Raw genomic sequence first — 72,089 nt, 5'->3', positions numbered from 1 at the left:
TTTCTCAGTTTTGATGGTCTCGGATAGCGGGCTCAAAGAAGTCAAAATCCGGTAGAAATTGCATAGAACGGAGCCGGGGATACGGGCTTGACATGGCTTTACAGCTTTGGAGTGGGATCTGTCAACAGAGAATGGGAGTGGGGCTAAGGTGGCACCCCAAGAGGGGGTCTCTCTCTCAGAAAGGAGTTTCTTTTTAAAAAGCCTTGGAAGGCCTTGGCGTTGGGGCTGCCACGTTACCCGGGTATGGCCCCATATGCGCAAGCGGGGGTCAGAGTGGAGGGGTTTAAGACCTGGGGCGTGAGGCCCATTTGGTATGCAAGGAAGTTGTGGAGAGCTTGGAGCTCTTGGCTATGGTGCTGAGCGCAGGCGGGGCTACGGGGCAGAGACTATGCAGGTTTTGGCCGAGCGGAGCGGTGCAGGTGGCATACCCGCGCGAATGAGGAGGATGCACCAGTGATGCCCGCCGGTGTAGTGGTAATGACGTGGTGAGGCCGCCCGGTAAAGGGGTGATCCTGCGGCCTTAGGGCCCCAAGTTTTTGGAGGAAGGGTTCCCCCGCACCAATAGCGACATCGCTATTGGTTAGGCAAGGGGAGGGGTCTCGCGGAGGTTAAGGAAGTGGGAGAGAGAATCTGAGAGCAGCCATGAAGGCCAAGTGAACTGAGCAAAGACCAAAGGGCCAGTTGAGGCCGTACAAACCAAAGCAGAGGGCAAAGGCCGGGACCAAAGAGAGGCCAAAAGGAGTCACATAGAGAGAGGAAGAGTCAAAGTCAAGCATATAGGGCAGTGCAAGGTTGAGGCCATAAGGGTAAAAAATGAAGAAGATAAAAAATAAAAAAGAATGCCTAGGGGGCAATAGCGACATCGCTAATGCCCCCCCCCCCCAAAGTGAAAAAGAGAGCAGATGGAGAAAGGCGGTGCCCCCCTTCCCAAAAGATACCAAAAATGGGTGCCATATGGACCAATTTAAGGGCAATTTCCCAAATTGAACCCCCCACCCTATAAAAGTCAAAAATTAATCAAATTGGGCGCTTTTTCTTGGCCTTTTGGAGTGTCGTTGGAAGCCTGCAAAGTGGAGCTTTTGGACGGAGGAGTGTGCCTGTTAAAGCCTTTTGTATCTCTCTTGTGTAAATGGCCATGGTGATGGCAGTGTGAGTTTGTATAAATGTTTGGTGAACTGCAATTGAATCGTGGTTGCCCCTTCTTGCTGTTGTTTCCCCTTCCCCCCTTCTCTTTCTCCTGCTCTGGTGCTTTCCCTCGGTGTCGGCTGTGTGGAAGTCTGTGCCCCCCAGGACCGACGGTGTTTTGAGTGAGAGGGTGAGATTGAGTGACTGTGTGCGTGTGTAAGGGTGGAGATAGGCCGTGGCAGCAAGTGTGCATCGTGTGGTGGTTTTGTGGAATGTGTGAGCAGTGGCAATCAAGCAGGTGATGGTCTGCTAGTGTGAGTTGTGTGTTTGAAGGTGTTTTTCAAGAGGATAGGGGTGTTGTGAATACCCTGAGGTATAGAGAGGCCCTTTTGTTTGTGTTGGGTGTGTTCCCCCATTCCCCCTCTCCACCGTCTCCGATATCATCCATCTGTTGTATATCCATGTCTTCTGCAACATGTACAGGTAACATTAGGTTGATTTTGCTGGATAGCAATGGTGGCTATCCTTTTTGTGTAGCAGCTCCAACACCACGAGCTGCTAAAGCAATGTCACCTGCAACAAGGTCAGGGGAATCTCGATCGTGAAGATGCTAAGAAATATGTTCCAAAATAGGTAAAAATTTCACTTAGGTGGTAGTATGAGTAGAGGAAACAAGGACTTCTAAAGAGACTCAATTGTGAGGGTTGCTTGACCAAAAGTAAGGTGCAGCGGAAGTGGATGTTGATCTTGCTCAAGATGAGTGATCTGAACTATGCTCAAGGGTTCCTTTTACTTACTGAAGGGAGAGCATTTCGTTCCTTTAGTGAGAAAGTGCAATGATCACAAAAAAAGTGAATGCTACTGTGAATGAAGGTGCTGAGAGAGAGAGAGAGAGAGAGAGAGAGAGCATTCCGTTTCTTTAGTGAGAGAGTGCAATGATCACAAAAAAAGTGAATGCTACTATAAATGAAGGTTCTGAGAGAGAGAGAGAGAGAGAGAGAGAGAGAGAGAGAGAGAGAAAGAGAAGAATATGACACCATACGGTTCTCAAACCCTCCTCCAATGGCCCCCCTCTCTATGCCAAGAGAGGTCTATGCTATAGATTGCATAAATCTAGTACAATGGTCTAGATGCAATGGACTTGTCGACGACAATGATGACAACGACGAGGACGGGCTGGAATCTGAAAACCCTAGGGATGAACTACTGAAATCTGCAAAACGCTGACTTTCTGCTGATCTCTGACATTGTGGATGAGCACAGCGATGGCGATGATGTGACGACAATGCACTGAAAGGCAGATGCTGAAATCTACAGACAGCGGGCTGAATCTGAGAATGTTGGTTAACTTGACGGTACAACGAGGATCTGCTGCGGGTAGGTGAGGTTTGTGAGGATAATGGCTGAATCTGCGGTGTCTAAGTGTTGAAAACTGAAAACCCTAAAGTGTTGGGGCTGATCTGATATTGAAAATACAAACACTAGGTTGGATCTACAAACTAAAAACACCAAGCTAACCTCTAGCAAAAATGCTAGGCTGATCTGTATCAAAACGCTAGATGATCTACAAATTGGAAACGCTATCTGCTTCTGTTGCCTGGAAAATGCAAGGACCTCCTGCCGGTCTTGCTGAGAAGGTGCACTGCAAGTTGCTGGAACTTCTTCTGTCTCTTTTGCAAAAAGTGCTAGCACTAGGTTTCTTTTATAAAGAGTAAATTTTCCCTACTCACTTTTCCAACAAAGTCAGTTATTAAATACTAAGTAAAAAATGAGTAAATTCGGAAAAAGGGTTCTATGCACTATAAAATACTCATGATGGGTACTGAATGTCATGTTGATGATCATGCTGTGTGCAACCAGAGGATATGCAACTACTCTAAGTGCTTGGACATGCACGGCCTATGCACAAGCTCACAAAGGTGCCATAACACTTCCTAAGCTGACTTGAACCCTGAACGCTAGATAGCTTGTCCACATGCACATAGGGTTAGATGTGCACGTGACATCCCCTCCTTTTCAAAGTGAGATATTGGTACCGAGCTACATGGCTTCCTTGTAGTCCGCCAAAAACTCTGGGTAATCTCTAAAAAACTCTTCACCGACCCACACTACATCGTGGGTTCCTAGATCCTTGAACTTCAAAAAGTACTGTCGGACTTGTTTCTTTGAACCATGGTGAAACAAATGCAACAACACTTGCTCCAGCTCCATGAATTCAACTTCATCAATGATCTCTGACTCTTCTTCTTCAAAAATGTCCTTTGGAAGTGTTCCCTGAAACACTTTCAACCAAGAAACATGGAAAACATTGTGCATTGACCATGAGTTAGGCAATTGCAATTTCATAGAAACCTCATTGATCTTTTTAATGACAGGAAATGGACCATACATTCTAAAAAACAAATTAGGACACTTCTTTTTGGCTTGCTTAAGATGTTGCTTTATGATTCTTAAATAAACCCAATCCCCTTCCTTGATAGAAACATCTAGACCATGCTTGTTAGCCTATCGTGAATAAGCAAGGGTTCCTAGATCCTTGAACTTCCTGAGCCTTCCTAGCTTCACACTCTCAGAAATCTCATTCAATGACTGACTTTCAGCAGTGGCATCAGGCATTTGACTGATCGAGCGAGTCAAAAGTGACTGGAACGGACAGCCAAAATTTGCCTCATACGGAGTTCTGCCAATGGCATAGGAATAAGAGTCATTCAAAATTGCTTGAACCAAAGGGAGGTAGAGCTCCCAATGAGACTGCTGATCATGCACATATGACTTCAGAACATCAAAAGCCAACTGATTGTAAATTTCTACTTGACCATCTGACTATGGATGAAAAGCTGATAAAAAATTCAACTTAATGTTAAAATTTTCAAAGAGTGCGTGCCAAAAATTGGACATGAACTTAACATCCCTAGATGAAACAATTGACTTTGGCAAACCACAGAGGAGGTGCCAATGGTTTATGAACAATCGTGCTACATCTTATGTGGTGATTGTGGCCTCACAAGGAATTAACATGCAAAACTTGTAAAACCGGTTAACAATTGTCAAACATTGAGTGTTCCTTGAATGCAAACTAGGTGGAAGGTTAGTCACAAAATCCATAAAAATATCCTCAAAAGTTCCATCGGGAATAGGCAACGCAAGCAAGAGGCCTTGCTGCTTACCTCAAGGAGCTTTTACCTTTTGACAAATGGTGCATTGTGTGACATAATGAAACACATCCTTTCACATTTTAGGCCAATAAAAGAATCTTTCTATTTTTTCCAAAGAAGTGTTCATTCCCCTGTGCCCACCCGTGAGAGAGTCATGAGCATCGTGCAATATGGTTTTCCTGAGAGAGGGAAACACACATAGATGGTGATGAAAATACAACAAACCTTTACGAATGAGATAGTTGCTAGGCCCTTGGGAAGCAAGAGCCTGCAACCATTGCTTACCAAACTCGAAATTTGCATATTGGTTCTTCATGATGTCGAAAGACACGTCCTGAAGAGAAACTATGGATCTTGACTCAAGAGCGAGGATCTATCCTTTGCAACTTACCGCATCTGCAACAGGGTTAGCTTTACCAGGCACACACTCAATCAAACCTCCAAATTGCTCAAAAAATTGTGACCACCGTGGTTGGTGATCACTCCAATGTGCACTAGGCATAGACTGAAGCCACTTGAGGGCTTGGTGATCTGTGCGAACTGTGAACTCTCTACCATTCAAAAAATGCTTCCAATGCTTAAGAGAGTGAATGACAGACATAAGTTCTTTGTCATAAATTGAATAGTTATTTTTTGCACTATTTAACTTTTGACTAAGGGAATGCAACTAGACGGGCACGCTACTGAAGCACAACATTTATGGCGACATTGCTCGTTTCCATCCATACCTCAAAGGGGTCATGCAAAGAGGCAAGGATAAGACACGGCACTTCTGTCACCGCACCTTGAGAGCTGCAAAGCTTCAATGGATGCCTCAAGCAAATGCACGTGTTGTCTTTACCCCTTTCAAAACATATGTCATGGGTGCAACAATGCGTGCAAAATTCTCTATGTGCAAACTATATGCTTGGCATAAACCAATAAAAGAATGCACATCATATGCAGTTTTGGGCAAATCCCAATTACATACATGTTCCACCTTCACGGGATCTAGCTTGACTCCTTATGCAAAAGTTATATAACACAGATAAGTAACTTCAGTGAGTAAAAACTTAGATTTCTTAGTTGTAATGTACAACTGACACTCATCCAAACGGATTAAAACACTTTCTACATCCTTTTCATGTTTTTCCCACGATACACAAAAAAATAGAATATCATCAAGAAAGATGAACACACATAGACCAACCATATCACCAAAACGGCATTCCATGAGACGATTAAATGTACCCATGACACCTGTCAATCCAAAAGGCATGGCCACATACTCCCATTGCCTTCACTCTGTGTGAAAAGCGGTCTTGTAGATGTCGCCTTGGAATACCCTTACCTAATGGTATCCACTTTTGAGACCGACCTTACTGAAAACCTTTGCCCCATTAAGCCTATCAAGGATACTACTCAATGCGAGGCATCGAAAACTTGTCCTTGAAGGTCATCTTGTTCAATGCACTGTAATCAACACACAAACGAGACGAACCATCCTTCTTGTGGACAAATAAAATAGGAGCAGCAAAAGGACTTACACTAGGACATATGAATCCTCTAGCCACCAACTCCGTGAGTTGTCACTCTAACTCTTCTTCTTGAGACTTGTTCAAATGGTAGGGAGCCTTACTGTTGGGCTATGCCCCCTCCGTGAGTTCGATGCATGGTCCTCCGGCCACTCGGGAGGGAGACAGGGTGGAAGATCATCCTGCAAAAAGAGGTGCTCATACTTGGAAAACAAAGCTGAATACCTATCTAGAGTCTTAATGCTCTGGGTAATTGGAGAGGCATAGATGAATGCCGCTTGTGCTTCTCTTTGTAATTCACAGTTTGCCTGCACATGAGAAATGAGAGGTAAAGAATGCAGACCCTCCTCACCACAAATGATCATAGGAGAGTCACTTTTGGCATTTAGAGTGAGAGTATTGTCCGCCCAATCAATGAGCAGGTTGGCTCACAAAACCATCTAATGCCCAAATTCATATCACATCCTGGGAGAGGAGACATGGAATTGGAGCTGATCTCTTGAGACAGCTAATTCCAGTGTTAGAAGATTTTAGCTACTAATGTTAGAAGATTTCAGATAGGAGACTGAACAGAAATCAGAAACTGGACTTGAATTTAGATACTGGAATAAGAATCAGACTATGTACTGAGAATAATATTCAGATTTAGATTCAGAGTACTGGACACAGAGTAAGTGTACTGGAGTCTCTGCCATGATTGGGATTACAGATAAAAGATTACAGTGAGTATGATATGATTTACAGAGAGAGAGAGTACAACCGACAACAACTGCCAATGGTTGACAACTCAAGTACAAATGTCGCCAAAATGCTAATCCAAATGCCAACAGTTGCCAACCCGATTACAATGTAATGGGCCCTATTTATACACCTTGGGTTTACCATAGTAATTACCGTAGTAATTACTTAACTAGTTCACTGCCTGTCTCATAAGAGAACGTTCCCACTTAGTGAAACTATCCAGCCGTCTACATCCTTCCCTTCTTTCTTGAATTTGGCAAGATTCCAAAATTTTTGAAAAAATTCCCCTGTCTGATTTTGATTTGAAGCTGAAAAATCCACAGTCTGCTTCTGATGTTGGGGATTAAACTTGACCAATGACAGAGTGGCCATACAAAGATTGCGAGAGGCAGTTGAAAAGGCCAAGGTAGAGCTCTCATCATCTACACAGACTGATATCAACCTTCCAGCTGAGGAAGAAAAGCCGCCACTGAATTCTGAGATGGAACTACCGAGTATCCTTCCACTAAGCCAGCTTCCGTTTGCCCTTTGACCTGGATGGCGCCTTAGAAGTCCCAGTACCAGCATTCTCCTTTCGAATCAGTCGGTAAATGGCCTCCTGTTCAAGCTGATCCTGCCTATCTGTGGTCATCTCTACTTCATAAGGCGTGAGGGAATGATAGGTTTTGGTGTCAGGATCATAGAGTGTGCGTCTGTCTTTGGTGATCTTGGTCCTGGCCAGCTTGTGACGATGTGAAGCAGTATGGATCCATCCTTCTGGAAGAGGCTGATTGGTTTTGACTCGAGCTTCAAACAGAATCTCAACCATCTCCCTATACTGTGGTGCTAGGCATGCCTTAGCTGCAATATCCTTTTCAGGCAATTTTGAAGATTCGATCGTAAGTTGCAGCAACTGATTAGTGATCTTGGTCAGGCCCCTGATCTGAATCTTCCACTGACCCATACATATTCGGATCCTGTGCATCTCTTCTTTCAGTGCATCACTCTCATTGAGTTGAAGAGCATCATTGAACAGAGTTTGCCAAGTTCTCCATTCCACAGTCGATCGCTCATACCAATCCTGGAGCTCATCAATAATCTTGAAGTATGTGAGGCGATCAACTGGTTCTAGATGTTGAGGATAAAGTGCTGGAAAAAATCTTGGCAGCTCCGTCTCTCTTGCTGGAAAGGCATACAAGAGAACTAGAGAATCAGGCACGAATTCTCAAAAATTGAGAACAGCCTAGTTCTCTTGCTGCATCATCTTTTTGGTGATTCTCACTAGCTGAAATAATTTGCGGAGAGCAGTTGCCTGTTCTTCGACTGACATTCTGGTCTGGGTTCCTTTACTACTGGCTATCTGATCCTCATAAATAGCCCTTACTCTTTGATCCAAGACTCCTCTCGCAGTTTGCATTTGCACCAAAACTTCTTTCAACTGCTCCCTAACATCCTTCATACATTTATAGGTTGGTTTATTTCCCAGCAGAAGTTCTAATTCAAGAGCGAGAGAGCGACAATCTGCAGTAGACTATCTTTGCAAGTGTGGGTTGGTCACCCTCTCTTCAGTAGTGATTATCCATTCAGGAACCTTTCCAGCAGTTGGACTATGCTGGGATGTGCAGGTAAACGGCAAGTTTCTTGATCATGAAAAGCCGTTGATTTCCAATGCTCCAGCATTTCCCTGGCCCCAACATACAGTCTCTGAAACCGTTCCAGATCAGACAAGAGATCATAATCCTCCAGATATTGTCTGGTTATGGAAGCCTGCTAATGTCTCAATTGCCTATTAAGGGTTATAAGCTGTAAAGAATGCTGTTGATCAGCCTATGTTCCCTCATCCTGAACTTTGTTCCTCCTTTTAGCCTCCCTACTGAGCTGATTTGCTGGCTGATTCCCAGTGTGACTGGGCTGCTGTTCTTCAGACTGTTGACCACCCGATATCTGCCCTTCATTCTAGCCTTCATTCTGGCCTTCAGTCTGGTCTGGCTAGTCTGGCTGCGATTATCCTCCTTCAGTTGGCCCTTCGCCACCAGTATCAGGTCCTGGAGGCGAAGATGGCGGTGGGGCATCATCATCATCATTAGTGTGCCCTTCTTCTTGGTCATCCTCCTCCTTATGAGCTCCTTCTTCCTTATCTTGTTTTTCATTCAGGGAATTCTGCTGCTCAATATAATCCAAAATTGCTTGATTCATCATAGCATTACTATATTCAGTCACCTTGTCCTGCAAATCACTCTGCATAGTCTCCATTAGAGACTTCAAATTTTCCAGATCAAAGACAACGTTGCCTATTGGATTTAAAATTTCAGCCAAGCTGTTATAGACATATCTATCAGTGAGGGAAGCCTTTAGAGCTTTATGGCGAAGAAACAAGGAGTTGAATTCAACTCTCTTCATTTTCAACATCGTTTCAGCTCATTCTGCAGCTCTCAGCGCTTCATTCCTTTGTCCCTTGATGACCATCATCTCAGATTCCACCTTAGCTAGCTTTTTGTTTAATAGCTCAATAACCCTATTGGAATGAGCTTCAAGTACCCTATGTTGCATATTCTGCTCATCTCGGGCTATCTTGAGCTTCTGAATCTGGTCTTCAGCTTCCTTCAAGTCAGCTTTAGCCTTTTTCAGCTCCTCTTCTGACCCTGCAGCATCCATCATTTGTCCCATACAATTGACAATAGTATCCAGGAAGACTGGATGAGGACTGAACATCCGTCCTTTACTGTAGCTGAGTTAGAATCAGTAGGATCATATACTGTTACTGGATCCATATAGGGTAGGGCTGCATAATCAACTTGATGTAAAAGAAGATGCCCTTTCGGTGGATGGGTATGCATCTACTGCAACCTGTCCTTCTTTACCAGGTGCAAAGTTTGTTCATTATTTGGAATGGAAACACCACCTGGTAAAGTTGAAGAAGCTCGACCTTTGCCTTTGTCCACTTGTCCAGTTGAAGAATCTGGACCTTTGCCTTTGTCCACAACCGACTGCTCTGCTATCTTCTCAGAACTCGCTGCTTTTGTCTGATTTTTGCCAGAACCAATAGCAATTGTACTGTGTCCTATAGACTGGTTATCCACAGTATTTTGAACAGGTTGTTTCTCAGTTTGGCTCACTATAGCCTTTTCAGTATTCACAGTCTTAACCTGACTCTCTATCTGCCTCAGAAAAGCACTGCTTTTCGTCAGTGTAGTCTTTGGTTTCTTCGAACTGCCAGCCTGATCTTCAGTGGCTTTCCTTTTCAGACCAGTTGGAGTGATCTGACTATCCGTTTCTTTGTCATCTGTGGACAGATCAATATTCTTGGGCTCTGAAACTGGCTTCTCACTCCAAGCCTTTTTAACCTGTTCATGAGCATCTGAAGCAGCGGCCCAATACAAAAATTGCCAGACATACCAAGCTTTAAAAACATTCTGGGATTTCAACTTGGCAGTCTGTTGAAGCACATTGTGTGACAGGATTTGACAAAGGTTAACAGGGACCTTTTAATCCATTGTCTTGGCCAACAGCATAGCAAAGACTTTCTCAGATACATAAGTTGGATTATTTTTAAGACTTATTGCTTCGGCCACAAACCTGTAAGCACTAGAAGCTTCCAATCCTACCATTGGAATTCCTTGACCACTGGCCTTGCGCTTGCGCTTAGCCGCTTCATCCTCCTTCAGGACTATACTTATCTGCTGTGGGGTCGCCACAGATGGTTTGGGCTCATTGGGCATCTGGAATGCAAAAGCTATGGCCTTTGGTGTAACCGACACCTTTGTACCATTCACTATGGCACTGCCATCTTCAACATCGAAAGAATCAAGAACCTGCTTTATGATGTCTGCATCGAAAGCTATTCTTGTGGCTTGCAGAACAACTCGGAGATCCCATAGTTGCAGCAAAGCCATTGCTTGGTCTGTGAAGACATAGCGCTAAATCTCACTATACAGAATGATGGGAAGACTTGCCTTTGCAGCAATGACGATGGCTTGGGTTTCCTCAAGAGATTCCTGCATCTTGTCTGAGCGCTTCCTCCTACCCATAACTGTGAAGACGACGAAATAAGCGAAGGAGAAGAAACCTTACTTGACGCGTCAAAGCCGTACCCCGGTATCGCTGGCAAAGCTAGTCAACAGTCAATTCTTTCCTCAGAGGACGAGGTCTATGGCTGTAGTGAAGAAACCTTGGAGCTTGGTGATGGCGAATGAATAACAAGAGGAAAGCATCGCGCAGGAGATTTGTGAGGAAAAATGCCGACTCTCCTGACTGTTATACGCATTCGTGCCATAAAAGCTCCACCACTCGCCGCTCCTAGACTTGTGTGCGTCACTGCTGTCGTGGCAGACATGCATTGGACAAGACTACTACCCATCCTTAAAATGATTACTACTGGCGTGCCATCTGACCGTTGGGCGCTTAAAAATTGAAAAGTGTGTTCCCACTGACACTGGACTGGTTTCCAATCTGGTTTGATCACACTGGTACTGATTCTAAGATCAGTCTGGTTTGTTTCTACTGGTACTTGTTTTGAAATTGGAACTGGTTGCACATGAAAAAGCCCAAAAATATTCGATTCTGGTATCTCTTGATCTTCAGTTCCCAATTCCTTAGTACCTTGTTCTTGCCCAGACTCTCTAACTTCTGAATAGTAAAGCTTGATCTTGGCACCAATATATACTCTTGGCAACAATAATCCATATAGATCTTTCAGTCTTACTGTACCATTGGAGAAGACCCAGTCTACCTCAAATGGTCCTGCCTAGGAAATCTTCAAGTTTGGCTTCTTTGGACCCAGTCTAGACTGATAAAGAAGCACCAAATCTCCTTTCTGAAATTCCCGAACCTTAATTCGGCGATCATGCCAGTGCTTCCTCCGTTGTTGAAAAATTTCTTGTTCTAGCATGGCCCATTGCCTGAGTTCATCTGACTGCAATAAGTTCATCTAGGCGCTTTTTTAGATTGTGGTTGAAGTCTAAGCCATACTTCACAGCCATTCTCAGACTTGGGATAACAAACTCCATAGGAACCACAGCTTCAGTGCCATACACCATTCTGAATGGTGTCAACCCAGTAGTGACCTTGTAAGCTGTCCTATATGCCCATAGAGCAGTCTGGAGTTTCAAACCCCACTGGTCTGGTTTCTTCTGCACCACCTTAGTGAGAATAGTCTTGATTGTCTTGTTGCTACTTTTAGCCTGTCCATTACATCTGGAATAATATGGAGTAGATTTTCGATGCTTGACTGAAAGCATATCCAATAGAATTTCCATGGTGTCATTGATAAAATGTGTTCCTTGATCTGACACAATCTCTTCCGGACATCCATATCGACAAACAATATTCTCAAATAGAAACCGTGCAGTTGACTTAGTTGTGTCGTCAGGAAGAGCTTTAGCTTCAACCCACTTAGTGACATAACAAGTAGCCATTACTATGTACTTGTTCTTCCTGGGAGTGACCTTCTTAAAAGGTCCCATAAAATCTAATCCCCATTTCATGAACACACCCAGTGGTTGTACTGGCATCAAAGGAGTCATATCTGCAGTTGTTGGTCGACCCATTCTTTGGCATATGTCACAAGTTTTACAAAAACTTCTAACATCAGCAATCAGTGTTTGCCACCACAAACCAGCTTGCAGAATCTTCTTGTAGGTGACTTCATTGGAAAAATATCCACCAGATTCACCATTATGTGCTTCTAAAATCACTTGCATTCTTCCTTCCATAGGCACACAATGCCGAAGTATACCATCAACACCCAATCGATAGAGTGACCCTCCGATGATAGTGAACTTCAAGCTTTTGATGACCAGAGCTTTCTTCTGGTTCTGCTTCCAGTCCTCTAGAAAAGCACCTTGGAAAAGAAACTGATAAACATCATACCATTTAGGATCAACTGATTCTCCTGCCTCTAGCTGGAATAAGTCAGCGTCCACTGGTTCATCCCGCAAGGGTAATTCTGAATAACCTTCCGTACTCCTTGATAGAAAATCAGCTCCACAATGATTCTTGCCAGGCTTATGAAAAATTCTGAATTCAAACTCCATTAGGAACATCATCCACCGTATCAGTCTGCCTTGAATAATGACTTTGTTAATAAAAAACAAAGAGCCCGATGGTCCACGTAAAAATGGAACAACTTTCCCGACAGGTAATGCCTGAACTTTGTAGCACTGAAAACCATTCCAATGGCTTCTCGCTCAGTAGTTGTATATCCTTGTTAAGCCTGATTGAATCTGTGACTGGCAAAATAGATCAGATAATCAGTCCTCCCGCCTGGCTGAGCCAATATGTCCCCATTGCCAATCCCGAAGCGTCCACATGTACATGAAAAATGACATCCCAGTTTGGTTGCCTAAGGACGGGTTTACTGATAATGGCCTTTTTCAAATTCTGGAAGCTCTCCTCACATTCAGAAGTCCAATTGAACTTACTAGTCTTCTTTGTAAGCTCATATAATGGTACTGCTTGGGAAGCAAACTTATGCACAAACCTTCTATAGAAGTTAACATATCCCAAGAAAGAGCTCAACTCTGAAGCATTTCTAGGTGCTTTAGCTTGCTGAACACACTGGATTTTATCGTTAGCCATTTCTATTCCATTTCGGTAAACCACATGTCCCAGTAGCTGTCCCTTCCAGACTAGGAAAACGGATTTAAATGGAGTCAAACAAATCTGCTTCTCCTCACAGCGTTTGAAAACCATTTCTAGGAATAGTAGGTGTTGTTCCTCATCTGAATATACAGTAAAGTCATCCATAAAAATGGCAAGGAACTGATGAAGGAACTCATTAAACATTTCCATCATACACCTCTGAAAGGTAGCTGGTGCATTGCACAGGCCGAAAGGCATCACCTGATACATGAAAGCTCCCCACTCAGTGATGAAAGTGGTCTTCGCTCTATCTTCAGGAGCGATCTTAACTGGTTATAGCCACTATAACCATCCATAAAGCTATACATTTCATATCCTCCGATCTCATCAAGCAACATGTCAGTAAAAGGCAATGGAAATGGATCTTTGATAGTTTGGGCGTTGAGTTTCCTATAGTCAACTACAACTATGGGAAATAGCCAATCGCTATTAGCCACCTCTGTGATGAACCCAGCCTTGAGAAGATTATCAATCTCCTCTTTGACCTTCTTACCATAGTTGGGGTTCATTCGGTATCTTTGCAGTCATACTGGCCTAGCATCTGGCTTCAACGGTATCCGGTGCTTACATACTTTAGGATCCACATCCCTTCAGGTTTGTGTGTTCCCAGGCAAACACGTCTGTAGTTCTGGAACATCCTACGTGCCTTTTCCTTCATTACCGGGTTGAGATGCTTGTTGCCCTTAATCATCCTAGGGCTATCCTCCGATCCTAGGTTCCATTCTTCCACTTCTTGGTCGTCCGGAAGCAACCAATTAGGGCCGCCTCCTTTTTGTTTGATCGACTCCTCTGCATAATCCCAAGATGGCCCGTTCAATTCTGATCCACTGTGTGTCCTTCAGAATGTACTGGCTCCTCTACATACCAGTATCAGCTGATTCCTCCAGCCTCCCAGTTAACTGAACTAATCTTTCCCCTCTGTTGATTTCAGTAAATTGGCTTGGGAATTGCTTTTTTTGCTTGTCAGCCTACTCTTTATTCAGTAAAACTGCATTCAAGTCGATCTCTACTAAAGGAAATATGTTCAAAGCTGCTAACATTTGTTTGATCTTCTTGGCTATGTACTTCTGGCATAACTCCTTCGGCCTCAGATCTTTTCTCCAGCTCCTAGTATTGTTCGTCTGGATCTGGATTCTGCCACTAGCCCCTTCTATGGTTAAAGTTTGATTTTGCATAGTCATGAACAACATGTGATGTTCTCAACCATGGGCGCCTTAGCAGCATCCCATATGCCCCTTGCACATCCAGAACTAAGAAACTGGTTTTAAATTTTTCCCTCTCTACTCTTATCTGCATATTTTTTATCATGCCCGAAGCCTGTACCACTCTGTGATCTGCCATTCGTACTTTAAATGGCGCTGGCTTTAGATTCGTGATACCCATTCTGTGCTGGAGATGAACTCCCATTATATTGACTCCTGCTCCTCCATCCAAGATAACACTTGAAAGAGGTTCCCATTGCTTCCTAACCTTGTAGTCCACCTAAATGAGTGGAACTTCATCATCTCGGACGGCCATCAGGTCCACTGTTCTGGCCTCCGCTTCAGCTTTCCTGTGCTGTCTGATGAAGTTTGCCACTTCAGGCAAGGTTTTCCTGATATCCTCCAATTCCACAGTCAATTTCTGAATTCTATCATAGATTTTGACCTGGATTTCTTCCGTCTCTTTGTCAGACTGGTTGTCAGACTCGAAGAACTGGTTGTGTCTTCACACTGTCATTCCTCCCTTGCAGTGCCTCCAATGCTTCCATCAACTTTCAATTCACCAGCCATTCCTTGTACCGCAGCCAGCATGGTCTCAGGTATGTCCGGTATTGACTGATCTTTATCAGTTGATTGGGCTGGTATCTTCTGAATGACTCGGGCTTCAAAACTTTCTGGCTGCTCTTGCAGCTTCTTGGCTAAATCCTCCGTGATTTTAGCCGCTAGTTCTCTCTGCTCTTGCCATTCATCTACCACCTTCTCTTTACCTTTGGCCTTCCAAATCTCTCTTTGTTGAGCCCATTTGATGCTGTCAGTAGTGACTGGTTTTTCTGAAATATCTGGAATCTCTTCAATCACTACGCCCTTGCTTCTTGTGACTACCCGTACTGGGATTGGCTCTGGTGCCTTAGCCTCAATAGTAGTAGGTGCAGGTGTGTCTGGGCATTGGGTTGCAAAATGGCCGTACTTCCCACAAGTGTAGCAATTCATACTCCTACTCTAGAAGTTGCCACGCCCTCTGCCTCGGCCCATACCCATCTGGAATCGGCCGCGTCCTTGACCAGTACCACTGGTACCTGGTCTCTCCTCTTGAGATACTTTGGCGGGTTCTACTTTCACTGGTTCAGTATAAGCGACCACTGACAGATCTTTGCCCTTGTTAAAGTGATGAATCCTGATACCACAATTGTTCCATAAATGACCAAAAGCCTTACAGTAAGTACATTGTGGGCACTTGTTGGAGATATGATCCTTGGATTTGCATTTCGAACACCAAGTCTCCATCTTTCGAACTGGCTGTCTAGTGTGGCTAATCTCGGCAATCTGTCTAGCCATTTCTTCAATTTTCTTGGTCCAAGATCCCTTCTTTGACTTCTCCTTGGATCGTTCATTAGAGCTGCTTTCAGAGCTGCTGGACACCTCACTGGAATCAGAACTCTCAGTAGCAGAGCTACTGCTACTGGATCTTCTCTTTTTGTGGCTTTTCTCCTTCTTGGCCTACTGTTCCAGTTTCAGTGCCTGTTGTACTAGATCATTGAATATTTTTTGGTTGGAGTTGGTACCTCCTGCTCCCTAAGCTTTTTGCTTCTGAAACCATTCAGAAACCATGCACGCAACCTTTTCTCGGATGGTGGTTCCTGTAACTGCCTGGTTAGCTCCTTGATCTTTTCCACATAGCTTCGGATTGATAGATTCCACTGCTTGATCTTATCTAATTCACAGAGGATATCTTCATCTCCTCCATTGTCGGAATACTCCAATCGGAAGGCTTTAAGCAATTTGTTGTATGATCTGAGCTGACAGGCGGGGTAATGGTAATACCACTTTCTCAGTGCCTCCTTCAAGGTCTGCGGAAAGTATTCCCCCAATCATCTTCATCAATATATTTCAGTTCAGCATACTGCTCAAAAGCTTGTATGTGAACATCTAGATCATCCTTCTTACCTCCCTTGAACATTGGAAACGACATTTTTAGGGAAGTTGTGTAATCATTCCGATTACCATTGATTTTGCCGCTTCTCTTCTTGGATTCAGAACGTCGCTTGGAAGTCTTCTTGCAATTGTCAGTGTCAACATCCCAATCAATCTCTGTCTCTGTCTCAGTGTCAGTGTCCTCTTTGGCCTGTCTGCTAGAAGTGCGGTGACTGCCTTTAATTCCCTTGGGACCCTCATCCCCCTACCTGGACCGGGCTTTCCATGCTTCCCTTTCTGCCCGTCTGCGTCAAGAATGATTGGAGTGTTGTGAGTCCTGCATCTCATCAGCCTGACTATGCTTCTCCTGAGCCTCAGTGTCAGTCACCTTCTCTTGCTTGGGGTCCGACTCTCTTCCTGACTCCTCAAGAATAGGGTCAACACGGATGGTGGACCTCCAGCCACGACTGGATTTGAGTGCCATTGCTGAAAACTTATAGCTGGTAGAAGAGTCTTTCAGTCAACGAGCTTCAGCTCGAGCCACCTTGATCACCAAAATGGAATTGGAGTTGATCTCTTGAGACAGCTAATTCCAGTGTTAGAAGATTTCAGCTACTAGTGTTAGAAGATTTCAGACAGTAGACTGGACAGAAATCAGAAACTGGACTGGAATTTAGATATTGGAATAAGAATCAGACTATGTACTGAGAATAATATTCAGATTCAGATTCAGAGTACAGGACACAGAGTAAGTGTGACTGGAATATCTACCGTGATAGGGATTACAGATAAAAGATTACAGTGAGTATGATATGATTTACAGAGAGAGAGTACAGCTGACAACAGCTGCCAATGGTTGACAACTCAAGTACAAATGACGCCAAAATGCTAACCCAAATGCCAACAATTGCCAACCCGATTACAATGTAATGGGCCCTATTTATACACCTTGGGTTTACTGTAGTAATTACCGTAGTAATTACTTAACTAGTTCACTGCCCATCTCATAAGAGAACGTTCCCACTTAGTGAAACTATCCAGTCGTCTACAAGACACGACAATTTTTTGCGGAAGGAAGCTTGTTGCATAGTGAATAACACATCAAGGCACTCTTGCGTAATGAGAGAGTCCGTACCAGGAGCAAGGCCTGACACCTCGAGAGGAGTTGTCTAGCTAACCTCTAGGCAGGCTCTCTCTATAAGAGAGGCACCAATCACATCATGCATACTACTTGTATCAAACAATATGACAAAACACTGACCCTTCACATGACCATAACATTTAAAGAGAGACTCATCAATGTGTGTGTCAGAAACATGTGAAGATTCAGATTGGTTCACTAAAGTGCTTGTGGTAGTTGTTGATGCTTTGGGTTCTTTAGGTGGTGCTAAGTTAGGGCAAGACTTCTTAATATGACCCTTGACATGACATTGATAGCATCGGCCTTCCTTAGCAAGAATGACTTGTTCTTCTGGTGTTATGTATCCTCCTCTGATTTCTTGTGTGGCTTTTTCATCCAGGGTTAGCTTAGGTTTAGCCGGTGCTTTAGCTTTACCCTTAGATTCATTTTGAGAGTTCTTTTCCGAAGGATTAGAGGAAGATTGGCTAGAAGAGTTACCGTCCGTTCTTACCATTCTGTGGGTTTTGAGGAGTCTGAGAGGTACTACGAGAAGACTTGTTCTCCTTAGGCTTTTCTTTATTGTGCTTCGTCTCTTGTGTGAGAGCAATCACTACCACCTTGTTGAGATCTATTGGGTAGAGTACTTTGACATCAAACTTGATGTACTCGTCCAACCCGTAAAGGACTGCTTCTTTGCGCTCATCATTCAATTTGCATAATTGGGTGCCGAGCTGCAAAACACGATTATAGAAAGACATAATTGGCATACCATTTTGCTTGAGACTGTGCCAATCGTCTTTCAACCGTGCTAGGTGTTGAGGTGGCATAAACCACGCCTTGAGATTGTCTTGGAAGTCGGCCCAATTGAAAGAAAGGGGCACGTCTTCTTCAGTTTCCTCTAGGTGTGCGGTCAACTGTGCCTCTTGCCATGTGCGATGCCAATTAATAGCATCACCGGCAAGACATAGGGCTGCCGTCAAAACCTTGCTATTTCTTGTTTTCTTAGTTGCCGTCGCAAAGTAAGCATTAAATTGATGCAACCAAGAATGAATAACATTAGCATCCATCTTACCGTCATACTTACTGAACGTCAACTTCTCAATGACGGGGTTGTTGAAATTTGCTTCTCGACCTGTGCTACTTTATTATTCGCCCATATCCTTGAGTGGCTCGGATTTCGAGGTGAGTACGTATAGGACCAACTCTTGCATGCGTTGATCTCTCTGCAACTCACATTCTAATTCCAAGGCCACTCGTCTGCCTTCGATCGCTATGCGTTGGGTTTCGCGTGCTTGCTCACTCTCAAGCTCAATAATTGTCTTTCTTTCTTTGGCCGCCAAGCGCGCTTGCTCACGCTCAGGCTCCATGGCTACCCTTCTTTCTTTGCACTCGTGATCCAAGTGTGCCTTTTTCTCTTCACGCTTGCGATCCAAGACTGCCTTTCTTTCTTCGGCCGTCAAGCACGCTTGATCACGCTCGTGATCCAAGGTGGTACTCTTGTTGTAGCATCATGTCCATCATCAACTTGATCAAAGCTCCATAGGATTTGTGCAACCTATGGTGTAAATGGGGAAGGGGGAGGGTCGAAAATAATTCCTCCTGCTAGGAAAAATTCTTCCTCACCACCTCCATGCTCATCACCTTCACGCAAAGTATCCATTCTGCTTCGGGTGATGACCATACACTAAGATCTTGGGTACTTAAGGAACTTGGGTTCTTGAGGTTCTTGAGGTTCTTGATTTCTTTAGCTTGCAATTGGTGTTTGAGAAGGCTTTTCTCTTACCCGAGTTCAACTCTTCCCTGCGGGCGCACCCCTTAGCGGCCTTGAGCTCACACCAAAGTTGCTTTTTCCCACCTCATGTAGATTGGCCAGCCGCTAAGTGCACTGTCCGCTCTCAATGAGTGAAAAGAGGAACAAGGGGAGGCTGGACAAGCCCTTCTTTCTTAGGTTACCTGTCACTCTTCAAAAACATGATTAGGAATCGACACGCCCGAGTGGACTTGGGTTATGTGCGACTGCAACAAGCAAAAAATTTCTTGTGGTTCTTTCCTTGGGTGATACTAAACACTACCAAAGCTCTCATACCAATGTAAGGTGCAACGGAAGTGAATGTTTACCTTGCTCAAGATGAGTGCTCCGAAGTGTGTTAAGGCATACCAAATGGAAACTCTCTTCATATCTCAGATTTTCAAACACCATGGATTGCCAACATCCATCAAGTCAGCTAGAGATCCTAGAATTACCAGTAATTTATGGAAAGGTCTCGGTGAAAATCTAAGTACAAGATTGAATGTCTCTTTGGCCTATCGCCCACAAACGGATGGCCAAAGTGAGATAGCCAATCTTACAATTCTCAATCTACTAAAGACTTATGTTACAGAAGTAGATAGATGCTCACAATGGGAGAAGCACCTACCCCTTGTAGAGTGCGTACAATAATATTGTCCATACTTCTACGGCAAAAGCACCTTTTGAAATCATAGAGGGAAGACCTAAAAGTCCTTTGCTACTGAAAGTGCACGAGAAGATCTTTGTTGCTGATGAGTATAGCCATGACCTATAAGAATCTTTTCAAAATATTAAGGAGGCTATATCCATTTCTCAACAAAGGCAAAAAGCTTCTTTTGAAAAGCATAGAAGGGCTTTAACGTTCAAAGAAAATGATTGGGTCTTACTTAAGTTTCCCAAGGCTCGATTGAGGCAAACAATGGGAAAAAATCATATAGGCCATCAAGAGTATTATGCTAAACTAGCAAAAAGATCATATGGTCCTTTTCAAATCTTGAAGCCAATCAATGAGATGGCTTATTGACTCAAGCTGCCCAACCATTGGCTCACACACAATGTTTTTAATGTGAGCCTACTTAAGCCCTACAAAGGAGAGCCACCAAGTGAACCAATTATTGGAAGACCCTCCAGAAATCAAAGACCAAGAAGAGGTGCTACAACCCAAAGCTATCCTTCGGCATGAACAAGGTACTACGACATGGTAAGATTATCCGACAGTATCTTATTAAGTTCAAAAATTATCCTTTTGAAGATGCTAGATGGATGCAAGGAATACAGCTTAAGGATAGTATGAACCTTGTCAATGCTTACAATGCTACATTAGAGTAAGCAAATGTACATGTTTCTTCTAAATGATCAATTTTTTTGTCTTATAAGACTAATTCTCTTTTTATTGTGCACAAATTTAAATAGTATGCATGCTTTAGAATCATGTTTGTGATGACGACGTCTCTCAAACACCAAGTAGAATTTGTCACTCTACTTGGGAGAATGAAATGGACTAAAGAGCAGACATGCTTGCGACAACTACGTCTCCCAAGCACCAAATGGATTAGTCATCCATCTTGGAGGAGAAAGGGATCCTCTACCCGCTAAGAAACATCGACTAATGACTAAGGCTTTATCTCTTCTACCTCATAGTCGAGGATGATTATGATTTCAAGAGAGAGGTAATGTCATAAAATCCAATATCTAACCAACCCAAATGATTTTCTCATATTAAACTGATCATTTAATGTGGGAGAATAAATGAGAACAAGGGTTAGAATATAGACATGTGCTTATGGATCTGTCTCAACACGGGGCCAAGGTTAAAGGGGTCCAAATGAGAGATGGTCTATCAAAGAGCAATGCTACCTAATGGAGCTTAAAGACCATAGGGTTAGATTTATTAAAGACCTCCAAAGGTTAGTGTTAAAAGTCCTTTGACCTTAGGCAAGCTAAGGTTGTGCTTGAGGTGGGAACCCAACCCAAGCTTGAGGTGCTTATCGTGCTTGCTGACTAAGGTGCTTGCAGTGCTTGCTAACTAAGGTGCTTGGGGTACTCAATGACTAAGGTGCTAAGGTGCTCCATGACTAAGGTGCTTAAGGGTTCCACAAAGTCAAACATATCCCTACTCATGAGGAGGCGAGCCCTCATTGTAGGAGCATGAGAGTGAACACACAAGCCAAGCTTGGTCTAAAGAAGCAACTAGGACACTTGTCAAGTTCCTCTTCATGTTGCCCTCATAGTGTGCCTAAAGCCTATTGGTTGGCCTCTCAAGGCCTCCAATGATAATTTAGTTATTTAAATTAATGGAATATCCATTTATCAAGTCCTCTCTCTTAAAGGGGAAAGGGGGACACTTGTCCCAAGGCTAGCATGCTTGCTTGATATGCACTCTGCATGCAATTGGCCAGGCTTGCAGGGGTCCAATGAGCTTCCATCTTGAGCTAGAAGATGGGGTCTACCAAAGCAAGGAGGGGGCTAGCTTGGGGGGTATCCACACACACATACACACACTCATTGTGTGAAGAGCAAAGTGCAAGATGATAAATGAGGAACTATTTCTCCTAGGAATGCTTCTTCTTCCTCTACCCTACCCTCATTCCCCACTAGCTCTCTCCACCTTTGAAGGTGTTTGAGGCCTTGGGATTGAGACCGGGGATGGTTAATGCTTTTTGCAACGATTATGTTATGCTTGTGATGCATGAATTTTCCATCTTCATTGCATCACCTAGGTCACAAGGAGCACAAAGATTGCATTGTACCAAGTCTCTCTTGATGGGAGAATCTATAATACAAAATCCTATTAGAGGGGGGACCAGCTCCACATAAATCTGGTCCTCAACTATTGTCAAGTTCTTTAACTCTCTCTCTTGCAAAAGTATTTTTCATGCCAAGTTAATTAAGTATTATGGTTATGTTGCTACCGCTAGTTATGTTCGCCCTCTATGTTCTCAAAGTAGCCTAAAAAAAATCTCACTCTAATTCTCAAAGTTCATAGGCCATTTCCATTTTAAACAAACAAGATTCTTCTTGATCGAAAGTACATACCCAAGGGGTCCACCTCAAAATGTGTAAGTGTAGCATATGATTTCATTGGGAAGGGGTTTTATAATTTCAATGGAGTAACAAAATTACATCTATAAGGGGGTTTAAAAAAATATAATTTTGGATAGAAATTACAAATTTATGAAGGAAAAGGGGTCATTCAATTCATGGTGAAATGTGTCTGTAGATGGATTGTAAAATTGCCTCTTGAATGCACGTGCTATAGATAATTGTTAGAGATGGACCCTTGAGGTAAATACAAAGAATTCAAAATTATGAAAGAGCTATCACCTACAAGAACAATAAGCACAGTCTTCCCAATTCCATGAATTGAATAAGGGGCATTGTTGGCACACGTGATAGAATTCCCGTTAGGGATAGATTAAAGAGGAGTCAGCAAATCACTATGAGATGTCAAAGTACCACACATGATCCAAAGATTATGCAATATATGCATCATGAACAAATGGGTCAAATTGACACTCCACACTAAAAGATCATTTTTTCAAATTTGCATTGGTAGAAGCATTTGCAATGGCCGCATTGCTCTCTTTCTTTCGAGCCTCTTTAGCCTCAATTTTAGGGCATTGCTTGATGACATGAATATTTTCCCTTCAATAATGACATTTCAACTTCTTCTTGCCTTATCTCTAGCTTAGACCTATCAGAAGAATTAAGTAATGATTTTTCAACTTCTTCTTGCGTTTATTACTAGACTTAGACCTATTGTTGTGGGGGTAGGCTTGCCACTTGCAAAAGCATTGGAAGTGGCAACAATGGCATTCTTCTTATTCTATGTAGCCAGAAATGCCTATTCAACATCCCCAAGATCAAAGATCACTCATGAATCTTATGTCATCCTACAAACGCTCACAATCACCTCAATTAAAAAAGCTGAGCCAAAAGGTTGTTGGTGATGCTACCTTGGATGTCAAAGCCTGCTTTGATACCAATTGCTGGAAATAGAGCAACAAGAATGCATATGGAGAAGATGAAGGAGAAGCTCAAGCTCACACAAGACAAGAAGTAGTATTACTGAGTATGCCAATACAAAGATAAGGCTTGCCCTAGAGTGATGGACATATATCCAAGGCAAGGGAGAAAACCCTTCTAAAGAGGGGAAAAAATTCCCGACATTCCTATCTATGTTCACACACATCAAATGTACCAATCTGACTCATCACTCAAACTAGGTGGAAAATAATGAGGAAGAGAAAAAGTAGTGAGCAAAAACCAAAAATTGCATTTAATCGTATAACTTTCGATATATCAAGTTTTATTGTTTCTTAGATTAGGGAGTCCTATTGATGAGCGTAAAAGTATGAAGTATCATTGCAAGCATTGAAACAATGTGTTCATACTACTATTAAGCACTAGAAAAGTAACTCAAAACGTCAAAAAAGTGCTACATGGGATGCTAATGTTACCATATACATGTGGTAGTGATGTGTGCCGGGGCATTTTTCCCCTCTTTAAGAGGTTTTTCCCCCCGTGCATTGTATATATACCCATCACTCTAGGGCTATCTATGTTTCCATTGTACACTAAGTAATGCACTCTCTATTGTGTGCCTTGAGCTTCCTTCGTCTTCTCCAAGCTGTGTGTGTTTCTCTACAACCCTAATTCCAACAATTGGTATTAGAGCAAGTTACGTCCTCCTGGGCTTAGTCGCCAGCTGCTCCAGCACACGCCTGCTCACTTTCTCCAATTACAGTGAGGTTTGGCGAGCGTTCGCAGGTCGATTGACATTTTTGGCAGGCTTGCACAAGCAATTTGGTCATTTTGTGCAAAATTTTTGTCAGTGCCATTTTTTTCATAGCAGGTACCTTACAGTCTTCTACAGTTTGTGCTATATAGCACGTGTTGTTCCCACTCTGTTTCTCCTATTTTGGGGTAGTTTTCACATCAGGTGCAGCATTTACCATGGCTGACAACAACACAGATGTCTTCAAGATGTTTGCCGCTGAGGACAAATTGGATGGGGACAATTACCCTATGTGGGCTTACATGATGCAACATGTTCTTGTCTCAAAGGGCGTCTGGAATATTGTGCAAGGCATTGATGTTCGTCCTGGTTCTGAGGATGCATGCAATGTTGAGGATGTTGCAGGTCTTGCTGCAAGGATTGCTGCTATTAGAGTTGTTTTGCCTACGACAGAACAAGCTCGTTGGGATGTAAAGGGTGCGCAAGCTCATGCATTGATTGTGTTGCCTGTGAAGCGCACCATTGTTCCTCACATCCGTTTAGCAAAATCTGCAAAACCTGGGATATTCTAGCAGGTCTTTATGCAAGCCGCAATGAGGCTAAAATTGCTTTGCTGCGTAAAGAGCTGGAGTCGAAGATTATGCATGAGGAAGATGATATGGACACTTTCCTTGCAAGTGTCAAGGATATCAATGAGCAACTTATTTCTGCAGGTGAAGTCATTTCAGACAGTTCCCTTGTGCAGACTGTTCTTGATGCCTTACAAGATTCTTACCAAACTTTTGCTAGTACTCGGAGACTTATGACCCAAGGAAATCTAGAAGTTGTCAAGTTTGATGCATTATGCACATTGCTATTGCAAGAGTCACTTTCCAAAAAGCCAAGACTAGACAGCGTGCAGGTAAATAGGCTTTTATTGCTTCTCAAAGAAAGGGTGGTAACAACAATGCAGCCACTTCTTATGGTTCTGCTATGAATGGCAAAACTTCTGTTCCTAATGCTTCTGCTGGCAGCACTTTGTCTGGCAATTCTGGTGATAAGGGCAAAAAGAAGATGCGTTTCCATTATTGTAAAGCTAATGATCACTTGATCAAGCAGTGTCCTAAGTTGAAGGCTAAAGAGGCTAAGAAGAAAGAGGGTGGTTCCACTGCAAATGCTGGTTCCACTACAAATGCAGCCATTGTTGAGTCTTATGTGAAAGGAGACTATGATACTGATGTTGATGCAGAATGGGCTTTTAGCACAGAGTGCACTTACAATCCTGTTGTCCATGATGCATGCTTGTCAGTTGCTGCATATTCACATGTGTGGTATTTCAATAGTGGTGCTACAAAGCACATTACCTCACATCGTGAATTATTTACCTCTCTCGAGTCTGTCCCTCATGGGAATTCTGTCACTTGTGTGCCAACAATGTCTCTTAGGGAGTTGGAAAGGTTGTGCTTACTGCTGCTAATGGCAGTTCTTTCACACTTGTTGATGCACTTTATGTACCTGGGATCAAGAAGAATCTTTTGTCTGTATCTGCACTTGCTAAACTTGGACTTGTAGTCAAATTTGTGGATGACAGATGTACAGTTCATGATCTCAGTTTTGATGATGAAATCGTTGCATCTAGGCTTTTGTGCCGTGGGCTAAGCTCACTTTGTATGACAAGTGTGGACAAAACTTTGCAAATGTAGTTGCAGATTTAAGGGATATTTCAGATGCAAAACTTTGGCATGCACGTTTTGGTCATCTGAATTTTGCCAGTTTGTTGTGTTTGCAGAAATCTAATATGGTTGCTTCTTTGCCGCCTCTTGAAGCACTTGTCAAACATGTTTGTGAAGGCTGTATTTTGGGTAAGATGCAGCGTTCTAAGTTTCCAAAGGATGGTTTAGTTCGGGCCACATGCAGCTTTCAGCTTGTGCATAGTGATGTTTGCGGGCCCATGCAAACTCCATCCTTGGGCAATTACCTGTACTTTGTGAATTTCATTGATGATTACTCCAGGCATGCATGTGTATTTCCGCTTAAAGCAAAGTTCAAAGTTTTTATGTGCTTCAAACAATTTCTGGCTATGGCTGAAAATGTATCCAAATGTACTATGGGCACCCTCGAGGGGGGGAGTATATGTCTCATGGATTCAATGCATTTCTGGCTAGTCATGGGATAAAACACCAACGTACAGTGCCTTATACACCTCAGCAAAATGGTGTTGCTGAGAGGAAAAACGGGTCACTTACGGAAATGGCACGATGTATGGTCAAAAGTCAAGCTTTGCCGCATTCTTTTTGGTTTGAGGCCATCATGTGTGCCACTTATGTACTAAACAGGTGTCCTACGAAAGCTTTGCAGTCTATTACTCCATATGAAGCATGGTATGATAGAAAGCCTTCTATTGAGCACATGCATGTTTTTGGTTGTTTGGCATATGCTTTGGTGCCACAAGCATAGAATTCGGAAAATTGGATGGCTGCCATGCAAACAGAATATGATGCACTTATAGAAAATGACCCATGGACTTTATGTGATTTGCCTCCTGGCAAAAAGGCCATCGGTACGAAGTGGGTTTACAAGTTGAAACGCAAGCCGGATGGTGAGATCGATCGCCATAAGGCTCGACTTGTTGCAAAAGGTTATGCACAACAAAAAGGCATAGATTATGAAGAGACCTTTGCTCCCACTTGTCGTATGACTACTATGCATTTTCTATGTGCATTGGTAGCTCATTTTGGTTGGGATGTACATCAATCAGACATTGTTACTGCTTTCTTGAATGGTGACATATTTGAGGAAGTTAACGTAACGCAGCCTCGCGGTTTTGTCAAGAAAGGACAAGAGGACAAAGTGTGCAAATGTAACAAGGCTTTGTATGGGTTGAAGCAATCTCCTCGTGCTTGGTATGAGAAAGTTGACACTCATTTGGTCAAACATTCGTAACAGTCCATTAGAAATCACATTGTATGTAAAGTGTGAGGGTTATGTACTTCTCATTGTGGTTCTTTATGTAGATAATTTGTTGATCATTGGACCAAATGAGAGACATATTGCTGAATTTATTGCTGATTTGAATGCTACTTTTGAGCTAGTTGTTTTGACACGTGAGTGTCCACAAGTGGTTTTTGTTTCATGCTTGGCAGTTCATGTATATCATGGTTGAGCAAGAAGCAACTTACTGTGGCCACTTTGAGTTGTGAGGCTGAGTACAAGGCAATCTTCACAGCTACGGTTGAGTGTGTATGGCTGAGACGCCTTATGGCTGATTTGGGTGTTAGACAAGACACTGCCAACACTATCTACATTGACAGTCAGAGTGCATTGGCAGTTGCGAGGAACCCAGTCTTTCATGCTCACACAAAGCACATTGAGGTGCATTACCAGTATGTCAAGGAGAGACTCTTAGCAAGAGAGATCAGCTTGGCTTATGTGCCAACAGAGGACAACCTTGCAAATATTTTCACAAAGGCATTGTCTCGTGAGAATCTCAAAGCTTTCCGCAAATCTTTGGGCTTACTCCCCTTTATGGACTGATCATGTCCTCAGGGCATGGCACTTCCCTTTACTCATGTGCCAACTCTCGTTCACCGCATCACTCCAGGGGGGATTTGTTACCATATACATATGGTAGTGATGTGTGTGAACACACTAGGACCGCCAGGGCATTTTTTCCCTCTTTAGGAGGTTTTTCCCCCCGTCCATTGTATATGATCCCATCACTCTAGGGATATCTATCTTTCCATTGCACACTAAGTAACACACTCTCTATTGTGTGCCTTGAGCTTCCTTTGTCTTGTCCAAGATGTGTGTGTTTCTCTGCAACCCTAATTCCAATAGCTAAGAGTCTCTTTTGACATTCTTGTTGATTATGGGCTTTGATACAACTCTACCCATAACGCTTGGGATTCAAGAATTGAGCTCTTTGCAAGAGTTGAGTAAAGAGTGCAACAACAATGCCCTCCTCCGTGCATCTTTGTGGGCCTATGCTAAAGATGCATCTCAAGCCCACCTTGAGGGTGTGGTGGAGTTTCAGTGGAGTCCAAAGTCATAGAATAAATAGGAGCTTTGTAGAGGTGGAAACAAGAGCATGGCTCATTATATCACAAAATCTATTGCATATAACCAAACCCCAAGTCAAACAAGTCTTAGCATCTCATAGTTGTATGCCCAATAATGGAGTCCTATACGACCAATTTTTAAGCAAGCCAAGACCACTCCATTTTATCTCTTTCATATATCAATAGTTATGCTCTTAGGAGAGCACGAGTTCATTGTATATATTTTCTTAAAGGAACTTTGGACTTCTATTGCCACAAAAGTAAAATAGCCAACATTTAAAGGGCCAATGTAAGGTGCTGAATAGGGTGGGCAACAACAATCTTCAAGATCAAATAACACAATGCATTTAAGGAAGGGGAGTGAGGGGATCCACGATGTTGAAATCCACACATGGAACACTAGAGAGTTGTGGCTATAAATGTCCCATTAAAACTAAACTCAAGCACCAACTAGACTCGGACAACATGGGCAACACATTTTTCCTTGGAATATGAGCTTACAAACACGGGCATGGGTACACCATGTATGTGTGGGTGAAATGGTTAGTCCACACAAATGGAAACCTAGACCGTGAGGTCTCAATGTCAAATTTTGGCTCATAGGGGGTGGGAGGGCCTCTATACAGCCTCATTTTTATCATTTCTTGTGTCTACCCCACCTTGAGATTCTACGCATCACTTCTGTGGCGTTGATCACGTCACCCCCCATTTTAATGTTATGTATTACTTATTGTCAAGGAACGGAAATGTTTCTCAATCCGTAAGATCATGGTGTGCTTATGAGCTTCCATGAGAGCACTATTGTTCACAACAAGGAGGTGCAATGGTTGGATGCCTTTGAGCAACTCAAGGCCAAGTATAAGGACCATTTCTCCTAAAGGCCCAACCCCACCTCCGTCTCCATGGTCGCCTCCATCATCGCCTTCCTTGTGATCTTCGACAAGCTAAGAGCATTGGCAAAGTGTAGGAAGATAATTAAAGAGGCCAGCCTTAGCATGTCAACCCTCCATCCTACTCTCCATCGATATCAATCAAGTCAACTCGTAGGCTCCCGCTTCTACCTTTGAGGGTGGGTTAAAAGGCTATGCATGTGAGCAAAATAATCGTTTATGCTTTCACAAGCAAAAAGCTAGCAACAAATGCCATTCCCTTTTTGCACACATGAGAAAGCACACCATGCGTTGGTTTTGCATTGGAGCCTTTGCTAAAAGGAAGAGGAACTCTCAACGGTGCATCCAACTATGTCTGAGATGTAAATTTTCAAAACAAGCTTTCAGCCAGTCATCGACATCCCAATGGTGCAGCTCATGGCATGACTAGGGCTTCTCACATTCAAGCTACACAACTTGCAACTTACACTGCAAAGCTAAGCAATACCTAAATATTTTCGAAAGGGGAAGACTTGCCCAATTTATTGGGGGGACTCAAAGACATCCTCTTTCGTTTTTCTCCTATGAGGAGCTACCACGAAGAAAGCACGCCCCCTTTTCCCCTCTTTGCCACCACCCCATCTAAACCTAGTCTCAAAGATTGTGTATTCCAAAGTGGATTGTTCAAGTGCTATCTTTGCACTCTCTTTTGTGAAGGCCACTACAATTGATATTCCTCACCTGCTTCTCTTTCATTGTCAGTTGATTTTCCATCAAAACATCGCTCTCACCTTGTGGCTAACTATGACATGGCTTATCATGGGATTACTTGTATATGCATACTTGGATTCTTGTTTTGCATAGGATTCTCAGTCAAAGGAAAATTAGTGCTCATGATTTTCAGTGGTGAGGTCAATAATTGTGTAGATCATGATTAGCATAGTTGACTACTACTAAAGTGCTAATAGAAAACCTAGATCTAGTGCAATCCCACCTATTTGAAGTTTATCTCTAAATTTATAATTTGAAGGTGAGAAAACCTACAAAATTTAGAGAAATCAGATACTTTACTGTAAAAACCTCACATTTAGTCAATTTACCTCTCCTATTTCTCATATGTGGGCTTGCCACGCTTTTGGAAAAAGTTTTTTTGAAGCACTAACCACTAGCAATGATACCGGCTATATGTGAGCCTCAATTGAGATTATTTAAGAGGTGGCAAGAGGATCTAGAAGCTATGCATGCAAGCAATGAAATTCAGGACGATCAACAACTTGCAACTGCTCTCACTAGCCTCAGGTTCCAACAAACGTGAATGAGGTGACTGATCACACGTCCATTGCTTTTCTAAGCTAGGAACAAACAAAAATTTGAGAACCACAAATACCAAAAGTCTCACACCCAAGTCCATGACTAGGAAAGAAGAAGTGTAACATACCCCTCAAGCATTCATTGAAATGTATGTAGCCCTCTGTATATGTAAAAACATTATGTGGGCCTTTTCAAAACATAATTTAAACACTACACATGGAGGTCATTAACTATTTATGCACGAAAAAGGCTATAATAAGAATTTGTAGGCCTTTCTCTCTCTCCTCTAAGGCCTATTTTAGCATCCCAAAAACATTTTATTCCTCTCAATGGCCAAATATTCCACACTTACAACAACTGCTTACAACAAGTTGAGATACTTAAGAGAATGATACTTGAATATAAACCCCCTAGCTAACAAGTTCATGGTGATTTTCTTGGCCCATGTCAACTCCTTGCATATTAAATGATCACATTTGGGGCTCAATCTTTGATTTACATTTGAAGAAAACAACCTTGTTATGAATCTGTTTGCCATGAATTCAAGATTCTAGCAAGGGTGATTGCATTTGGGTTGGAGCCCTCTCTTTGCATGAGATGAAAATAACACAAAGTTTCCTTGCCTTTCCTAGCTATCTCCTGCAAAATTAATTCCAAGAGATTACATCCCACCAAAAAAAAAATATCTTTCAAAATCAAACTGCGTTTGACATACATGCTCACAGAAGCTTTACAAATCACAACGTCCATTTTCAACAACCCTTTGCTAACAATCTTATCATAATTTGGTGTCGGCATAAACTCTCGGTCTATTTCTTGACATGTCCCTTATGTTAACTTACACCGCTCATTTGCACATGGCATTTGTTGCCTCTTGGATAGCACATATTCAAGGTATGCTCATGACATGGGCAAAGCAAAGAATCTCTAGGTTGGCCTCAATATGCTATGGCCAACATGGGGAGGACTAGGGAGCTAGAATGGGGTAGGATAGGAGTGAATAATTCATGTTCACTTTCCTATAAGTGCATCTTGAAGGCATTAGGAATTATGCAAGAAGTCCTTCAAGCAAATGAATCCATGGTGATGAATTTGCTAGTCATAGGCTCTTGAAAGTGAGGTTGTGCTAAGCATTGCTTTGGTTGACATGTTTGTCAATTGCATTGCACTTTTAGAAGCATGGTTTCATGAGCTTATGATTCGGGATTTGATCTCTTGAAATCTGGTGATGTGACAAATAGAGAAGTGCCATCAAGTGTCGGGCTCTTTTTAGTTCATGGAGAGTGTCGATTTTTTTTTCAGATGCAATCATGTCTGTTTTGCATCTTGAATGCAGTGGGCATGAATGATTTTGATTACAGGAATGCCTAGCAAGGGCAAGGCTCAAAAGCACTAGGATATTTTCAGTGAACGCAAAGCGAGGGTTTATGTCCAAATGCAATGATTTGGACTCCACTAATAAGAGGATACAGCAACAATGGCTTCCATTGAAGCTTTGAAATGTTTTCAATGAATGAATAGGAGGACATCCACCACTTGCAATCACATATGTTAAAATGTGTGTCGCATGCATAATATAGGTGCAGAATATCTTCATCTTAGGATGTCATTTGAGGGGTGAAGAAGCTCTAGGGATGCTTCAATGGATACAAGGGGAGGGTTTCTCTTTAGATGCATAGTCTATAGATGCAATCACCTATGTTTTCATATTCAAGGCATGTGGCATTAGTTAAGAAATTAGCATGGGCATACAAATGAACAACACAATTAATAAAGGGGCTCTTGAAAAAAGACACACTTTGCAGGACTTTGCTCAAAATGTATGCCATATGTTGTGCTCTTTTAAATATAACATAACACTTTTAATGAGCTTTTGAATGTGGGTATGAATGCTTTGAAGTAGGTATTCCCAAATGTGGTAGGGCTAGGAAACACTATGCTATTTTCAATAAATGCAGAGGCCTTAGAGAGGGTTTTTTTGTAATGTAGTCTCTCGGAGTCCACTTATGGTGGGAAGATGCCCAAGGAATCTATAGAATGTTTTCATTGGATGCAATAGGAGGACATCTTCCAAGTAGAATACATATGCAAGATATCTTTGCCTAGGCAAGGGTCAGAAAGCTCTATGGTTGTTTTCATCAGATCCAAGGGGAGGGGATGGCTTCTCTGTAGATGTAGTCACCCATGCTTGAAGGAATGTGGCATTAGTTAAGAAGTTGACATGGGCAAAAAATCATGATGAGATAGTTACATGGGTCTCTTATGCAAGATTTCCATTGCTATGCTCAACAAGCATGCCAAATGTTGTGTACTTTCAAAACCACAAAATGTTTTTGATGAGCTTCTGCTCCTACTTGCAATTTTTTTGAATGCATTGTTGAAAGCAATGCATGCCCAACAAGGACAAGGTTGGGAAGCATTTGTCCATTTAAAGAGAATGCAAAGCAAGGGTGCCTCTCCAATTGTATTCCCTTGGATTGCACTTATAGGAGGATATCCTCAACAATGGTGTCTGGCCAAGAAATCTGTGGGATGTTTTCAATGGATACAATACGAGGGCATCCTCCTAAATGCAATCACTTATAATGTTAAAGTGTTCAATGCATGTAAGTGTGATGTGTGCATGATACATGTATAATTGATTATTTATGCATCAAAACAAAATTTGCTCGACGCTATGCAAATTTATGAATAAAAATATGCATGAACTGAAAACCTATTTTGCCATATGCAAAAGTGTGGTGCAACTCAATCCCAAGAGACTTATTAAGACAAGGGCATAAAAATCTTGGGCTATTAAATAAGGGAAGTTGTGCTTTGCGGAGCTTTGGTTGACAAATGCCAAATGTGGTATATGTTTGAAACAACAAAAGGTTTTTGAGGAGCTTCTTGCCTCAAATGTTGTCCTTTAGAATGGTGTGATTGCAAGATAGGTCCAAACTCTGGATTATCTTCATCAAATGCAAAGCAAGGCCTTCTTTCTAGATGCCATCATCTATGCTAGCATCTCGAAGTCACGTGGTAGTATGTAATATGTTGATAGTAGATTTGCAATGAGAATTTTAGTCAAGGGTTGTAAAAAAAAGATGCAATTTGCAAGGCTTGGGTCAACATGTATGCCAAATATGGGGTAATTTTTAGAGCGCAAAAGGGTTTTGATGAGCATCATGTCCTCTATGGTGTCCCTTAGAACACAATCGAATGGTGAATAAGCTTTGGTTTGTTTTTGCTGGATGCAAAGCAAGGACGGATGTCTAGATGTGATTATCACCTATGCTTGCATCTTGAAGGCATGTGGAATAATGCAACAATTAACATGGGCAAACAAATTCAAGATGACATTGTTTTTCACGGGATCTCGAAATTTGGTAGTGGCCTTTCAATGCTTTGATTGACAAGCATCCAAATGCATTGTACTTCAATCAATATGTATGCAATTGGGTGTAGTAATTTTTTTTCGTGCTTCCTTTCCAAAATGCAATTCCTTGGAACACAATGAGTGGAGGATTCCACCAGAAGGGGATAATTTAGGAAGCTCACCAAGTAGGAGTTTGCCTATTAGATATAATTGTAAGAGGATACACCTAGGCTAGTCAAGGAATTCGAATCACAATGGATGCAATAGCAAGTCATTTCTCCAGATGCAATCACTTTTGTTAAGGTGCTCAATGTGTGTGCATAATACACATGCAACCTTTAGTATTTGATGGATTCTTGCCGAGCTAGGTGCCTACAAATCAAGCAGCATGTGACATTAGTTCGTAATTGATGTGGGCAAACAAAAATTCATGATGATCATTTTTAGACAGGGACCTTTGATAAAAAGGCATTGAGCTTTGCGATGCTTTAATTGAGATGTATGGAAAACGAGGTGTGCTTTGAAGAGCATAGAATGAGAATCTTGTAAAGCAAGGTCATGGCTATGAAGCATCGGGCTGTTTTTAGTGAACGTGATGCCAAATTTGTCTCAAAATGTAGTCCTTTATAGGAAAATACATTGAAGAAGGGTTGGCCAAGAAAGCATTGCAATGTATTCAATGTGGATGCAACTTGAGGGCATCCCCCCAAATACTATCACTTTTTTAAATTTCTCACTGCACGTTATGTTTTGTGGGTATGATGCATATGCAACATATGAATGTGAAATTCATGTGACCACGAATCATGCATTAAAACAAATAAATATTGGCTGATGCTATGCAAACATGCGAACTTGAACATGCACAACACAAACTTTTCTCAAACCACAAGCTCACAAAAAAGCTAGAACTTGTAATGCTCTAGCAAGTGCCTCACACTCATGACACTACTAACCAAAACACCTTTGAGCCTCTTTGCCCATACTCATGTTGTTGGATAGAACGTGTATTGAGTGTAGCCCAAGTGATGATATCTTGAATCAAAAACTTGTGTGTGTGTGTGTGTGTGTGAGAGAGAGAGAGAGAGAGAGAGAGAGAGAGAGAGAGAGAGAGAGAGAGAGAGAGAGATCACTCTCGCGCACTGCAAGACTTGAGGCAAACCCAAGGCTCTAAAAGGTTATCATTTGCACAATAAAAAATCAAAGGATGCTTCTTAGACATATCTATGAATTTTTGTGTGTGTGTGTGTGTGTGTGTGTGTGTGTGTGTGAGAGAGAGAGAGAGAGAGAGAGAGAGAGAGAGAGAGAGAGAGAGAGAGAGAGAGAGAGAGAGACTCTGATAGAACAAATGGTTACAATTTTCAAATTCTCAAAGATTCCATTTGTCATATGAGCTCTTTACTCCGCATGGCGATTCTTGTCTCTTAGGAGAAAAGATCTGGTATTGTTCCTACAATGTTAAAAACTTCTCCTCTCTTCTCTCTTCACGTCCATTAGGCCCGTGTCACACTGGACCTTCTCCAAAAACCTGCGTAGAAGTAGCAGCGAATCCGCCTTGGCCAAGTGGTACGACCACCAATTTCCTCGCTGCCTACCAGAGTTCAAACCCAATCCCGTGCGCTCGCGCCATAGCTTTTGGCACATGGCCTCCCATGCTGAAAGTTGGCCGAGGTGGGAAGGCCGCCCCTCTGACAAACCCCAGTGGCCATCTTTTGCTTTTTGGAGCACCAATGAGAGCGCGCCAAATCAGCACGGCCATCCCTCCCCGTCCCAGTGTGACACCAGCCTTAGACTAGATATGTCTCCATCTCTGAAATAATGGTAAGGCTGTCGTATATCAATACGTTGCTATTTTTCCATTGCTTGCAATTAACGAGCGAGAGAGAGAGAGAGAGAGAGAGAGAGAACGACTATGCTCGCAGTCTAACACGTTGCTGCAGAAATATTTTACTGTGTACGGATGTGGGAATTCTGAAGGGGGTGATGCAGAGTCAAAATTTGCGTGGCAGTGTGGAACATAATTCAGATGTGGCAAGGTCGTCCACAAGCAGGTCTGATAGGAAGAGGCCAAGTGTTCTTCAAATGCAGCCTGTGCCAACCAACATTGAGGCCGAAGGTTTGGAGACAAGCAGCAATCATGAAGATGCTGCTTCATCTTGGGACGGTTTATACAGTATTGAGTGGATGCCGAAGGAGTTCTTTTTAAAGTTCCGGCAACATGTAGAGGGTTACCAATTAGGAGCTAACTTAGAGGTACACACACTCACACTCACTGGCACATGAGAGTAGAGAGTGGCAATGATATAATTCAGTCAGGTGATATTCTAATGATTGTGCAGTTTGATGTGTCTGGCGCAAGCGCTTGCAAGCCAAAATTGGTCTTCAAACCTGTTTCAGAGGATCGAAAGTGGAAGGTTCTGTTTGAACCAAAGCAAGCAGACCTCAGGCTGTTAACCAAAAAGATCTCCATAGGTCCATTCTTGAGTTTTCAGGTTAGTTTTATACACACTTCGTTGAGCTCTGCCATGGTTATAATGTTTTATAAAGGTTTTACACATGTCATGATGCATGCACATTGTCATGAACATAAAATTTTTCAATGCTCTAGCTGTCCAACAAAAGGATGATTGTGACACTCTGTCAACGCCTTCTGCCTTGTGAGGATTCTACTTACTAGTTACTGTTTTGTAATTAAGATTCAAAGCTGAAATTAAACTCAAGAGACTAGAACACTGCTGCTTGATTGATTGAAACTGAGTACACTAGGCTCCTTTTATAGGAGATCAAGAGACATAAAGGAAGAGTCATGACTATTCATGATTAGACACGTCCTTTGGATGAAGAGACACGGCTTTAGGTGAATAACTGCAAACATTGGATGAAGGGACGTGTGTAGTTGTCGGCTTGATGAAGAGGCGTGACTTTAGGACGAAGAGTCGCAACCGGTTATGAGGGTAGGGGTCAACTTGGCTGGTCACTCTTTGCATTTGCAATTGGAATCAACAAGGAGAGAGAATCATACACACAAACATTCCACAATCGTGACATTCCCTCCCATTTAAAATAGAGCCCATGTGTCAAATCAAAGTCAGTCACTTGTCAAAGAACTCCTGAAGGAGGTTGGGGTACTACTGCATGTCTTCAGCTGTTTGCCAAGTGGACTGAACATGAACGTATTTATCACGAACTTGTACAAGCACATGCGTCTTCTGAACCAATTGATTGCTAATGCCACTGTGTTGAATAACAAAGTCCGTAGGCACAAGAGGAGTATGCTCAAATGTTGGGGGAAATGGAGTCATGCCAGTTAGTGAATGAGGAGAATTGTTGTAAGCAAGCTCCTTTTTTTTGCAAATTATCTTTGCAAGATGCCAATCAAAATTTGAATGTAATGTCGAAGCATCTCTTTCTAAATTTGATAAACTCTTTCTATATGAACATCTAGTTTAGGTTGATTGGCCGAACTGTGTCAAAGATGGCAATGGAAGATGCAATGAAGACAAGAACTGGCTCGTGATCTAGTGGACACCTCGACTCTGATCTAGAACACTTGCAACGCCACATACATGAACAAGGCTCCTGTGGAGAAGAGAGATCACTGAGGTAGAAAGTGAGAGGACATCAAAGAGAGAGAGAGAGAGAGAGAGAGAGAGAGAGAGAGAGAGAGAGAGAGAGAGAGAGAGAGAGAGAGAGAGAGATGAAATGTTATATTAACGTCTTCAAAAGGTCAACATGACCTATGAGACCAAAAAGTTACAATTGGTGAATCTGATACCATGTCTGAGTACGGAAATTACAAAGTTACAAAGAACTAACACTAAAACACTAAGGAGAAAGGAAATTGGGGGGCGGGGGGGGGGGGGGGGGGGGGTTTGTGGGTCCAGATGAAATCTCTCATTGATCGCCGTCGGATCTCATCGATCTCCTCCATGGTCAGTACTCTGGTTGGGCGTCTTGCATGTCGAGCTAGAGTGATCTGTATCTTCTGTTGCAGCCTTCGTCGGTGGTGGGAGACCCCCCGAGGTCGTGGACGTCTGGATCTGCCAAGCTCCGTGGCTCGATCAAGCAGTGTACCTCTAGTATGAGTAGGCTCTGAGATCTGCTGTAATGATTGCTCCGTTGGCTCTCCTCTGGCTGGTGTAAAGAAATCTGTGATTCGTCTTTGAGACTGTCTTTCCTTTGATGTTCTCAGCAAGCTCTCCCTAAGTCTGCGTAGCTCTAGCAGGAACAAGACACCTTTGATCCTTGCATCTCATGACTCTAGAAACAGGTCCGAACCCTTCTCTGAACAGGCAGTGGAAGCGGCCGCGTATCTCATAGTATGCCGGGCAGTGACTGAGTGACATGTGTAGTGTAGCTCTGTCTCTGGCTCTAAGCTACATAGGTGACATATCCTAGCTCCTGCCGGCACCCCTCGAAATTGGCCAGTCTCGATTTGGAGCTGATGTGATGATGTGCGTATCTGTCCAATAGCGCATCTTATCCCATGAGATAACTGTGTGTCCATGTATGCAGGCCTAGTCACACAAAGCCGTCCTCCGTGAGTTGGAGAATATGCTCTCTGTAGAAGGCCATCTTCGTGCGTAACTCCTGTGTCGGCTGTATCCATGTGCTCCTGGTATTTAGATCTTGACGTATGAGTGGTGATCTTTGTCCGTGTGAGAGACAGGGAGGGTGCATCGAGGAAGTATTGAAGCGGAGGTAATCTATCCATGGTGAGACCATGCGACTGAAACCATGTTGTCATTTGTCCATACCAACATGCTATATCGCCTTGTAGAGCTAGTTGTCGAGATGACTCAAGGGCAAGCCGAGCGTATCTATCTCTAGGGAGATCTTATAGACCGTACATAAAGGAAACTGATCTAGTCAATGCCTCCACCACGAGGGGGGGCGGCTAGCTCGGCTTGGATAATCTCATGTGGTACAGAGGCCTTAGCCCGAATGATCCGAGCGATCATAGAGACGAGAGGCCTCTTCATACATCTCCATCCATCTGTGTTGCCAGATCTCCCATGGTGGTCTATTGAGGGTGTTGCTAAATTGGATTTATCTGACAGAAAATAATTCTAAATGAATTATTGGATTTATAAAGTGAGAAGAGTTTTCTCGCTTGGAACACCAAGAAAAATAATTTTAAATGAATTATTGGAATTTTAAGTGAGAGGGCTTTTCTCACTGGAGACCTCCGAGTACAGATTATTTCTAGTGTCATTCAGAGTAATGACGAGAGCACTGTGAAAGGGAATATCTGTAAGGCCACCAGGAACGGGTACTTCTGATGCGTCGCATCGGATGGGTGACAGGGAGCATCGGGAAGAAGTATCCGATCATCCGGGAACGGACATCTTTGATGCGTCATAGGATGGGTGACATAGAGCATCACGAAGGAGATTGTACCGTAAGTTTTGTAGGAAAGGACTAGGTGATGGGTATTCCTGATGCGTCACAAGGTGGGTGACGGGTGCATTAGAAAGGGAATATCCATAGTCAAGAGGAAATTCCGAATTGTGTTGGTATTGTGCAAGGAAAAGCAAGCACGTGAATGAAGATGGGTTTAGAGGAAACTTTGAGGAAAAACAGATGCTTTCTGAGAAAGCGGGATTGCTTTTTGGGAAAGTAGATGCTTTCCCGCGAGGAAGTCTATGTTTGCATTGCAATTGTGCATGTGATTGCATGGGAAGTGCTGTGAAAGCATTGTTTTTAACTTATAAGGTTTTATTGAGTTTTGGGCAGATTCAAACTATTTTTATAATACGTCGGCCACCCACTTAATAAGTGGGCACCGATCTGATAAAGAAGGCAACAGATCAGCCAACGTTGTCTCTCTCTCTCTCTCTTTTTCTGACAGAACAGCGCCCAAAAAAATAAAAAAATAAAAAATAAAACGGCCGCGATGTAGCAGACTTGGACACTCCAAGTCAAGAATCAACCACGACAGCACCAAATAATCACTTTAAAACAGTTCACAGTTTACAATAGATTTACACTGGCCCGGTGGAGTTCCGTGCCTAGAGATATTGGCCCCAAAGATTGGTGCCCCTTTCGGTATTTCTTTTTGTATTAATCAATCTTCAAAGTACAAGAGAGCGGTTAGTGTTTCACTCTCAGACTCTGCGTCCAGATGCTCTCCAGAGTGAGCCCTAGACCGCTTATTTAAAGATTACAAGGGATGCCCAAAAGCAGAGCCCCAAAAGCTTTCAAACAAAAGCAAAAATTCTCTCTCTCTCTCTCTCTCTCTCTCTCTCTCTCTCTCTCTCAGAGTAAAAAATAAAGCAAATCAATTTTTCTCTCTCCCCTTGCCCATGCGTGGAGAAAAGCAGAAAATTGCGTCGCTTGCTGGGCTTTTTTTCATCTCCGCAAAGTCCCGAAAAATCCGTACTACTGCCACGTGGCATTTGTCGCCAGGGAATTAGGGTTTCAGCCACTTTAGGGTTTCAGACAGCAGTTAGGTTAGGGTTTGCAGGAGTTAGGGTTTTTGCAAATTAGGGTTTTTGGCAAAAATTAGGGTTTGCGAGAATTAGGATTTCTGGTAGTTTCTGCTCTCGGTAGCCACATCATCAATTTGTGACATACCCCCCTCTTGAAACCATTGTAATTGCCCTCGATTACGCCTGCAAAACCGATAGAAGCCATAAACCGTCTTAGCAGACATTGACTGTTAGTACCTACGTACTAGGAAAACACATCTGTTGTGCGTTACACAGCCGTTGAGGGAAAAGGTTATGACTGAATGCCACTGTCTAGCTTTTACGGGTCACCGCGGCATTGCTACCACCATGAAAGGGGTATAGAGATACTTCTTTTGGTCGAGACTCAAAAAGGATGTGGAAGAGTTTGTGCGCAGTATGCTAGAAGGTCAAGTTTGACAGGCGTAAGGCATAGGGATTGTTACAGCCTTTACCCATATCCACCCGCCCCTAGGAAAGTATTGCGATGGATTTCATTTTTGATCTCCCGAGGACACAGAGTGGTCACGATGGAATCTGGACTGTTATTGACAGATTTAGCAAACAGGCTCCTTTCATTCCAGTGAAGAAAACAGTCAAGTCGGATCACTTAGCGAGATTGTATGTGGCCCAAATCTTTAGATTACATGGCATGTCTGAGACGATTGTCTTCGACAGAGACCCCAGATTTACGAGTTTGTTTTGGAAGGCAATTTGGGAGAACATTGGCACGCTGTTGTAGTTCTCGTCATTGTTCCACCTTTAGACTGACGGGCAATCCGAGATGCTTAGCTTTGGTGGAATTTGCCTACAATAACACGATACACTCTTCGACGGGGAAGGCGCCATTTGAGATTGTTGAAAGTGCTGCGAAGGTTCCACCCTTCCTGAGCACGAAAGATAAGATCTTTGAAGCGGATGAATATACGCGAGATTTGGATACGGCTTTTGCCAAGGTTCGCGAGACTTTGCAAAAGTCTCAAGAACGACAGGAAAAGGCAGCGGATCGCCATCGTCGCGACTTGAAATTGAAGGAGGATGATTGGGTGCTCTTACTTTTTGACAAGGCACGTCTATGAAAGAAAAAGGGAAAGGAGAGGCTTTTTCCAAAGCTTAGTATGCGATACTACGGACCTTTCCAGATCAATGAAAAGATAAATGATGTCTCCTTCCGATTGAAACTGCTAGGTACTTGGAGGATTCACAATGCATTCCATGTGAGTCTCTTGAAACCTTTTAAAGGTGATGTGCCTGATGATGGGGAGCCTGATGAGCAACCCGAACTGGAAGAAAACGAGGAGATCCTTGTTCCTGAAGAAATTTTGGCACATAAAGATGAAGACTAAGGTAAAGTCAGAAGGCGGTTCTTGGTTAAGTTCAACAATTATCCTGCACTAGATGTGAAGTGGATGGAGGAGGAGGACCTAGCAGATACTCCTCAGATTGTGAAACTTTACCTCGATGCTTTCGGTTTAGCATAGTCTACTCCAAATGGAACCCAGAATTCAGCTTGGCCGGAGATCTGGTGCAGTGGGATGCACAAGAGGGGAGTCACTCCGCTCCTTTGTCAACAGATGCCTTGATTTAGATACTAGAGTCACTGATGTCTGTTTGAGCTTCAGGGATAGTGAGAGCTGACAGTATTCTGCTGTATGACTTTATGAAATGGAATTCCTGATAATGATACTGATTTGTTCTTTACTTCTTTTGAGTGCAGGAACTGATAGACGAAATGATTGCAGCATTTTGGTCTACTTGATCTCGAATAGACATGGTTGCAATAGGGGTTAGTCAATCGGACATCAATGAGGTCTCGATTGGACCTAGATGCGGTTGCTAGCTACATTGCCGATAAATCATGGTCTAAGATCCGAATGAATGTTGAATGTCATGTGATGTCCTGTGATGTCTGGTGATGCCCTGTGATGTCGTGTGATGTGACTGTCGATTTTGTACATGTGCTAGATGTGTGTTCCTAGTACGTAGGTACTAATAGTCAGTGTCTGCTAAGACGGTTTATGGCTTTTGTTGGTTTTTCAAGTGTAATCACGGTCGATTACAATGCTTTCAAGAGGGGGGTATGTCACAAAGTGATGACATGGCTACGGGCAGCAAAAACCCTAATTTTTGACAAAAACCCTAAAATTCCTGTAAACCCTAAAATCTGCCAAAAACCCTAATTTGCAGCAAACCCTAATTTCTGGCTGAAACGCTAAATGCAGCAGAAACCCTAACCCTAACCTAGGGCAGCAGGGGAGATGCCCGGAAATTACAGGGCGCATGATGACGTGGCAGCTGGTACGGATTTCCGCTTTTTGCGGCGTGAATTACGTCAGCTAGAAGTTGCTTTTGCGTCAGTTTTGGCTACGCAATGAGAAAGAGAGAGAGATTGCTTTTGCTTTCGGAAGCTCTCTGTGAGAGAGGGAAAAGAGCTTTTGCTTTCAAGCTATTGGGGCTCTGCTTTTGGCATCCCTTGTAAACCTTTAAATAAGTGGCTTGGGCCTTCACTTCTCAAAGCATCTAGACGTAGAGTCTGAGAGTGAACCCCGAGTCACTCTCTTGTACTTTGAACTGATTAATACAAAAAGAAATACCGAAAGGGGCGCCAGTCTTTGTGGCCAATATCTCTAGGCACGGAACTCCGCCGGGCCAATGCAAATCTATTGTGATCTGTGAATTGTTTGAAGTGGTTATTTGGTGCTGTCGCAATTGATTCTTGACTTGGAGTGTCCAAGTCTGTTACAGATTATCTGCTTCAGGTCTGTTAGGCATTACGAGATCACAAGTTAGTGATTGATGCAAAGAAAAGTGAATTTTTCCTACTAGAGATACACTTTTTGGGACACATTGTCTCAGCAGCAGGAGTGCAAATGGATCCGGCCAAGATAGAGACTATCCGTGATTGGCCCAATTTAAAGAATGTCCATGATGTTAGAAGCTTCTTGGGACTGTGTTCGTACTACAGGCGGTTCATTCGAAAGTTTGCAGAGGTTGCTTCCCCTATGCATATCTTGACACAGAAAGGAGTCCCTTTCTCGTGGGGATCCACAGAGGTAACTGCCTTTCAGACTTTGAAAGAGAAATTGACTACGGGACGAGTTTTGACTTTGCTGGACTTGCAGAAGTCATTTGAAGTATGTTGTGATGCTTGTGGTCGTAGTCTGGGTGCGGTCTTAATGCAAGAAGGCCATGTCATTGCTTACGAGAGCCGATTGTTCTCAAGGCCGGAGATGACAACACAAATTTATGAGAAAGAGCTTTTGGCGGTTATCCATGCTCTGACTCAGTGGCGGCATTACCTACTCGGAGCGGATTTTACAGTTTTTACAAACCATCAGAGTTTACGCTACTTCTTGTCACAGAAGCAGCTTTTGGAAAACAGGTGCGGTGGGCGAACATCTTGTCACAGTTTCACTTTTAGATTGTCCATGTTCAGGGATAGAAGAATGTGGTGGCAGATGCTTTGTCTCGGAAGCCGTTGGTTCTGGCTATTTCCGTGATACATCATATGAGCTTTGAGGATATGGTTGACCAGTATGCCACAGATACAGATTTTGCAGACGTTTCTACACGGATACGGGATGGGGAGACAATAGCGGGATATTCCATTCGGGATGGGTACTTGATGAGAAAAACCATGTTGTGCGTTACACAGCCGTTGAGGGAAAAGGTTATGACTGAATGCCACTGTCCACCTTTTACGGCTCACCTCGGCATTGCTACCACCATGAAAGGGGTAGAGAGAGACTTCTTTTGGCCGAGACTCAAAAAGGATGTAGAAGAGTCTGTGCACAGTTGCTTAGTATGCGTGAAGGTCAAGTTTGACAGGCATAAAGCACAGGGATTGTTACAGCCTTTACCCATACCCACCCGCCCCTGGGAACGTATTGCAATGGATTTCATTTTTGATCTCCCGAGAACACAGAGTAGCCACGATGGTATCTGGACTGTTATTGATAGATTTAGCAAATAGGCTCATTTCATTCCAGTGAAGAAAACAGTCAAGCCGGATCACTTAGCGAGACTGTTTGTGGCCCAGATTTTCAAATTACATGGCATGCCTGAGACAATTGTCTTCGATAGGGACCCCAGATTTACGAGTTTGTTTTGGAAGGCAATTTGGGAGAACATTGGCACGCGGTTGCAGTTCTCGTCATCGTTCCACCCGCAAACTGACGGGCAATCTGAGATTGCCAATTCAGTGGTTTTAGATTTATTGAAGTCTTATATCTCGGATTAAAAGACTCATTGGAAAAAGTACCTACCGTCGGTGGAATTTGCCTACAATAACACGATACACTCTTCGACGGGGAAGGCGCCATTTGAGATTGTTGAAGGTGCTACGAAGGTTCCACCCTTCCTAAGCACGAAAGATAAGATTTTTGAAGCGGATGAATATACGTGAGACTTAGATACGGCTTTTGCCAAAGTTCGCGAGGCTTTGCAGAAATCTCAAGAACGGCAGCGGATCACCATCCCGACTTGAAATTGAAGGAGGATGGTTGGGTGCTCTTACGTTTTGAGAAGACACGCTTGAGAAAGAAAAAGGGAAAGGAGAGGCTTTTTCCAAAGCTTAGTATGCGATACTACGGACCTTTCCAGATCACTGAAAAGATAAATGATGTCTCCTTCCGTCTGAAACTGCCTGATACTTGGAGGATTCACAATGCATTTCATGTGAGTCTCTTGAAACCTTTTAAAGGTGATGTGTCTGATGATGGGGAGCCTGATGAGCAACCCGAAGTGGAAGAAAACGAGGAGATCCTTGTTCCTGAACAGATTTTGACACCTAAGGATACGAAGAATAAAGATAAAGTCCGAAGGCGGTTCTTCGTTAAGTTCAAGAACTATCCTGCATTGGATGCGAAATGGATGGAGGAGGAGGACCTGGCAAATACTCCTCAGATTGTGAAACTTTACCTCGAGGCTTTTGGTTTAGCATAGTCTACTCCAAATGGAACCCAGAATTCAGCTTGGCCGGAGATCAAGTGCAGTGGGATGCACAAGAGAGGAGTCACTCCGCTCCTTTGTCAACAGATGCCTTGATTTAGATACTAGAGTCACTGATGTCTGTTTGAGCTTCAGGGATACTAAAAGCTGACAGTATTCTGCTGTATGACTTTATGAAATGGAATTCCTGATTATGATACTGATTTGTTCTGGACTTCTATTAAGTGGAGGAACTGATAGACGAAATGACTGCAGCATTTTGGTCTGATTGATCTCGAATAGACATGGTTGCAATAGGGGTTGGTCAATCAGCCATCGATGAGGTCCCGATTGGATCTAGATACGATTGCTAGCTACATTGCCGATAAATCATGGTCTAAGATCCGAATGAATGTTGAATGTCCTGTGATGTCGTGTGATGTGACTGTCGATTGGTACATGTGCTAGATGTGTGTTCCTAGTACGTAGGTGCTAACAGTCAGTGTCTGCTAAGACGGTTTATGGCCTTTGTCGGTTTTGCAGGCGTAATCGCGGTCGATTACAATGCTCTCAAGAGGGGGGTATGTCACAAGATGATGACGTGGCCACCCGAGAGCAAAAACCCTAACCCTAATTCCTACCAAAAACCCTAACTGTTGAAAAACCTAAATCTGCAAACCCTAACCCTAAACTTGCAAACCCTAAAATCTGCCAAAAACCCTAACCCTAATTTTTGCCCTGACCTAACCCTAACCCTAACCCTAGGACAATAGTAAATTCCGTGAAATGTGTTGGCCTACTGATATGGCACCATACGGCAGTTTGCGGCAGATTTCAGCTTTTTGTGGCAGTTTGCTTTATTTTCTCTACGCAAATTGAGCTAGAGAGAGAGAGAGAGAATTCGATTGCTTTATTTTATTAATGCTCTAGAGAGAGGGCTTGTGAGAGAGAAAGAGTTTGCTTTTGATCTGAAGCTTTTGGGGCTCTGCTTTTGGCATCCCTTGTAATTTAAATACGTGGTGAGGGCTCACACTTTGTAGAGCATCTGGACGCAGAGTCTGAGAGTGAGAACCCGACCCACTCTTGTACTTTGAACTGATTAATACATAAAGAAATACTGAAAGGGGCGCCAGTCTTTGGGGCCAATATCTCTAGGCACGGAACTCCGCCGGGCCAGTGCAAATCTATTGTGTACTGTGAACTGTTTTGAAGTGGTTATTTGGTGTTGTTGTCATTGATTCTTGACTTGGAGTGTCCAAGTCTGTTACAGAGGGTCTGAAAAGCCTCTTGGTGGGGAAAATTCTTCTTCACCTCTCTCATGGTCACAAGGTAGGATCCGTACGTACGTATGGATCTGTACCGTACAGTACCGTACCGTACGGATTCGTACTGTACGTTTTTTTTTTTTTGGATTGGCGGTGCTGTGGGTAATGTGTGGAAATAAACCCTATTGTGGCAGCAATTTTTGGTTTACCCTTCTTTAGCCTTGTCCCAACACCTAGTTTTGTAGACATTTTGACACAACTTGCATCTGTAGAGCACACACGAACGTCATTGCGGTGGTGAATATAGGAGGGCAAGCACGATCAGGAACTCGTGTGAAAGCTTTGCCTTGGTTTGTAGAATAGTGAACTAACATCCTTAGAGTGATACTTATGAATTTTTTAATAAGTACAGACCGTATTGTAGGTTTTTGGCATTTAAAAAAAAAAACCTACGAATTTTACGTACCTAACAACTCTATCCATTTGGTACTACGTACAGGTCGTACCGAATACGTGCCGTACCTTACGTATCTTACCACCTTGCATGCTCATCACTTCCAAGCAAAGTATCCATTCCGCTTCGAGTGATGACCATCCACTAAAGTCGTTGGTTCTTGTGGGTTCTTGTGGTCTTGGGTTCTTAAGTTCACAAGAAACTTGGGTTCTTGGGAGTCTTGGTTCTTGGGGTTCTTCTTTCGCTTGCAATCTGTGTTAGAGAAGGATCTTCTCTTCACCCGATTCTGCTCTTTTCCGCGGGCGCCCCCTTGGCGGCCTTGCGCTCACACCAAGGTTGCTTTTTCCCACCTCACATCGATTGGCCGGCCGCTAAGTACACGGTCCGCTCTCAATGAGTGAAAAGAGACACAAGGGGAGGCTCGACAAGCCCTTCTTTCTTGGGTTTCCTGTCACTCTTCAAAAACACGATTAGGAATCGACACGCCCAAGAGGTCTTGGGTTACATGCGACGCAACAAGCAAAAAAAAATTTCTTGTGGTTCTTGTGGGTCTTTCCTTGAGTGATACAGAATGCTGCCAAAGCTCTGATACCAATGTAAGGTGCAGCGGAAGTGAATGTTGAACTTTGCTCAAGATGAGTGCTCCGAACTGTGCTCAAGGTTCCTTTTACTATCACGTGACACATCCAACCCTATGTGTCCGTGGACAAGCTACAGCACGACAAGGGTCCAGTCAGTCTAGATTTAGAAGTGATCTGGCACTTTTGTGAGTCTGTTTACAGACCGTGCATGTCCAGACACTTAGTGTAGATGCATATCCTCTGGTTGCACACAGCATGATCATAAGCATTCCCATCAGAATCCTTCTGGGGAATTTTCAGTGCATTTAGCCTATTTTTTCTATTTTTGACATTTTTCACTTATTATTTTTAAGTGACTTTTGTTGGAAAGTAGGTAGGGCAATTTTGCTAAGTTTGTATATAAGCAAACTAGAGCTAGCACTATTTGGTAGAAGAGGCAACAGGAGCCAAGCTCAGCAGGTAACTTCTCCAACAAGACCCTTGGTGGTTTTCCTCCAAGCAAAGAAGCAAGAACCATCGCCATAGACCTTCCTTCACCTAGCGTTTTCAGTCAGCACCATAGCCTGCGTTTTTGCATCAGCAGGTCCTCGCGAGAAGATCCTAGCAGATAACATTTTTGCATCAGCATCCTCGCCAGCAGAAAACCTTAGCCTAGCGTTTTTGGGAACTTCAGCCTCTAGCGTTTTTGGTCCCAATTTCAACCCTTTGCAGATTTAGCATGCAGCGATTTTCAGCAATAGAAGAGTAGCAGATTCAGCCCATAAAGAAACCTCAGTTTTTAGCCTTAAGGAACCTCATTTTTCAGCCCTAAACTTGCAGCGTCAAAGAACCATAGAAACAGCCCCCAAATCAGCGTTGTTGGCCCAGTTGCAGATTTCAGCCCATAGCGGTTTTTGGACAGTAGTAGAAAGATTGCATATTTCAGCCCTAGGCTGGTCTCGTCGTCCCCGTTGTCATCGCCGACATAGCCTAGACTTGCATCAGTCTCATGCATACCATTTGTACCAGATTGTGCAATCATAAGTAGACCACTCTTGCCGACGAGGAAGGGGTCTTCGGAGGAGGGTTTTACAACGTCTCTGATGTCGTATCTCTCTTCTCTCTCTATCTCTCAGTCTCATGAACTTTCACGCACAGTGTCCATTCACTTTGTTTGTGATCATAGCATTCTCTCATTAAGAACGGAACGCTCTACCTTCCATAAGAACAAAAGGAACCTTGAGCACAGTTCGGAGCACTCATCTTGAGCAAAGTGCAAACATTCATTCGGCTGCACCTAACATTTACTTACGAAAGGGAGAGCCTTCCGTTCCTTTAGTGAAAGAGTGCAATGGACACAAACAAAGTGGTGAACACTATGAATGAAGGTGCTGAGACTGAGAGATAGAGAGAGAAGAGAATACGACACCAGAATGTTGTCAAACCCTCCTCCGAAGGCCCACTCTCTATGGCGAGAGCGGTCTACTATTGATTGCACAAATCTCTACAATGCTTTGGACTTGCCGACGATGTCGATGAGATGACGACGACGACGAGACGAGCTGAAATCTGAAAATGCTGAGGGTGGATGCATATTTTTATCTGCTGAATCCTGACTCTATGTCGATGATGATGTCGATGGCGATGATGCACCGACGATGCGCTGAAAACGCAGATGCTGAAATGTGCGTTTTCCGGGCTGAAACTGTAAACCTTGATGGAGTTCACCGTGCGGCGAGGATCTGCTGCTGGAAGATGAGATCTACGAGGTTCGGGGGTTCTTCTACGATGCTTGACTACTGAAAACTGAAAACGCTGGTCTTCTTGTTTGTCTTGTTGCGAAGGTTTGCAAAAACGCTGAGGTTGGACTGCAAACCAAAAACGCTAGGGCTGATCTGCTGTCTACTGTCGCCGTGAATCTGCAAGTGCAAAAACGCTGGTTGATCTGATGCAAAAACGCTAGGCCTTCTGCAATGCTGAAAACGCTAGGGTTGTCGCAGGGGTTGGTCTTGTTGAGAAGTTGCCTATTGAGCAAGGTGCTCCTGCTGCCTCTTCTGCCAGAAAGTGCTAGCACTAGCTTTCTATTTATACAAACTTAGTAAATTTGCCCTACCTACTTTCCAACAAAAATCACTTAAAAATAATAAGTGAAAAATGTCAAAAATAGGGAAAATAGGTCTATGCATTGTAAAAATGCTCTTGATGGGTTCTGATGGAAATCTGATGATCATGCTGTGTGCAATTAGAGGATATGCATCTAATCTAATTGTTTGGACATGCTCGGTCTGCGAAGAGACTCACAAAAGTGCCAGATCACTTCCTATTTTAGACTGACTTGATCGAACTGAACCCTCGTCATGCTGTAGCTTGTCCACAGACACATAGGGTTGGATGTGTCACTTGACATCAGCCCAAGGGTTTCGTATCCGAGTTTGGGAAGTAGATCCACGGACCGGAGAGAGGTAATCTGTCACAAGACGGGCACCACGTGCCAATAGAAAAGAACAGACTGAACAGACTTTTAGCACTTCAATAACAACTGAACTGAGAGAGAGAGACGACACACGACACGGAGTGGCGAAATTCTACCCTAGAGAGTATTGGCCCCAAACCTTGGCGTCCCTTTCGGTATTTCTTTATATTACTGCTGATTCGCAAAGCACAATAGCCGGGGGAGTACCTCTTGTGCAATTTGCGCGCCGAAGAGTGCTAGAGAGGGCCCCTAAGGCTCATATTTAAAGGCCCAAAGCCTAAAAGCATCAAATATGAAAAGTTGACCCCAAAAAATCACTTTCCTAAAATTTCGGGATTTCCCTAAAAATCCGACGCGAATTCTGGGACGTCTGTACAGGTGCCACATCATCATATTTTGATGTGCAAAGTCTTTTGAGTGTGTTCTGCTTTATTTTTAATGCCTTTATGTCACTTGGGGCCCCATCGGACGGGGTCCCCATTAGTTGGTAGGACTTCTTCTTCTGTTGCTTGTTCTTCTTAGGGTTTCTAGAATTAGGGTTTTGCAAGTTTTAGAGTTAGGGTTTCCAAAATTAGGGTTTCAACAGTTAGGGTTTCTGGCAGAAATTAGGGTTAGGGTTTCTGCTCTCGGGCAGCCACATCATCTGTAAATTGGCTCCATTCTTTAGGCTTTGACACTTTAGCAGTTTGTTACGTCTCCCCTTCTTGAAAGAGAGTAATCGTCCACGATTACAACATATCTTCAAAACAACTCAAGTTAGCTCAAAAATTTCCGAGGGACAATCAACTTGCTCTTTTTATTAAGGAGTTAGCTTCTCCTTTCGTCCAGATCGGAACTCTTGATATTCCGGCGTAGTAAAATTAGCCATCACACCCAGACCGTACTGATCTTCCTCGAGTGTTTTGATGCACTAAAATTACATACCTAGGCAATCTCATCCAATTAGGAATATTCAGTGGTTGGCACATCACAATGCAACACAAATGCTCACATATGCATGTTACAAGACATAGAAACATAAAGCTGCCGATGAACACTCCTCCCGCATAACCTAACAAGGTCCGGGCCGGGAGATATTCAACGACTCCCTCATCACTCCTCCCGCATAACCTAAAAAGGTCCGGGCCGGGAGATATAGAGGCCTTTTACAACCAAATGCTCCCCAGACCGCAGCCTGCGTCGTTTGGAGGTGCTGAGAGTAACCATTGCTCAGACTTCTTAATACTCCTCCCGCATAACCATCCAGGTCCGAGCTGGGAGTCACAACAACAATTATTATACAAGCATACAACCAAACGCTCCCCAGGCATCGGCCTGCATCGTTCGGAGGTTTTCAAACATACAACGAAATGCTCCCCAGGCATCGGCCTGCGTCGATCCGAGGTTCAAACAATACCAAAATAGTATTTCTCACTTCCTCCACCCAATCATTGAAACCAGTATCAAACTAGAGTCAAACAATTCAAATCGGCACCAAAACAAGTTCAAAACAGATACCATCCATTTCAAACAAATTCCAAACAAGATCACCAAACAAGATCAAACAGAACTCAAACTTAAAAGGCAATCTCGACATCAGTCAAGCTCGAAAAGTCGATTGACTTTCCATCTTGAAACCTGCACCAAAAATTAGGGTTAGGTTCCTTCCATGAGGTCGTAGCCGAGCACAGCATGGTCCGTCAGCTCTTGGACAAACAGTGTTGCTTTGGCGGCGATGGTAGTTCCAAAACAGCAATCGCACTAAACCTCCAAGGTCATCTGCTCGTGAAGAGACATCTACTGAGAGATGTCGAGAAATTTCAAGATATAATCTGCTAGGGTTTCCATGGCAAGCATTTCAGGATATCCCACTTTGCCAGAAGTTGCACTCTGAAGGAAGATGTCAGAAACCATATAACTTCGGGCATTTTTTTTTTCTTGAAAGCTTGCCAAGTACTTGGAGTATGTTGCTTGGTAGCTGTAGACATCAACATCTGCATGGCACTGCTTCTAAGAAAAACAGTGACTTGAAACAATCTGGATCCTTCTCTTGCCAGTGATCTTAATTGGCTTATGCCCTGTAAGATATGAGCGGTGCAGACGGGAGCGTGCCCGATGCGCGATGTTGGAGAGCGAAGATACCTCAAATAAAATTCCAATAGCTCTGTATGCTCTTTTGTAGGACCGCTATGCTTTTAGAAAAGCACACGCCTGATGCTCTGATACCACTGTCACAAGACGGGCACCACGTGCCAATAGAAAAGAACAGATTGAACAGACTTTTAGCACTTCAATAACAACTGAACTGAGAGAGAGAGACGACACACGGCACGGAGTGGCGAAATTCCACCCCAGAGAGTATTGGCCCCAAACCTTGGCGCCCCTTTCGGTATTTCTTTATATTACTGCTGATTCGCAAAGTACACCAGCCGGGGGAGCACCTCTTGTGCAATTTGCGTGCTGAAGAGTGCCAGAGAGGGCCCCCAAGGCTCATATTTAAAGGCCCAAAGCCTAAAAGCATCAAATATGAAAAGCTGACCCCAAAAAAAATCACTTTCCTAAAATTTTAGGATTTCCCTAAAAACCCGCCGCGAATTTCGGGACGTCCACAGGTGCCACATCATCATATTTTGATGATGTGCAAAGTCTTTTGAGCGTGTTCTGCTTTATTTTTAATGCCTTTGTTACTTGGGGCCCCATCGGACGGGGTCCCCATAAGTTGGTAGGACTTCTTCTTCTGTTGCTTGTTCTTCTTAGGGTTTCTAAAATTAGGGTTTGCAGGTTTTAGGGTTAGGGCTTCCAGAAATAGGATTTCAACAGTTAGGGTTTCTGGCAGAAATTAGGGTTAGGGTTTCTACTCTCGGGCAGCCACATCATCTATAAATTGGCTCCATTCTTTAGGCTTTGACACGTCAGCAGTTTGTTACATAATCTCTCAAGTTGTGATCCAGAAGTTGGGATTCCCAAGTAAGGACTTCGTGTCCGGGAAAGCAGAGTTGTTCTGCGGGAAGAGGACTCTGGAAATAGAGTTGGAAAAGAGAGTTGCAGGGATGTCATGCCCCGAGTCTGGATTCTGGAAGGTGAGATCCAAAGGCAATTCTTGAGGATTTTGAATAAGGAACACAAGTTCCTTGGAATAGGGCTTTGCCCTAGGAATAGGAAGTCGAGGCTTCCGGGAACCATCAAGTCTTATTCTAGAACGAACGTGGTGCGTCGTCGTCGCATCGTCGTCACCGATATAGAGTGAGAATTCAATAGATACAAGATTTGCAGATTTCAGCCATTAGCGTTTTCAGACTTCAGCCCCTCTTGTGGTCGTCCTCATCGTCGGCAAGTCCATTGCATTGTAGAGATTTGTGCAATCAATAGTAGACCGCTCTCGCCATAGAGAGTGGGGCCTTCCGAGGAGGGTTTAACAACATTCTGGTGTCGTATGGTTCTCTCTCTATCTCTCACTCTCACCACCTTCATTCACAGTTTTTGCCACTTTGTTTGTGATCATTTGCACTCTGTCATTAAAGGAACGGAAGGCTCTTCCTTCCGTAACTAAAAGGAACCCTTGAGCACAGTTCGGAGCACTCATCTTGAGCAAAGTTCAATATTCACTTCAGCTGCACCTTATATTGGTATCAGAGCTTTGATAGTGTTTTGTATCACTCAAGAAAAGAACCACAAGATTTTTTTTTTTTTTGCTTGTTGCGGTCGCACGTAACCCAAGTCCTCTTGGGCATGTCGATTCCTAATCGTGTTTTTGAAGAGTGACAAGAAACCCAAGAAAGAAGGGCTTGCCCAACCTCTCCTTGTTTCTCTTTTCACTCATTGAGAGCGGACCGTACACTTAACGGCCGGCCAATTGACGTGAGGTGGGAAAAAGCAACCTTGGTTTGAGCGCAAGGCCGCCAAGGAGTGCGCCCGCGGGAAAGAGAAGAGCTCGGGCAAGAGAAGATCCTTCTCTAACACAGATTGCAAGCTAAACAAGACCCTCAAGACCCAAGAATTCAAGAACCACAAGAACCCAAGTTCCTCGTGAACGTAAGAACTCAAGACTTCAATGTATGCTCGTCACCCGAAGCGGAATGGATACTTCGCATGGAGGTGGTGAGCATGGAAGTGACGAAGAAGAATTTTCCTCACCAGGAGGTTTTTCCGACCCTCCCCCTTTCCCATCTACGCCAAGGATTGTACCAACTCTTATAGAGGCTTTGGTCAAGATGATGATGGACATGATGAGACAACAAGAAGCGCAACGCGCCGCCTTGGAGCGCGAGCGCGCAGAAAGAAAGACAGAATTTGATCGTGAACACAAAGAAAGAATGGCAGCCATAGAGCGTGAGCGCGAGCAAGCACGCTTGGAGGCCAAAGAAAGAAAAGTAGAATTGGATCGTGAACACAAAGAAAGAAAAGCCGAATTGAGTTGTGAGCGCGGAGAAAGATGGTTAGAGCGTGAAGCGCTGAGAGACCAACACATGCAAGAGTTGGTCCGACTCTTTTCTAATGTGCAGGCGAAGATTGAAAAGAATTAGGAGAAGGAGACTCTCTCTGTCTTTTCTTCTCCAAAGCATGACACACATGATTTGCATGATCAAGATGTGATTATTCACGAGCATGATGATTTGTAGGATAAAGATGTGATTACTCACGAGCATGATGATTTGTAGGATAATGATGTGATTGTTCACAAGGATGATGGTTTAGTTGATGCTTTTTCTAGTGAAGCTAACCTCACCGTAGATTCGATCAATCACCAAGAACCAATCTTGGCTCTCGAGTCGAGCTCCCAAGAACCCCCACAGGAAGTATTATGTGTTCGAATGATTAGTCAACACGCATTGTTCGAGTGTTTCATTCGTGATGGTTTCCTATATTTTAGTCATCCTTATATGATCCCTTTTCATAGGCATGCCATATATGATGATATTGCACGATGAACACGTTTCACTCATGAATGAGCATGGATGTATGCGGATTACTCATGAAAAGATGAAATGTTTGCATTCAAGGAATTCACATTCTATGTTTCTTCCTGGGCATGACACAATATCCGAAAGAGCATACGAAGGATTGAGCATCTAGCATCGGCATTTCCATTGTGATTTGCCATAGTTGATAGATTTAGATGAGCAAGTCAAGATTCGATCTCGTTGTTTGCGTGTGATTGATGAACGGTTTGGTACTTCGTCGCTATGTTCATCTACATTGCATGCACAATTTTTAAAGAAGACTAGAATTTTTCCAATCACTTTACATGGAATGGGTATGTTCATGTTTTTGTGTTGGAAGTGGTTTCAGGAATGTTCATCCTCGGAAATTCTTGAAGAAGGTGGACCTACGTCCTTAGACGAAGTTGAAGCATTGAAGGAGCCACAGATGACTATGTGTCGCTTTCGACGCGGCCCAAAGAAGCAAGCGTTGCAGACCTTTATGAAGTTCAAGTATCGCACGACCCACGCATCCCAAGTGAGTATCACCCTACTCTGAGATTGACTCGGGAATATCCACAACAAAAAGGAACACTGTCATGAGATTGTGACAACCACTATATATATTTGTTGGTTTCTTTCCCTTGAATTTTATTTAAGTTTTGGGACCCTCTTGTTAAAATCACAAATGCCTAGACATTGCGTTGCCAGTGTGAAATGGCCATTGGCCGAGAGTTTCACTCGCAGGAGTCGAGGCTAGGCAGCCACGAGATAGTTGGGCCGATGATCGGGGATGAGCGCGCGGCGGTGTGTGCAAGTGAAAGAGCATGCGAGGAAGTGCAGTGTGTGTGTAGAGAGGGGAGGCGAAGGCCAGCAGGAGAGGAAGCGCTAGCAGAAGAGAGAGGGCTCACGTTTTTGGGGAAAACTCAATAAGTGAGTTTTGGGTTTTCCCACTTTTATTATAAGTGACCTTTAAAAAATGAACCTGGACAAAGTATAAAAATGTACAAAAAGGGGTTCTTTAGGCCTTTAACCAAACAACCTCCCAAAGGCATAAATGGCACCTTTAAGCTACGTGACTCCCACCATCTCTATGCATAGATGATGTTGTTCTTTGGGTAAGCACTTGGTGAGAGCATCGGCTGGATTTTGTGATGTATGGACCTTAACCAATGTAATAAGGCCATCCTCAAGCACTTCTCGTATGAAGTGATACCGCACATCAATATGCTTTGTGCGTGCATGAAACATGGCGTTCTTTGTCAGACATATAGCACTCTGGCTATCACAACTAAGCATAGGTGCCTTGGCAGGCAAGCCAAACTCACTGCATAGGCGTGCTAACCAAATAGCTTCTTTGGAAGCCTCAGTGGCTGAAATATATTCAGCCTCTGTAGTAGACAATGCAACAATCTTTTGCAATCTAGAACACCATGAAACAACACCTCCCGCAAGAGTAAATACATGGCCACTTGTGGATTTCCATGTATCCACATCACCAACCATGTCAGAGTCACAAAATCCCTTCAACTCCATTGGTCCTTTACCATAGCAGGGGCATTTGTTTTTAGTCCCTTTCAAGTACCTCATAATGGACTTCATTGCATCCCAATGCAACCTACCTGGATTAGCCATAAACCGGCTCACAACTCCCACTGCATGGGCTATGTCAAGCCTAGTAGCAACCATAACATACATAAGTGAACCACAAGCTGAAGCATAAGGCACACTTTGCATGTCATTGGCTTCTTCCTTTGACTTAGGACAATCATCCTTGGAGATTTTAACATATGGCTGTAATGGCACACCAAGAGGCTTTGCTTCAACCATGTTAAATCTGTCCAGCACCTTTTCAATGTACTTTTCTTGCGACAAATACAATAGGCGCTTGTCTCTTTGCCGTGTAACACGCACTCCAAGTATATGTTCAGCTGCCCCAAGGTCTTTCATTGAAAACGCAGATTTCAGCTGCCCTTTAAGAGCATCTACAGTGCTTCTTTTCTTTGCAGCTATCAACATATCGTCTACATAAAGCACAAGAATGATCGGGCTGCCATCCTCATCACGTTTGGTATACAAACAATGGTTTGCATGGCTTCTTTTGTAACCATGTTTAAGCATGAAGCGATCAAAATTCTTGTACCACTGTATACATGATTGTTTCAGCCCATACAAGCTTCTATTGAGCATACATACCAAATGTTCCTTGCCAGGGATGACAAAACCCTCGGGTTGCTTCATGTAAAGCTCTTCTTCCACATCACCATGCAAGAAAGCGGTATGTACATCCATTTGGTCCATTTCCAAATCAAGAGTAGCCACAATGGCAAACAATGCACGCAACGTGGTCATCTTGACAACAGGAGAGAACACTTCCTGAAAGTCTATGCCGTTGGTTTGAACATATCCCTTTGCCACAAGCCTTGCCTTATACTTGGGTTTTGCATCAACAGTTTTGATTTTATACACCCATTTGGTAGGAATAGCCTTCCTTCCTTTGGGCAATTCAACCAAATCCCAAGTATAATTAGCATGCAAAGCTTTAATCTCTTCCTGCATAGCAAGCTCCCACTTGTCGCTGTGCTCACATGTCTTTGCCTCTTTATACGTAAGAGGCTCTCCCTCATCTGTCAACATTATGTAATACATATCGAGTCACAGGCCGTCTTTGACGAGTAGACCACCTCACCCAATGATCCACATTATCCGGCAATGGGTTTACATCAGGTGGCACTACAAAATCATCAACAATGGGCTGCTGTACATCATTTTCAGCACCATTTTCAGCATTGTTTCTTGGTTGCAAATGTCCTTCAGGAGCCTCAATTTGCTATCCAACATCCTCTGGCTCAAACACCATTGGATCATCTACATTTTCAGCCATTTGTGGTGCATCCTGAGGGTCAAAAATAGGCCTAACAGGTGGCTGGTCATGCTGAAATTTCACCCTTTTATGGTCATGCTTTGAGGCACAATTGTTTTGAAGCAGCCTTGCCTCATTAAAAACAACATCCCGGCTGCGAAAAACCCTTTTGAGCTGAGGTAACCAAATCCTGTAACCCATTTCGCCTTCTTCACCATATCCCATGAAGAGGCCTTTAATGGACTTCGCATCTAGTTTACTCCTAAACTCAGGTCTAACATGCACAAAAGCTTCGCAACCAAAAATGCGTAAGTGATCATATGAAGCAGGCTTGCCAGACCAAACCTCTTCAGGGATGTCACCTTTCAAAGACATGTGAGGGGATCGATTGCATATATGCACTGCAGTTTTCAAAGCTTCTCCCCAAAATCCATGAGAGAGATTAGCTGTGGACAGCATGCATCTCACCCTCTCACAAAGTGTCCTATTGAATCTTTCAGCCACACCATTAGAAGAGGGGTTGTATGGTACAATAAGCTCTCTCTTAATGCCCAAATTTTCACAAAACTTGTTAAATTCAGCACTTATGTACTTCCCCCCATTGTCTGTACGCAAGCATTTTAGTTTTCTACCTGTTTGGGTGGTCACAAATGCATGAAATCTCTTAAACGTAGCAAAGGCTTCATCTTTGTGCCTTTAGCATCGAGCTTGTTCAAAGTACAAAGCTTAGAAAGGCCCTTTTGGCTCATATGGCAAAGCCTCTTGTGCCACAACTCCATGTGAGAGTTAATTTCAGCCAATGCAATAAAGTTGCCCAACATGGCCTTTCCATGCATGCAGTAAAGTGTCCCTTTCTTTGTGCCCTTTACAATCAGCCTTGAGCCTTTGGTCATTTTCCATGATCCTCTCTCAAACAAGATGCTGTAACCATGCATATCCATCTGACCAACAGAAAGCAGACTCTTCTTGATTCCTGGCATATATCTAACATCATGTAAGACAAGCTCATTTGTGCCATCTATGGAAAGATGCACAGTGCCAATACCCTCAATGGAACATGCATGATTGTTTCCAAGGTATACATGGCCACGCTTGCCTACATGAAAAGTAGAGAAACACTTCTTGATAGGAGTCACATGAAATGAAGCATCGGAATCAACAATCCAAGTCTGGGTGTCACAAAGTGATGACGTGGTGGACATCAGAAACCCTAAAATTCCTGCAAACCCTAATTTCTGCCAGAAGCCCTAATTTTCGAAAATCGCGGAGGCTGAAATTCTTTTATTTTTGAAAATGATGAGCGAAGCGAATTTTGCTTTTTTTTGTAAAAAAAAGAGAGAAAAGACTCTCTAAGAGAGAGAGAGAACTGATGCTTTTTATTTTAAAAGCTTTTGGGGCTCTGCTTTTGGGCATCCCTTGTATCTTTAAATAAGTGGTGAGGGCTTCACTTCTCAGAGCATCTGGACGCAGAGTCTGAGAGTGAACCCCGAGCCACTCTCTTGTACTTTGATGATTGATTAATACAAAAAGAAATACCGAAAGGGGCGCTAGTCTTTGGGGCCAATATCTCTAGGCACGGAACTCCACCGGGCCAGTGTAAATCTATTGTGATCTGTGACTTGTTTTGAAGTGGTTATTTGGTGCTGTCGCGGTTGATTCTTGACTTGTAGTGTCTAAGTCTGATACAGTGGTATCAAAGCACGGCCGATTTCTCTTCTACGGGAAATCCGATCCCCGATTTTTTTTTTCCGCGGCACCTATGGCTTCAGGCAATGATCAGTCGACTCCCTCTGCATCTGGAGATGCGGGTTGGGATCACAACGAAGATTCAGACACAGAGTATGGCCCGCCTCGGCCTACTCAGGTGGAGCAGCGAGAGATGGAGCGTCGTCAATTGATTGGCGATGCAACAAAGATGATGCTCAATTTTGCCAAGGACCCGAACGTGGCAAAATATATGAACCAGACCTCTTTGGAAGAGGTACAGATGGAGTGGCAGAGAATCACAACACCACTCCCGAAACCCGCTCTCAAGAAACCTTCTGCCTCCAAGAAAATATACGGAGAAGGAACTGGAGAACGTGGTTGATGCATGGATTGCTCAGCTTTTCGACGTGCAAAAGAAAGGCAAAAAGCACGGCAAAAAGCAGAAGAAAGGCACTGACTTCCCGGGATGTTTGGGTCGTCGGTCCACATTTGACAAGGCAAAGAAACTGAAGAAGCGCGTCAAGTTTGAAGGTCTACCTAGTTCTTCTTCTTCTTCTTCTGACAGTTCTTCTAGCTCTTCAGATTCGAGCCAAGAAGACAGAAAAGGTAAAAAGCGAAGCAAGAAACAACGCTTCGGAAAGGGCAAGAAAAAGGCAAGGAAGTCTAAGTCTCGCCCAGTGAGTGACACTTCTACAGAGGACTCGTCTACGGACAGTTCAGACTCTGACAATGGAAACTTTCATGCGAACAAGAAGAATTTTTACAAAGCCAACCAGTATGACTTTCTCGAAGATAAAAGCAAGAAAGTCCGAGAGTTTAAGGAAGGTGGCCACTCGATCAAGTTTGATACTTTTTCAGGATACTCAGATGCTTCGAAGGCTTTGTCTTTTATACAGCAGTTTGACATCGCTTTCGCGGGAGGGTGCTATTCAGAGCACTCCAAGATTCGGGGAACTACCTCTTACCATAAGGGGAATGCTCGTACTTGGTGGTCCACGCTTCTTTTAAACAAGAGTGCACCAGTTAAATGGCTGAAATTTGAAAAGCTTTTTATTTCTTCTTGGTTAACGCAAGAATATGAACGAGATATACGAGCTGCTTGGAACCATCTTCGGATGACCAAGAAAGACACAATCAATGCTTATTGTGAAAGATTCTGGAGCTCTTTTCTACCCACCTCTTCATTCAAGAACATCTCGTTCAGAGAACAGATTGAGCGGTTTACCTTGGGTCTACCTACAGAGATCCGAGATCACTGCTTGGAACAGGAGTCAGCTTCTATTCAGGAGTTGATGAGTCATGCGAAGCGGGGCTTTGCCATTCACTCTGGCAGTCTGACCTACCCCACAGATGAGGCCATGACACAACGAGCCGAACAGACTTGTGAGAATGAAAGTAGAAAGAAAAAGACCAACCCAAAGAAAAAGATGCACGACCCAAGCTTACTCCTGAGGAGAGAGCTCGCTTCATCAGAGAGGGGAAGTGCTTTGGATGCGGGGAACATGGACATATCTCCGCGAAGTGCCCTAAAAAGGCACAGAAAGAACAGAATGATAAAGAACGACGACAGGCCTGAGTGTTCGAGAGCAGCTGAGGAATGTGGCAGAAAAGGCAGATAGAAAAGCAGAACTGGTACCACATGGCGTGGGACTTGCACCGAATCTAATTAATGAAAGTACAAACTTTGCCGCTTTTGGGGCAAAGTGAAGGATCAGGAAGCTCTTTTGAAGGAGCCAAGGCCAACTTCTTTTCACTTGGAATTGGCGGCTCGATTTGGAATTACGCCCGACAGACTGATGCCACATGCGGAGGTAGTTCGACTGGCACCTGGATGGGATGTTGCCATTACACCGAGCATTGGCAAACTTCGTTTGCAATGACAGGGGTGTTCAGGGCACGCGAGTGACGTTCTACTCGGAATCCCTTGGTACCACCAGAACTACGCCGTGGTTGACTACCGGGCCGAGAAAGCGACTTTGATAAATGAAGGGCTTAGAGATTGTACTTGATGAACTTCAGTTTCTCACTCATTCTTTTGGGAGAGAACTGAACGATGGATAAAGGTTGAATATGTTTTGACCTGATCAAAAGAATGCCAGGATTTTTCTCCACACTTATGCCGATTGCTTTTCAGAGGGCCTGAAGATCATACCATTGATCTGATACCTGGAAGCACGCCACCGAATCAGCCACCTTATCGTGTGAGCCGAGTACAGAATGAAAAGATTATGAACCCAGTGAAAGACCTCTTGGAAAAGGGTCTTGTCCAGCCTAGTACTTCACCATATTGCTCTCCAGTGTTGTTGGTTTTGAAGAAAGACGGATCTTGGAGAATGTGCATCGATTATAGCACTCTCAAGGAAATCACCATCAAGAACAGATTTCCAATTCCTAGGATCGATGATATACTCGACAAGTTACAGGGATCCTCGTGCTTTAGCAGGATTGACTTGAAGAGTGGATATCATCAGATCAAGATAGCGCCAAGAGATGTCTACAAGACAGCTTTTCGGACGAACTCTGGGTTATTTGAGTTTTTGGTGATGCCTTTTGGCTTAACCAATGCTCCTGCGACATTTAACCGGATGATGGATAGGATTTTTCGAGAGTACAGGCTATTTGTTGGCACTTTCTTTGACGACATCATTGTTTTCTCCAAGAATGAGGCAGAACACAGAGATCATCTGCTTCAGGTCTTTCAGGCATTACGAGATCACAAGTTAGTGATTAATGCAAAGAAAAGTGGATTTTTCCTACCAGAGAGACACTTTTTGGGACACATTGTGTCAACAACAGGAGTGCAAATGGATCCGGCCAAGATAGAGACTATCCGTGATTGGCCTGATTTGAGGAATGTCCATGAAGTTAGAAGCTTCTTGGGACTGTGTTCGTACTACAGGCAGTTCATACGAAAGTTTGCAGAGGTTGCTTCCCCTTTGCATATCTTGACACAGAAAGGAGTACCTTTCTCGTGGGGACCCACAGAGGTGACTGCCTTTCAGACATTGAAAGAGAAATTGACTACAGGACAGATTTGACTTTGCCGGACTTGCAGAAGTCATTTGAAGTATTTTGTGATGCTTGTGGTCGTAGTCTGGGTGCGGTCTTGATGCAAGAAGGCCATGTCATAGCTTACGAGAGCCGTTTGTTCTCTAGGCCGGAGATGACAGCACAGATCTATGAGAAAGAGCTTTTGGCGGTTATCCATGCTCTTACTCAGTGGCGGCATTACCTACTCGGAGCGGATTTTACTGTCTTTACAGACCATCAGAGTTTGCGCTACTTCTTGTCACAGAAGCAGCTGTCAGAAAAGCAGATGCGGTGGGCGAACATCTTGTCACAGTTTCACTTCCAGATTGTCCATGTGCAGGGACAGAAGAATGTGGTGGCAGATGCTTTGTCTCAGGAACCGTTGGTTCTGGCTATTTCCGCGATACATCATAGGAGCTTCAAGGATATGGTTGATCAGTATGCCACAGATACAGATTTTGCAGATATTTTCACACGGATACGGGATGGGGAGACAGTAGTGGGATACTCCCTTTGGGAAGGCTACTTGATGAGAAAGACTATGTTGTGCGTTACACAGCCGTTGAGGGATAAGGTTATGATTGAATGCCATTGTCCACCTTTTACGGGACACCGCGGCATTGCTACCACCATGAAAGGAGTACAGAGATACTTCTTTTGGCCGTGACTCAAAAAGGACGTGGAAGAGTTGTGCGCAGTATGCCAGAAGGTCAAGTTTGACAGGCATAAGACACAAGGATTGTTACACCCTTTTACCCATACCCACCCGCCCCTGGGAAAGTATTGAAATGGATTTCAATTTTGATCTCCCGATTACACAGAATGATCACGATGATTTTCCGATTACATGGCACGTCTGAGACGATTGTCTCCGAAAGAGACCCTAGATTTATGAGTTTGTTTTGGAAGGCAATTTGGGAGAACATTGGCATGCGGTTGCAGTTCTCGTCATCGTTCCACTTGCAGACTGACGGGCAATCTGAGATTGCCAATTCAGTGGTTTTAGATTCATTGAAGTCTTGTATCTCGGATCAAAAGACTCAATGGGAAAAGAACTTACCTTTGGTGAAATTTGCCTACAATAACACGATATACTCTTCGACGGGGAAGACGCCATGTGAGATTGTTGAAAGGTTCCATCCTTCCTGAGCACCAAAGAATAGATATTTGAAGCGTATGAATATTCGCGAGATTTGGATACGGCTTTTGCCAAGGTTCGCGAGACTTTGCAGGAGTCTCAAGAACGACAGAAAAAGGCAGCGGATCGCCATCGTCGCGACTTGAAACTGAAGGAGGATGATTGGGTGCTCTTACTTTTGAGAAGGCACGCCTAAGAAAGAAAAAGGGAAAGGAGAGGCTTTTCCAAAGCTTAGTATGCGATACCACGGACCTTTCCAGATTACTGAAAAGATAAATGATGTCTCCTTCCGATTGAAACTGCCAAATACTTGGAGGATTCACAATGCATTGCATGTGAGTCTCTTGAAACCTGTTAAGGGTGATGTGCCTGATGATGGGGAGCCTGATGAGCAACCCGAAGTGGAAGAAAACGAGGAGATCCTTGTTCCTGAACATATTTTGGCACATAATGATACGAAGAAAGGTAAAGTCCGAAGGCGGTTCTTGGTTATGTTCAAGAACTTTCCTGCATTTTGATGCGAAATGGATGGAGGAGGAGGACCTAGCAGATACTCCTCAGATTGTGAAACTTTACCTCGATGTTTTGGTTTAGCATAGTCTACTCCAAACGGAACCCAGAATTCAGCTTGGCCGGAGATCTGGTACAGTGGGATGCACAAGAGGGGAGTCACTCCGCTCCCTTGTCAACAGATGCCTTGATTTAGATACTAGAGTCACTAATGTCTCTTTGAGCTTCAGGGATACTGAGAGCTGACAGTATTCTGTTGTATGACTTTATGAAATGGAATTCCTGATAATGATACTGATTTGTTCTTGACTTCTTGTGAGTGCAAGAACTGACAGACGAAATGATTGCAGCATTTTGGTTTGATTGATCTCGAATAGACATGGTTGCAATAGGGGTTAGTCAATCGGACATCGATGAGGTCCCGATTGGACCTAGATGTGATTGCTAGCTACATTGCCGATAAATCATGGTCTAAGATCCGAATGAATGTTGAATGTCATGTGATGTCCTGTGATGTCGTGTGATGTGACTGTCGATTTTGTACATGTGCTAGATGTGTGTTCCTAGTACGTAGGTACTAACAGTCAGTGTCTGCTAAGACGGTTTATGGCTTTTGTTGGTTTTGCAGGCGTAATCGCGGTCGATTACAATGCTTTCAAGAGGGGGGTATGTCACAAAGTGATGACGTGGCGGACAACAGAAACCCTAAGTTATGCCAGAAACCCTAATTTCCGGAAATCGCGGAGGCTGAATTTTTTTATTTTTTTTTTGAAAATGATGAGCGACGCAAATTTTTTTTTTTTTTGTATAAAAAAAAGAGAAAAGACTCTCTAAGAGAGAGAGAGAGAACTGATGCTTTTTATTTTAAAAGCTTTTGGGGCTCTGCTTTTGGGCATCCCTTGTATCTTTAAATAAGTGGTGAGGGCTTCACTTCTCAGAGCATCTGGACGCAGAGTCTGAGAGTGAACCCCGAGCCACTCTCTTGTACTTTGATGATTGATTAATACAAAAGAAATACCGAAAGGGGCGCCAGTCTTTGGGGCCAATATCTCTAGGCACGGAACGCCGCCGGGCCAGTGTAAATCTATTGTGATCTGTGACTTGTTTTGAAGTGGTTATTTGGTGCTGTCGCGGTTGATTCTTGACTTGGAGTGTCCAAGTCTGTTACACTGGGACAATGCATCATTGACAGTCAACAAAGCATCAATAAGATCACTCTTGGTGATGTGCATGTCATGTGAATGAACATTTAGAGAGGCATCAAAGTCATAAGCATCATCATCTGACAAAGTGGCACACAAGATGTCCTCTACATCTGACACTAGAAGCCACATTGGCCTTCTCTTTGTCCTTTGAGCTATCCTGTGCATCTGCCTTGACTTCCTTCTTCTCTTTCTTTTTGTCTCCGCCATTCTTTTTCCTTTCTAACTCAGCTTTATAGTACCTGCAATCGGGTTTCTTGTGACCTTTCCTGCCACATTGATAGCAAGTCACATCACCCTTGCCTTTGCTTGCATTTCCCCTTTCTTTACTCTTACTCTTACTCATTTGTGCATAAGCATTCTTCTTTTCTGTCCTGCCGGCAGAGCTACCTCCCTCTCCACTTGCTTTCCTCCTTATTTCTTCATTCAAGATAGAATCCCTAACACCATCAAATGTCAAATTGGGGTTATTGGACAACGAAACCACCAAAGTTTCCCATGACTCAGGTAAGGTCATAAGCAAGAAGATAGCTTCACAAGCAAGAAGATAGCTTTCAGCTTATCATCAAAAGAGGGCAAGCCAGAATCCTGTAACTGCGACAAAGTACCTGCGAACAATGACAAGTGCTCTGCCGCGCTCTTGGACTCATCTAGTTGCATGCCAACAAGTTTTCGCATCAAGTGCACCTGGTTGACAGGCGTTGTATTTTCATACATTCCCTTTAACTTCTCCCACACATCAAAAGCAGTCGTGAACCCTTTCACATCAATGACGGTCTCATCTGTCATGGCCATTTTAATTTATGTAACGGCTTTCCTGTTCATGCTAACCCATGCTTCATGTGTCATATTCTGTGGCTTCACCTGTTCAAGTGCCCCTTCGCAATCTTTAAGAAATAGGATTCCTTGAATCCTGTATTTCCAAAGATCAAAACCTGTTCCATCGAACCTCCTAATCTCGAAGAGGTTCTTCACATCGGAAGAAGATGAGGCCATAGTTGCACGAAATAAGAGGGATAATACGCTGAATTTTTGGGCAAAATGCGCAAAAATCGGAGTATAGCCTCACAGAGATGTGCACTACAGCTCCAAATGGTCACAGGAGCAATTTGGGGCAAAATAGGACGATTTGGGCACAAAATTCAATTTTTGAAATTTATGCGCAGGAAATTTCAGTGAGTGAATTTGTGCTCGAAAACAACAAATTGAGTCGTTTTTAACCTCAGAAGACATACATAAGGCTAATACACAGCCTTTAGAAGCATGTAAGCGCAAAAGCCCCAATTTGTAGCATCAAAATTGCATGAAATTGAGCCACAGATGGTCATACATCGACAAAATTTGTCAAATGTGCGTGGATTGCATCTATTTGCACTTGCCCCAATGTAATCGCACCATAAAAACACTTGCAAAAACCTGCGTAAATCTGAAATTTGCTTGAAACACCTGTTTTAGAGCTTGTTTTTGGCAATTTCAGGGTTTTCGGGTAGCGGGGACTCAACAAAAGTATTCCCACACCTTAATACATCATTTGCAGAACCTGTATTTTTCTGTCATAACTTGTAATTTCTTGTTTTTGACCTGATTTCAACCTGTTTTAGGTCAATTTTGGTTGCCGGGAGCTCTCTAGTGTCCGGGGACGAGTCCTTTGGCGACGAAATTGCAAAATCTCGCGTGAAAGTTGACCTTCTTGGCTGAAATTCAGCGTTTGCAGGTTTGGGGGCAAACCCTAATCGGGCTCTGATACCAGTTGATGAGCGCGCGGCGGTGTGTGCAAGTGAAAGAGCACGCGAGGAAGTGCAGTGTCTGTGCAGAGAGGGGAGGCGAAGGCCAGCAGGAGAGGAAGCGCTAGCAAAAGAGAGAGGGCTCACGTTTTTGGGGAAAACTCAATAAGTGAGTTTTGGGTTTTCCCACTTTTATTATAAGTGACCTTTAAAAAATGTGTCCAGGTTCAATATGAACCTGGACAAAGTATAAAAATGTACAAAAAGGGGTTATTTAGGCCTTTAACCCAACAAATCGGCACTGGAATCTGACTAGTAAAGAAGTGGCCAGGCTTAGTTAAAGTCATTTAGGCCCCTCGGCAGGACTTTATAAGTTGGTGGGTACTAGGAATTAAACCAAAAGAAGCAAATTGGACATGGCAGCAGGAGAGCGACCTACAGGTTGATTTTGAGTTATTGTGCTACACTGTGTGTGTGAGAAGTGGGTGCAAGTGATCACAGCATTAATGGAAAGCTTGCCTTCTCCCTTGTCTCATGCAACGCGATGATTTGCTCTCGCACATTTCTCTCCTGTCACAAACTGCTGACGTGTCAAAGCCTAAAAAATGGAGCCAACTTACAGATGCCGGGCCGAGGGGCCTAAACCCTAAGAAGAAGAAGTAGCAGAAGAAGAAGAAGTCCTACCAACTTATGGGGGCTCCGTCCGATGGGGCCCCAGTGACATAAAGGGATTAAAATAAAGTAGGACTCACACACACACACACTCACGCAAAGCTGATGACGTGGCAGTTGTACGGAAGTTTCGGAAATCACATTGGTTGATGACGTGGCAGGGTATACGGATTCCCGTGTTTTGCGCTGGTTGATGACGTGGCAGGCTGTACGGATCTCCATAAAATTAGGTTGGCAGCTTTTGGCATTGCTTTTGGGACCAGAAGCTTTTGAGTTTTGAAGGCTTTCACTATAACTGCTTTTCAGGCCAAGGGCCTTTAAATATGAGGTTAGGGCTCATTCTCTGGCATGCTTCCTAGGTGCAGAGTCTGGAGTACCGGCTTGTACTGTGTTGATGCAATATAAAGACATACCGAAAGGGGCGCCAAGGTTTGGGGCCAATACTCTCTGGGGTGGAATTCCGCCACTCCTTGTCGCGTGTTGTCTCTCTCTCTCTTTCAATTTCAGTTGTTATTGAAGTGCTGGAAGTCTGCTCAATCTATTCTTTTCTATTGGCACGCGGTGCCCGTCTTGTGACATCTCCCCTTTGCACATATGGTAATTCGCCTCTAGTTGGGCTTCTCAGATGACCATGTACAGTTTTAGGGGTTTTATGCGCGTTTGCCTTGAAGAGCCTTCTGTACAGGAACAGGATTGGCTAAACTCGTCCAATTTACAGGGGATCTGTCCCATTGCATGCGGGAGCTTCTGAGACACTCGTAGACGTGTTTGCTTTGCTCAAAATGATGCAAAACAGGGAATTACAGTCTGCTGTGTTCTTTTGCAGCTTTAGGGTTTCACACCTAAACCGCAAGGTAATGCCAGGGGAGCCTCAAGAAAGCCTTGGGTTGCTTGTGCATGACAATTTAGAGAGATTTCCCGCGAGGAATCTCGTCTAAACCAAAAGGCAAGTGATCCTACAGGTGCCGGAGCTCGAGGGCTACCCACAAGAGTGCTCGACATGCGAATCGGAGTGCAAAACCGAGAATTACAACTTGCTGTAATTTTTTTGCAGGCTTAGGGTTTTGGCTAGTTTTGATGCCTACAAGTCCTAGGAGCTTCAGGGAAGCCAGGAAATCACTGAATAGTGTTTCGGTGTAAATTAGAGGCTAAAAACAGAGATTTCAGCTTGCTGTAATTTCTTGACAGGTTTTGTGAAGTGCTCTTAAGTGCGTGGAAAGTCATTGTTTACTTGGGATTTTGTCTGTGGAGACTTCTATTGTGGTTATGTTGCCGAAATCGGGTCCCAGGGGAATTCAGCCTGATAAAAGTGGGATAGCTTGTAGAAGTTGGTTTTTCTCAAGTGTAATAAGAATCAAGAATACCCAAAGGGGTGCTAGTCTTTGGGGCCAATAGGGTGTCGTCGTCTGCTTGGGAGCGCTCTAGCTGCTAAGCCGTGGTTTGTTTGAAGTGTTAAATTCCTATCACAAGTTTCTTTGTGAAGTTCCTTTGTGTCATAAAGTTCAAGTAACCCTATGGGCCGGTTTTGTGGTTCCGTTGTTGGGACAGAATCACTTTTTCCTTGAAGAGTGAGCCTTGGTTGGTTTGTGGCGAAGACGCAAAGCACAGGAACTTGGAATCACACTATGGCTGACATGACAAATGACGCTAGGGAAGAGGGTTCCCCTTCAGGTTGTACCTCCATTGTTCGAGGTTGGCGAGAGTTCACGGCCACCACTATTTGTACCTTTTGTTGATGTGAATGTTCCACAAGTTCAAGGGTTTATGATTGGGCAACTAGACAAGGATCCGTTCAAGACACAGTTGGTTGTTGCTGTGAATATGTTTTCTTGGTTGGTGTAGAATCCTAGGTTTATGGAATTTCTACAAGCGCCACCAGTGTCACACTAGAAAAGGCAACTTTCTCATGCAGGATAGCTCGTTGAGGCTCAAGCTGAGGTCCCTTATGTGTCTCAGCAAGGCAGGGAGCACTCGCATGTTGCGGAGTCAGTTGGGGCTCCAAGAAAAATTCCTTCTGTCCACGAACAGGTGGTTAGGACGCCTATTCCATAGGCTTTACCGGCTAAGCCAGCCACCTTTCGGAGTCCAAATGTTGGTTTAAATGGACAAGGAGCTAGTTTCCAGGTTATGCATCTAGTTTTTCCATCACCACGGTGGTGCACTATTCTAGCTATCTTGTTTTACAAAAGGAAAACATACTTGTAAAGTTAAGACTAACAGAAATAGAATACACGATCTTTATCTATTGAGTTGTGACACGAACCATTACCATCTTCTCTGCGATGTTCACACCGTCTCCGATATCATCCATCCACTGTATATCCATTTCTTCCGCAATAGGTACAGGTAACATCAGGTTGATTTTGCTGGGTAGCTGGCTATCCTTGTTGAGTAGCAGCTCCAACACCACGAGCTGCTAAAGTAGTGTCACCCGCAACAGGGTCAGGGGAATCTCGATCGTGAAGATGCTGAAAAATATGTTGCAAAGCAGGCAGAAAATTTACTTAGGTGGTAGCATGAGTAGAGGAAACAAGGACTTCTAAAGAGAGTCATAGTGTGAGGGTTGCTTGACCAAAAGTTGAGGAGCCATATCCTTCAAAGCGATCACCTTGTTACAAACAGAAAGCTCACCTCAAAGCTGTTGAATGCGAGAAATAAGAGCAGGAAGAGAAGACTTACAAAGGTAATCCCAAATTGTATGTGCTGATCGAAATGGTGTAAGAAGTGAAATCAGAGAATATGCATAGTCAATGGAAAGGTAGGAAAACACCTTATGGTTGGTCTCTTTTTAGGCATCAACCATAGCTTGCATAACAACCGATCATGAAGTACCAGATCTAGTAACTAATACTCCAGCAGGAGGGTAGAAGTCACTGTGAACTTTCATCTCTTTTAGATTTTTGGTGGCCTTCATGATTGTTCTACTGTATTAGCTAGAGACATTGGCATATTATATATGCAGGTTGGCTTGGGGCATGAATTTCATAAGCACACAACTGGTTGGACATGGAAGCTGACCTCTGCTTATGGAGGAGATGGTGTCTCACAGATACGCTATAAAACCAGTCTACCCGTGTTTCCTGGATTTGATGTTCGGATTGGGTGGAATGCTGAGTATGTCCTGCCAGATATTCATGGGTACGCTCCTGTTTTTCTGTTCTGCTGAATGTATCTAAATTACAATGTTTTTCACATCTGATTAGATACATGGTGGACAGAGGCTTGGGGACTGGTGAAACGATAATTGGAATGAATTATGGTCGTTTATATGGATCACTTGAAAGGGTGGAAGCAATATTTACCCATACTAGCTAACCGATTCATTATCTCAATTGTCCCTTATATTATACACAAACAGGCAGAGATTACGACAAATTTCTGGATGTTACTTCTAGTTGTAAGTGGCGTCTGCCATTGAGGAGCTAAATTCCAAGTCAAGCTCATTGAAAGAGAGAAACATTTTGTAAATGCTAGTAACCCTACTGTAAAGGCTTTTTCTAATTCTTTACAATTGTTCATCTGTTACCTTGGTTGATGGTTTCAATCATACAAGTTTTTTACATCACACTTGAAAGCCTGGTATATTGTATTGGCTGCACCATCTGTGCAAACTGATGATGGGCCCTGTTGTCTCTAATAGAGTTTTTGCAACTAATTTGAAAAAAAACCCCGAGATTTAACCTGGTTAAATATATCTTGATTGTACAGGAACGATCACGACTTCCTACCATGGAGGTAAACTTGTTAATTTAAATTGATAGTTTTGGGGGGATTCGTACTCTTTGTCATGCCTTGGAGCCATGATACTTAGTTTCTAACGTGGTTGTCTCCTATGTTTGTCCAAGGTGTTCAAGTTACCCAATTTTTTTCTAATTTTATTTTTAGTACTCATCACTATGACCAAAAATCTTCTTAGTGAGAACTTTTATGTGCTATTGATATACTCCATGGCTCCACATGAATGTAAAGGCCCAAGGGAATCCAAAAGAGCATGTAGATATTGACAACATTGAGCATGGCATGGAGAAGCTATGCTTTGTGTACAAAAAAGAGTCCCTTGTGGAGGTCTTCAAGTATCTTGGCTTTGAGATTCCGAGCAATCATAAATGGAATGATTGTAGTACCCGACGCTTAGAAGCACAGAAGAGAGCCCCTATGCATTTTTGAACATGTGCAATGTCGGAGAGATTGAGTGTTGGCTTCTTTATGAGGTATGTGGTGGTAGTATCTCTAAATCTAGAGTTTTAGAATGTCGAAAAGCATTTTCTTTACAAACTTTCTCCTAGGCAAGACACAAACACCATACATGCTCACTTCTTACTTCTTGAGTCCGGATTACTTCTTTGGATATGGGAGAGTTGTGGAATACATGATTAAGATGTGGCCAAACCCTTCACATCAACTTTCGAGAATTGCATGGGAAGCAAGTAAAAAAGTCCAAAAAATGCAAGAAATCAAAATATTGAGTTTGGGATGGGTGCAGGAGGTAGCAGGACATCAAGAAATTTGGAGATTCACACTTCATAGATTATAGGTTTCCATTGCCTACTAAACCATCTTTATCTCAGAACAAGGGAATCACACCAAACTTACATGCTCAAAGCTATTCCCTTGAGTGGGATGTGACTATTGTCTCCATCCATCTTCACTCTCAATCACTATAATGCGAGATAGGATATTGGAGCATTGGCAAGGAGTTACATTGGCTATGCACTTTGTCCCCAAAA

The 72,089-nt window shown here is 43.4% G+C and overlaps 1 protein-coding gene and 1 long non-coding RNA gene across 2 annotated transcripts; both read left to right on the top strand.

Moving 5' to 3' along the window:
• Positions 1-35,353: 35,353 nt before the first annotated feature.
• On the top strand, positions 35,354-70,882 carry ORG4 (OBP3-responsive protein 4 (ORG4)). The gene is made up of 4 exons (XM_086509254.1): positions 35,354-35,741; positions 35,828-35,980; positions 70,325-70,500; positions 70,581-70,882. Exons 1-4 carry the CDS (start codon positions 35,472-35,474, stop codon positions 70,675-70,677), a joined length of 696 nt encoding a protein of 231 aa, XP_086365380.1. The 5' UTR covers positions 35,354-35,471; the 3' UTR covers positions 70,678-70,882.
• On the top strand, positions 35,987-37,182 carry LOC147461809 (uncharacterized). Its single transcript, XR_015187640.1, has 2 exons — positions 35,987-36,817; positions 36,934-37,182. It is a non-coding gene; the product is annotated as an uncharacterized LOC147461809 (long non-coding RNA).
• Positions 70,883-72,089: the final 1,207 nt, after the last annotated feature.

This window comes from Adiantum capillus-veneris, chromosome 3 (genome assembly GCF_014529385.1).
Source record: "Adiantum capillus-veneris isolate H3 chromosome 3, ASM1452938v2, whole genome shotgun sequence".
Taxonomy (NCBI): domain Eukaryota; kingdom Viridiplantae; phylum Streptophyta; class Polypodiopsida; order Polypodiales; family Pteridaceae; genus Adiantum; species Adiantum capillus-veneris.
The sequence above is the reverse complement of the archived record's forward strand: the minus strand, read 5'-3'. Positions and strand labels throughout refer to the sequence as shown.

What these genes read in the sequence shown, in the direction of transcription:
- ORG4 (XM_086509254.1), top strand. Translation starts at nt 35,472, where the DNA reads ATGCAGAGTCAAAATTTGCGTGGCAGTGTGGAACATAATTCAGATGTG. An exon ending in GTCCATTCTTGAGTTTTCAG is followed by an intron (nt 35,981 to 70,324) that starts GTTAGTTTTATA and finishes TTATATATGCAG; the next exon opens with GTTGGCTTGGGGCATGAATT. An exon ending in GTCCTGCCAGATATTCATGG is followed by an intron (nt 70,501 to 70,580) that starts GTACGCTCCTGT and finishes CATGGTGGACAG; the next exon opens with AGGCTTGGGGACTGGTGAAA.